The sequence below is a fragment of the Polyodon spathula genome, chromosome 11 (assembly GCF_017654505.1).
Source record: "Polyodon spathula isolate WHYD16114869_AA chromosome 11, ASM1765450v1, whole genome shotgun sequence".
In the NCBI taxonomy this organism is placed as follows: Eukaryota; Metazoa; Chordata; class Actinopteri; order Acipenseriformes; family Polyodontidae; genus Polyodon; species Polyodon spathula.
Window position 1 is genome coordinate 23,340,166 of NC_054544.1, and position 72,089 is coordinate 23,412,254.

General features: G+C 38.4%; 1 protein-coding gene across 1 annotated transcript; it reads left to right on the forward strand.

Annotated features, from left to right (window-relative positions):
- The first annotated feature begins 880 nt into the window (after window positions 1-880).
- LOC121323184 (NADH dehydrogenase [ubiquinone] 1 alpha subcomplex subunit 10, mitochondrial-like) lies at window positions 881-57,920 on the forward strand. The gene is made up of 10 exons (XM_041264072.1): window positions 881-1,052; window positions 12,528-12,696; window positions 15,050-15,265; window positions 16,401-16,487; window positions 17,807-17,928; window positions 34,382-34,449; window positions 35,416-35,470; window positions 49,839-49,924; window positions 53,438-53,546; window positions 57,597-57,920. Exons 1-10 carry the CDS (start codon window positions 966-968, stop codon window positions 57,663-57,665), a joined length of 1,068 nt encoding a protein of 355 aa, XP_041120006.1. The 5' UTR covers window positions 881-965; the 3' UTR covers window positions 57,666-57,920.
- Window positions 57,921-72,089: the final 14,169 nt, after the last annotated feature.

Below are 72,089 nucleotides of genomic sequence, written 5' to 3' on the forward strand. Positions count from 1 at the left end.
AACTTAAAGGGTTTGCCTAGGTGGTTTACTATTTACCATACTTAACTACGTTAGAAGGAAATTCCTGTTTCTGCAATCAGGGTAATTTCTAAACAAAACTCAGAAAAGCTGATCAGTGTGCTTCATTTATTGCACACATTCAAGATGTTTAATACATTTCATCACCTTTAATAGTAATCGTTTAATAGTAGAAAGTGGCTGAAAAAAAAAATCACGACGCACTAATGATCCAAGCAGAAACTGCAATAGAAAAAAAAAATACAGAACAAATACCATGTCATATTAAATGGTAAGAAAATTTTATAAAAAAAAAAAAAAAAAAAAAAAAAATTATGAAGTGACCATTTAATATAAATAAATATTGAGATATGTAATATTTTCATACAGGGAAGGCCTGGTTTGCAGATTGGACACTGGAGGATAGCATAGAGACAGAGCGTGATGGAACATGGAAATCAAAGGCAGAAGATGCAGTTTCTTATTCAGAAAAAGGACTAGATTTGCAACAGTAATCAGCAATAAAGTAGAATCATGTAATTTTATATTATTGAGTTGCTACTGGGCAATGCAATAACTATACTGAATGTATATTCCACGCTGAATATCACCATTAGTGCACTCACTTTCAATATGATATTAGATGATTGCCAAAGTGAAAAGAAAAACCCTAGAGCTTCCCCGTAGCTTGGAAGTTGGAAGTTATTCACAATATGGCCATACAGTCCCAGTTTAAGGACTTAAAAATCTGGTCACCTTCCTATAGTCCAGCTGCAGTCAGTCGTACAATGTGAAATACATTACTGGTATTTACAGTCAGGCGCTAGATGGCCACCCTCTCTTGGTTTCAACTGTAGGCAATGACGTGTTTATACAGCGTTTCTTGAGTGGCAGGCACACTCTGAAGCTCGAGTGTCGCAAGTGCTGGAGGAGGGCGAATCTGGGGTCAGGTTTTGCAATAAAAAGAAATGGCTCTCCGGGTTATTAGGCTGCTTACCCCGTTAGGTTCAGCCTCACTGACCGCCTCGACTCGGACCGGAATCACAGTACAATCAGTAAGTCTAGTCTAAGGGTTAAATGGTTTGTTGTCAATCTATTTAATATCTGTCTTACATACAACCCAAGGACTTGAAACAGTATACATTGTGCTAGCGGTAACAGTACTATTTCGGGTTATTCACTGTTTACAGATTCTTAAATATAAGGACAATAGATCTGCAAAGCCCAAAGTCTATGTGATGTCATGATAACTAATGCGGTAAAGAGAGGCACTGACCGAAGCAGGTGTCAGTACTGTGCTAGCTTTAGAAAGAATGTCAGTGTCAGACAGAGTGCATGTCATGATGTAGTTTATTTAAGATAATTGCTGGTATACTGCTAGCGTATGGAAGCTGTGTTCCATTTCATGTTAAAACATTACTGCCAGAATATGTGTTCGATTACAAACATCTATACACCTTTTTTTTTTTTTTTTTTTTTAAATCACAGTAACATGTTCTTCAAGAATAGACTATAAAGCACGACAGGGTGATTATCATGTTATTTTTTTTTTATTGATCCCAAGCTGATCCTGTATTATTAATAATTGCAAAACTTCATTGATACAGGGGTCGCAGATTCATACCTCCATGTAGCCTATTCATTATTCCCTTTCAAGTGGAAGGACAACCATTACCGAATGGGAAGAGCCCTCTCTGACCTTCAATCACTGAGCATATATTAAAAAAAAGCTGCCCTATCAGGGCCCTGCTGTGAGGAGGAAGTCCCTCCCACCTCCTGCTGAAGAGGGTCGTCCTCACAGTGGCATATCGCCATTTTCTTTCGCACTCCACTGAGACAGGTCACAGATTGCTTCATGCTTTCTTTGTTCTGAAAATTGGCTGATTTGTACGGTTTCGACCTATTCCAGTGTTTTGAGATTGCTCATTGCCCAAGTCTCGCATCAGTAGTTTCTACTGATTAGAATTGGTTTTGACCCCACTATTGAGATTGGCAAGCAGCCATTATTCTCTTCCACTACCTTGTGTAGTTTAGAAAAAAAAATACAGTTGATAGAGCTATTGTGGTGCTGTAGGGTGACCCCTTGGGCTCACGGCGCCATCCTCTACGCCGATTTACAAGGCCTCAGCTACCTTTCAGCTCAGGCCTACGTGCCCCTCTCAAGCCTCGGGCTCTCCTAGCGCGGCCGTGCTTCCCTTCGACGCCGATTGACTCTGTTACATCAGCTCGGCACCGACCCAGACGCCAACTCAACTCAGCACCGGCTTGAACACCCTCCTTGACCCCGACCCTTACTCCGATTGATCGACACCGGTTGGAAAACAACTTAAACACTGCACCGGTCAGAACAGCTCGGCACCGTCTGCGCTCTTCCTCGGCGCCGATGCCGATACGCTCTGCACCGAATGACAGACCGGCTCAGTCCGCGCTTTTTTCAGCACCGACACCGATCGGTGCACCGCCGACGTCGATTGCCAGCACTACCAGCTCGGCACTGATGCCCGGCGCCATGTCAGTGCGTTCTACAGGGTCCTCTGCTGGGTTCCACCAGTGTGAGGCAAAGCTCCCCAGGCAGGACGAACCAGATGCCTAGGGCCAGACCACGCGGCCAGGGCGCTGGCGGGTGAGTTGGACTGCTCTTCCTGCCAAAAGTTCTCAAAACGAACAAAGCGCAGGAGGACAGCCCTCTCCCCAGTGGAGTCTCTCTCCTTGGGGCAGGGGAGAATGAGATTGGTGGTCCAAGGCCCTCCCCAAAGGTCCTCTAGAACCTTGCCCACCACTGTGACCAGGGAGCTCCCCCATACCCCTGGGTCACCCTCACCTTCCCCACCATCGGTGCAGCTGTGTAGGCACCCCTCTGTGGAGGCGAGATGGTCGCAGCCTAGGCGACACTGCTCAAGGGGGCGTTCCCCAGGAGGCAGGCGGTCACCGCGGAGGTACTACTCTCCTTCCCCACGTCAGCACTCTCCATCTGTTGCCACAGAGACGCCAAAGCTCGGATGAGTGGCGTTTCCAAGAGCGTGCAGAGACGATGAGGGCGCAGCAGACAATGCTGGAGACCCTGCTGAAGTTTCAGGGTAGACTGCCCCCTACCACCGGGCAGCCCCAGCTTCCCTACTCCTGCTCTCCACCCCTGGCCCCATCTAGACCCCCAAGCACAGACGAGCTGTTATTTACAACGTCAAGGTCGGAAGTGTCTGACCCCACAATTTCAGTTGCAGGCCACGGCAGGGGGCTCCGTACTGCCACTTCTGCATACATGGCAGAGGGAGGAGTTCCTGGCCTTTATGCAGCGCGCAGCTGCTGCCACGGACGTTTCCTGGCCAGCAAAACAGGAGGGGAAGGGGAACAGTTTTTTAAAACAAAAAGGGCACGCACAACAAGCCCTCCCCTTGTGCCAGAACTTACTGGAGCTGGTTCGCTCATCTTGGCTCAACCAGGCATCCGCTCCCTCAGGCTCCAGAGTAACAGAGTCCTTGCTGCACACCGCAGGAGCCCAAGAAGCTGGCCTAGGCAAGTTCCCTACTATCGGGGACACAGTCACGGTGCTGGCGCAAGGATCCACCTTCACCAGAGGGGACAAAGACACCACTTGCCCATCCTAGCCATGCAGGACTACTGACGCCATGCTCAAAAAAGCATATGCGTCAGCGGCGTTATCAGTCTGGACGGCAAATGCAGTGGTCATACTGGTACTTTACCAGTCGCAGCTAGCGGCGAGGCTACAGGAACGGGCAACTGAGGCGGGCACGAGAGAGCTCCAGGTGGTGACAGGGGCAATGACTGACCTAATGGGGTAGTTAGGTCAGGCATCAGGCAGGTCTGTAGCAGCCCTGGTAGCCACTCGCCGACACCTCTGGCTAACCCAAGGTTGTGGACCAAGAAGGTGGCGCTGTTAGATGCCCCTATAACACCGGGGCAGATGTTCGGAGTGATCGTTGATGTGAGCCTTGAGATGTCCTGCAAGGCCACAGAGGTAGTTTCGAAATTCTCGCGACTCTGTGTCCCTTAGGGCACACTTCCTGGCAGTGCAATTTCTTAAAGGGGCTCGGAGGCTCCATCCTCCGATGAAAAGCATGATCCCTAAGTGGGATCTGGAACTGGTGCTGGGGGTCCTTATGGGTCTCCCATTTGAGCCCATGGCTTCAACAGAGCTGCGCCCAGTTTCCCTTAAAGTGGAATTTTTATTAGCCATTATGTCTGCCAGAAGATTAAGTGAGCTTCATGCGCTGTCCGTTGATGACACATGTATGGCTTTCGCTAGAAATGACTTGCGGGAAACGTGAAGAACAAACCCAGCCTTTTTGCCAAAGATGGTCTCATCATTCCATATTAACCAATTAGTGGTTTTGGAAACCTCCCCTGTACGAGTCAGAGGAGGACCGTAGACAGCACACGCTTTGCCCGGTCCGGGCTCTGCGCTGTTACCTGGATAGGACAGCGTCCTGGAGACAGTCCAACCAGCTGTTTGTCTGCAATGGGTCGCGCTGTAGAGGTCAGACCCTATCGAAGCAATATCTGGCGCACTGGGTGGCAGATGCCATACGCTTGGCATATGAACAGATGGACTCCCCGTTGCCGGGTGACATTGCAGCCCATTCTACCAGGGGCCAAGCAACTTCGTGGGCTCTCTTTCATGGCGCCTCCTTGAATGAGCTTTGCAGTGCTGATACATGTACAGGTAGTCGGACATTTACACATTTTTACTGCCTTGATGTTGCAAACCGAGCAAAGCCCTCTCTGTGCTCTATGGTGTTGCAGGCGGCATGCCCTTAGGCGTCATGTGGGTTCTGTGGCTATCGCCGTGAGGCTGTACTGTTGGTAATTTGGAGCCCTGACAGCTTTGGTACAACTTCCTGTTCGGTAATGGTTGTCATTCCGCTTGAAAGGGAACATTAGGTTATTAGCATAACTCTGGTTCCTTGAAAAGATGACCTCACTATTACCCTCGAGAGTTGTTTGCAGAGTCGTTCTGAGTGTTCAGTGTGTGGTTTCTTCTTCAATACATGTCTGTTTTTTCATCTTCAAATCTTGAACTTGTCTTTAGGCAAGAACCCTACCCAGGGTTGCGGAATATATATATATATATATCTAATATATAATAAATATATATATATACTAAAATATATGATATATATAGATATATATAATTAAATCATTATTAGTAAGAAATAAAATGCTAGAAAAATCTACTTACTGTTGCACAAAAAGTAGAATAAATTTTGCAGGATTTTGGCTTTATTTAACAGTGAACACAGTCAACCAATTAGTGATTAACAGGGACGGATCTAGCCCAGGTTCCCTGTGACCCCACCTCACGTCATCAAATTTATAACATACTTCAAGGAAATATTCCTTTCAGTGTAGTTTGGAACACATTTGCTAGTAAATGTAAGTAACATACTATGAGAACAACTATAATAAATGGTGTCTGGAGTTATTCAAATATAAAAATAGCTTATGCTTGTTTTTTTCCACGCTTTCTCTATAAGCTGAATTCAGTTCCTGATGTACAGGTTTTTTAGTTTGTTGCATCACAGATAAAAATCGTTGCCATTTATTACTGCTGCTTTGTAGAATTCAGATGTTTCTTGATGTTCTTTCAGTTTAACTGCTGAACTCCAGATTTTCAAAGGATGTGATTAACCTGTTGAATGTATCTGCTTTTTTAAAAATGTTTTTCTGTTTTTCTACCAAAATGCATGCAATATTTACAGTAGGATCCATCAAATTCTGCAAAGACAAAATGTTTTTTTCTATTACATACTTTTTTTTTTTAAGCAGTGTACACCATTTTGCAGCTATTTGACCTTATTTAACATCTTGTCCCATTATTACTAACTGGAACACTGCTGCAGCAGGGTGATACTGGTTTCATAGCCTAATTTTTTTATTTTTTATTTTTTTATTTTTTTGGGAGGGCAACATTCATGAGGTTTCCATGCGTTTTTATCTTTAGCTTGACAAAAGTGTGTCGTGTAAAATGCTTTTTAGGGTGCCCATTTGCTCAGTTTATTTTTCTTGAGTAAACCTGGCTTTTCACCCAACATCATGCAAATGAAGGGGAAAGGTAGGGTCGATATGTAAATTAGCTGTGCGTAAAGTACTCATGCTGTTTTTGAAGATTACTAGTGAAATTCTGTGAAAATTTGGTTTCCTTGCATAGAGAACTGGTACATGAGTGAGTCTGGCTGCTTGTGAGACAGATGGGGACGGTTACCAGTATTGCCAAGTCTCAAGAGAAAAAAAGCAGCACTGCCTTTCAAAACAAGCCCAAAACAAGCAAATCCATGTTAGAGTGGATGTTTATGCAAATTACAACCCGCGACTCTCAAACAATCTCAATCCCGCTTATTATAAGCAGACTTGGCAACTGTGAAGGTTACCTAAGCCACCAGTTTAAATTGGACAGCAGCTATCTGAGGATATTCTCTCCTTTCTTTTAAGCTGTGTTGGATTTACTGTTAAATATTAATGATGCAAACAAATAAAACACAATCAAAATGTTCATTTGCAATTTTATTTGGTCAGTTCTGAGAGGGCAACAACTTGTTGGATATTGTTGCGTTGTTTTGGGCGATCGAGCAAAGTTTACCAACTATATTTATTAACGTGGAGGGCAGACACGTGTTGTCTTTGAACATAGCTGGGATCAAAAAAAAAAAAAAAAAAACTTAGGATGGGAATTAATTCAGTTGGACATTTAAGCAGCTCACTTGCTCTTGTTTAACTTTAGCATAGTTTTACAGCAAGGATGTTCTCAAACAGCTGCATTAATACTATAACAAGGGCATAACGCAGTTCATGGTAAGTGGTTTTATACAAAACTGTAAACCCACAAGAGATATACATCATAACAGACCAGACACAGCAAAAAAGAAAAATTAAAAAAGCTGCCCGCATTATCATTAAGGTGAACTACACCACTTCTAACCATAAAATTGCCCAACAGCCACAACTTTCTGCCGTCTTGGAATCCACAGTAAAAACTGACCTGCTCCCTTGCAATATTTACATTTAAGGATAAACACGCTGATTAACATTTATATGTAAAATGTGGGTTCATTTATGTATTTAATACATAAACACATTGCCATGATATTTAGGCTATTATATTTTATAATAATAATAAAATACTGTACAGAATCTCATATGTAAGCATTTCATTTCTATCATTATAAACATATTTGTCAATCTTCATGTTGTAATAGTTTCACAAATCGATGGTTTGTGGATGTTCATTAAATAACTAATACCGCTTCTGTTTTATTAAAATATTAAATTAATATAGCGTTTTAAATCTAAAATATATATACATATGTTAAATGGCAAACTAGCAACACTAAAATCGAAAGAAAAAATGTATTACGTTTTATACCGGGAAAGTTTGTCTTGAAATGCTTCTAAACAGTAAAATTTACATTTTTTAAAACATCCTAACAAGTACAAGCATGACAACAAAGTAGACTCAGAAATAATTTTATAAAATACACAAGTTTTTCTAATACCTTAACGACTGGTGTTTTCTTTTTAAATAACTTTACTAGATTGCTGCGTTTAAATATGAGGTTCATGTATTAAGAATGCAGTATCACTTATTTGTGAATAGTACCTTAAGTTTAAAAGATGGGTTTGTGCCTCAACAGGTTATTACTGCAGCCTGCAGCTTCTGTCTCATAGCGGAAGTTGAAGTTGTCACATGGTATGTAGTATGTAGTGGGCGGTATGGAAGTTGTATAAACAAGGAGCCCATGACACAATGTTTGTGTAGAAACTGTGAAAGCAAGGTTATTGAATAAAAAGTAAAAATGCTCTTCGCTCAGATGCTTTCCAAATTTCCCTATATATCTACAGTGCCGTGAAAAAGTATTTGCACCCTGTCTGATTTTCTGCATTTTTGCACATTTTTCACATTGAGTTTGGTCAGATCTTTTTGTGGGTTGTAATAGTATATAGAGGGAGTCTGACAGAAAAAATGACACCAAAGTTTGGTGCTTCTTTCATTTGTTTGGTGTGCAAGGTAATCAAACATGCAATCTTCAGGTGTGAGTTATTGCCCCCCTAGTTAACTCAACCCAATTAAAGGGATAGTTAGGGTCAGCTGTTTGAATACTTTGGTTAACGTTCAGGCCTGATTTGGGCCAGCCCTGCCCAATATAAATCTGACTAACTTTGGTCCTTACCATTAGAGTGAAGTTGTCAGCACACAGGTTCTAGAGGCACATCATGCCACGATCAAAATTAAATTCCTGAAGACCTTTATCAAAAAAAGTTGTTGATGCCTGTCAGTCTGGAAAGGGTTACAAAGCCATTTCTAAGGCTCTGGGGCTTCACCAAACCACAGTCAGAGCCATATTGTCCAAAAGGTGAAAGTTTGGGACAGTAGTGAATCTTCCCAGGAGTGGCCGTCCTGCCAAAATCTCTCCAAGAGCAAGGCGTAAACTCATCCAGGAAGTCACAAAGAACCTTAGAACAACATCCAGGGATCTGCGCGCCTCTCCCGCCCGGCTTGGGTCAGTGTTCATGACTCTACCGTCGAAAAGACACTGGGCAAAAATGGGTTTCATGGCAGAGCAGCAAGGTGGAAACCACCGCTCACTAAGAAGAACATGAATGCTTGCCTCAAATTTGCCAAAAAGCACCTGGATGATCCTCAAGGGTTCTAGAACAATGTTGGTACTTGTTGGAACTTTTTGGGCAACATGGTCCCTGTTATGTCTGGCGAAAACCAAACACTGGATTCCACAGTAAGACCCTGATATCAACGGTCAAGCATGGTGGTGGTAGTGTCATGATTTGGGGATGCTTTGCTGCGTCAGGACCTGGACTACTTGCCATCATTGAAGGAACCATGAATTCTGCTCTGCATCAGAGAATTCTGTAGAAGAATGTCAGGCCATCTGTCCATGAGTTGAAGCTGAAGCGCAGCTGGGCCATGTAGCAAAACAATGATCCGAAACACACAAAGAAGTCTACGTCAGAATGGTTGAAAAACAAGAAATTTAAATTTTGGAATGGCCTTGTCAAAGTAAAGACCTAAACCCCTTTAAGATGTTGTGGCAGGACCTGAAATTAGCAGTTTATGCTCAAAAACCCACAAATGTCACTGAGTTGAAGCAGTTCTGCATGAAGAAGTGGGCCAAAAGTACTCCACGGAGCTGTGAGAGACTGATCAATAACTACAGGAAGCGTTTGCTTGCAGTTTTTGCTGTTAAAGGTGGCATAACCAGTTATTGAGTCTAAGGGGGCGATTACCTTTTCACACGGGGGCATTGGGTTTTTGTGGCAATGTGGCCCCGCCACTGGGTGTATTTCTGTGTTGTATGTTGCGTGTAGTGTGTTAATGTTGGTGTATAGTCATTGGTACACGAGATGTAATATGGGGTATGCACACAAGTGTTTAAAATGTGTATTTGTATTTAGGCACGAGGATTGCACAGCACTTCACGTGCAGGTAAAATGTAGTAATATGTGAGCATGGGGAATTGCACTTATTAATTCACATGCAGTTGTACCGAGACTCCAACTGAATGACTGACTGATTAGCAATCAAGTCTCGGTACAGCTGCATAAAAGCAGCATGTTTTCACTCACTCTGTGTTGTGTGTTTGTTGAGTGGAGAACGGGTGTGGAGAGGAGAAAGTAAAAGTAACGTAAATAATTTCAGCTCACTGTGTTTGTCTGTGTAGTCTGTTTTGTTTGTCTCTTTGTTTTGGCTAAAGTGCTGTGTCCTGTGTTTTGTTTGTCTTACAACCTTTTTTATTTTCTTCATTTATTAAATGTTAAGCGCAACCAAGTGCTCAGCTTCACCAAACTCCACCTCTCTGTTTATTTTGTGTTGGTTCCTGTTTCTGATCTGATGTCACCCACTGCAGCCATCTTTGTGACAGTGTTGCATAACTTTAATAAATAAATGAAATAAGTATCAAAATGTTGTGTTATTTGTTCCCTCAGGGTCCCTTTTATCTAATAATAGATTTTGGTTGAAGATCTGATAACATTCAGTCTCAAAAATATGCAAAAATGCAGAAAATCAGACAGGGGGCAAATACTTTTTCACGGTACTGTATGTAAAGAATAAGGTTTTGATGAGCTATTATATAAAAGTTTGGAATGAACATCAAACAGCTAGTTTGAATAATAATAATTATTCGTCAAAATAGTAATTCATGTTTCAAAATGATGTGTGAAAGCATTTAGGTAACTTGGGGAGTTGGATTAACATGTATTAGCCACATTTAGGCACCCTATTAGAATGTGAATCCTTGTTTAGAAGACAAATGTGTTGGTAAAAAAAAAAATTCTTTAACAGACAGTTGAGAACACAGTAATAATTGTTGTAAGTTGTACTTTTATGTTGTTGACTTGCCCATACATTGAAACTGCACTTCTGCATCCACTGAATTGGTATGAAGTGTAAGGCAAAGCTTTGCCAAGTTATACAGATGTGGAAATCGAGTAGAAACGGCCCCAAAACTCTGTTACCCAAGAGCATATTGCATACTTAAATAAAGGCAATGTATGCAGCATGTTTGTTGTCATGTTATTGCCATCCAATATTTTATTTTATTAGTACCAAGTCAAAACAAAGAAAACGTGGTTATTTGGGTATGAAATTCCAACTGCGAAAAAGTAAGCAGCAGGTTGAAGTGAGGTGGCTGTGCTAGATCGTTTTAGTACTAATTTAACAGTCAGTCTAATTTTGCAGACAGGAATACTTTTTGTTTCGGCAGACTTTCCAGTTTGGTTTCTGAAAGCTGTTTATTTTACTTTCTGTTCAGCAGCCTCTGTAGTAGCCTTTTTAATGTGTGATTCTGAAGCTAAATACCAATCGATCGTGTTTTCTCCAAAGACACATTGATATGCAAAACAATTACCTCAATCTGCATGTGCAGTTTCTTTGGGAAATATCTTGAAACTGTCATCAGCTGAAATATACTTTGCTTTTTTTGTCATCCATTTCTACTATTTCGCCTCCAATGCAGAAAACTAGATTTTAGCAACCTAAATAAAAACAATGCAGCACCAACTTTATCCCACCCCCTACTGCACAGTACAGGTCACAGAAAAGCAGTACAGATGCATGGATAGGCTGATTTAAAATGTTGTTGGAAATTAAATAGTAAACAACAACGTTTACTGCTTTGGAGATTTTTAGTTTTTTTTGTAAATGTTATTTGTGGACGTTTTTTGTTTGTTTGTTTGTTTTTTGCTTAAGTGCAATGCACACAGGACTGCGACGGAATAAACAAGGGCTATCTACAGAAGGAAGATACGTAGTTTGCGTGCATTGTGCAGTAGTTCATTTAAACAAGTTCTTTTTTCTCTGTTTGTCCGGTAAAAGAGGTGAATTTCGCGGTGACCCCTCAATTTCACTATTTGTGTGAAATCGCGATTTAGGTAGACCCCCTAGCTATAACGTGTGCCCAATTTAAATGAACCGTTACAACACTCCCTGCCCCCATTCACCAGAAAGCAGGATGGTAGCCCTTCAAGACTAACATTTCCTACATAGATAGATGTGACATCTTCAACTTCCAGTATGAGACAGCCGCTGTGAGAGAGCAACTATGAGACAGCAGCTGCAGACTACAGTAATACCCCTCTCCTGTGCCTTGCCAGAGGCTCTCTTGGCAGCCATTCCTGGGTTTCTTTGTAACCAATAGAAGATGAGCTTTTTCCATAGCTGGCCAATCAGAAGTGATAGGGGTGGGACATAAACACTTAAAAATATTTGTGTGTAGGTGCTAGACTTACACAGTTCAGTTTTCAGAGACTTGTGTGGCTCCCTAGAAATATATCCGGAGTGTTTTTCAAGCAACAGAACAAACATAGGAAAAATAAATAAATACAAACTATTTGTCCAGTAGTATAACAGCAAATCATGTTGTCCCGTGCATCAGACGATATGAGTTGCACACCCCTGCTATGTGTCTGTGCTCAACAGCCTTCCTCATTCCATTCAAATCATGTGGCAACGTGACCTTTCAACTCTCAGCCTCACATACTCCTCATTGGTATAGGCAGAGAGAGCCTGGCCTGGCAGAGTGGAAAGGTTACACTGTCACCTCATTTGACTGTGTCTGTTCAGTGCATTGAAGATCTCTAGCCCAAGTTCTAAGCCAAGTAAAAGCACAACCTGTTGAAGTATCCCAGTTATTCAATATAATTCATTGTTTCACAGAGGGGTGTTAGTAGTTTAGACTTTAAACGTTAGTCAGGTGTTAAAACATTTATAGTTTTTTGTAAACATTTAACTGTGCAGGCCAACTTATTTAATATTCACAATGTATTTGTATTTTCTATACAGATACATGCTATACACATACAATCTTATACACAAATATATGCTGCAGTCATTTTTTTATAAATTATGGCTTTGCTTGACAAACATTCCCAATATGTTACCGTTTAAACAATTTCTATACTAAAGTTTTTAGGAAATTAAACAGAATCTAGCAGTCCTAGTAGTTGTCAGGAGATAACTGCATGGATTGCCACTTTGTAAACTGCCTCTCTGCTCCCTTCAGGCACGGATCCATGTTGGTGCCCAGAATAATCTGCAGTATGGCTGGTGGGCCTATGCACTGGGTGAGAGAACCACTCCCAGGTTCAAGGAGAACAGCAAGATCATCACTATCGATGGGAACCTGGCCTCTGGGAAGGGAGCGCTGGCACACAAACTTGCAGACAAGCTAGGTAAAGTATAGAGTGACACTGTACAGACCCTGGTAATCTCACAAGCCTACAGACTAGGATACACCATTCTACATGGAGTACTGTACTGTAGTTATTCCTAGAATGAGAATGGCCAAATAGTGGAGTCATTCCATAACACTCTTAAATTTTTCGATTTATATTAATCCCACATATCAAACTGAGCGTTTTTTTTTTTTTTTCTAAACTGTTGCACAAATTCTGGGAAGGTATTAAATCAGTGCAAGACAAAGTTGCTCTGCGTTTTTCTAGAATTTCTGGTGGATGCAGACGTTGGATTTTTGCATTTTGAATAAGTGTCAAGAAATGTACAGCCAGTACAGGATATGACACCTACATGTTCTAATTTCTTTAAAATTAGGGGTGAGGGGGGTAAGATATATATATATATTATTTTTTTTTTTTTTTAAATATTAACTTCCTGTATGCAGAATAACCTTTGCATGGATTTTTTTTTCATATTTCTATTTGTAGAGTTTCATTCCATGGTCAAATAAGTTAAGGGTTAACTTGTTTGTTTTTTTTATGTCGTTTTTATTAGAGTCCTCATGCAATTTCCAATAAAATAACACCTACACAAATCTGAAGCACAAATAGTTTTTGAGTAAAAAGTTGATTATTGGGGGGTCCAAAGTTGACCAAGATTTGACCCCTTGAGCTGATCAGGCTGAAAACAATTTTTGTATTTTATGTGTTTTGCTTGGAACAACCCCAAGCACAGAGTTTAGGGGAGAGTGTGTTGGGTAATTTGTCACAGAATGATCTGTGAGTTCTTTTGAAATAATCACTCCACTTGAACTTTCTTGGAGAGCTCTGTTTATTTAACAAGTACAATTATAAGTATAATTAAATAAATTTAAACCTAAATTAAACTGCTAAATTCAAGTACTTTCATTAGGGCAAGATCTAAATCTGCTTAGCAATTTAGCCTAATTTGGAACCAAGAAATATCACTAAATTAATCCATTATGAGTTGTTTTTTTTTGTGATCAAACTACTTTTAAAGTAGTGTCACTTTCAGAACTTTCTCTAAGTAATAACACTTTAATCCTTGTAGAAGTATTCCTGTAACTCACCATTTAGAATGGTAGCAAACATCCCAAAATAGTCAGAGCAATGTCATCTCTGCTAGCTACGCTCAACTAATTAGTAGTAGCAATAATTGGTTATTAATCTTCAAGCTCAATAATAAAAACTGAAAACTAGTATTTTTGTATTATAATTTTCCAATTTTTAAGGTATTTAAGGTAACAATATGCTTAAATATGTGAAAAAGTTTTTAACAACTGCTACAAATAATTGCTGGCAAATAATTAGAAAAGGGCTTAAATGTGGGCGGGACCCTATAGTTCCTAGTGCATTGCTCGAGTGGAAACTGGTGTGTCTTGTCCAATGTTTCTGTGCTTTGGGGTGCTGTAGCAACTCTGTTGCTTGTCAGTCAGCTAATTTTCAGTCCATTGACATGTATTAATTAATGAGATAATTTCTTCCTGAAAGTAATCTCTTCATTCTTCTTTTGAAATTCAAGTATAGGATTGATATCCAATATGCGTCAGAGTGAACTGAAACTATTAACAGGTAGTGTGTAAAGAAACTAATATTGTGGTTTGTAATTTATAAAGATTCATTTCCAGATAGTAATTAAAATGTTAACATATTTCCTTTGTTTGATTCCAATATTCAAGAGTTACACAAATATTATTTAAACATCATCTTTTATACAAATGATGTACTGTAGTACTACTTATTACAGAAGTAAAGGTAGAGCTCAGTTACCTATCCCTCTGGGAGCACCTCAGCCACACTTTCAAGGTCACAGGGAGGAACTGGAGCATGTCTCAAAGTGTCTCATATATTTATATGCCTTTATGAAGCTGTGAGCTATAAGCTTGGCGTGTTGCCAACTGGTTAATGTTAACTTGCTAATTGTAGTCAAAAGCAGTATTTCCTCTAGTAAGTACGGCGTGTGTTCTTAAGTTCAACTGAAGTGCACCCCCTTCAGATATACTCTCACTTCCCATTCACCTTAAATATCAAACAGCAACTTGGTTCTTTTCCTAAAGAATAGTCTGTATTCTTAATATAGTTTGCTACATAGACAAAAGTATTTTCCTATGAAGACAACTTATGTTTGGTAAATTCAGTTTCCATTAATATTAATCCTTTCTTAGTTCATGTCTAACCCTACAATGTGTAAATTAATCTGTCTTGCAAATGGATCCTGGACGTGTATTCTGTAATATATAAAAGTTGCATCTCCCCGTTTTCAAGTAAGATGGATCCTGAAAAGAAACCGAAAGCTGTATTTTCAGTGACCTATTGGGTTTTGTTTCAGGCATGCTGTACATTCCTGAGCCTGATGCTTATTACTGGGACCGGAAGATGGGGGAGAAGGAGCTGCTTGACACCAGGTTTAATGGGAACTGCAGCCTGGAGAAGTTCTACAAAGACCCCAAATGTGCCGATGGGAACTCCTACCGCCTGCAGTCCTGGATGTATCACATTCGCCTACTCCAGTACTCCGATGCGCTGGAACATCTCCTCACCACAGGTACAAAACCCCAAAAAAACAGTTAAACAAAACCACATTTACACACCTCGCATATCGATGAAGAGTGAGACTTTCATTACATGATATATAATCTTGTAATAGTGGTATGTGTCATTTGTATTGTGGTACAAGACCAAGGCCACAGCATAGCTCATTGTTGTTCACCAAATGGTACTTGAAAGAAGAACATGTATCATGATGCATATCGTGTCGTGACATTAGTGTTTAGTTACACCCTTAGTAATGGGTGTGTCTTTCACATAGGAGTATGCAAGACATACAAAGTGAATAATAACACATCAACATTAACGCTTAGCGGCCCATTTATTCAGTGCTTGTCAGACGTCAGGTCTAATTTATTTTCACTCGCAATGTTTATCAAAAGGACACCTCTCATAGTTCACTGTATTTTTCACATACCTCTTCATAGTCGTGCATACTGATAAATCCTCTCCTGTTTTATCACCAAACTCCTCAATAATGCATTCCAAGTCATTATTTTATTACTATAACATCTCAAAAAGCTCTGCAAATATCTCTGATATTCTTTGAGCACTAGATGCGGAAGCAGCGATCTCTTCTTTGTTTATGTCCGTGTTATCTCTGTGATGCAGGGGCTATGTGTATTGCTCAGATCCGCCCTTTTTTTTTGTTGCTCCGGCTGCTATCTGTCTCACTTGGCCATTGAAAGGTTTTCTCTGCTTTGTCCGAAGAAAAAACTACTAGAGACCCGTGCTTGACGTCTTTTTAATGATATCGGACAGGGTCCGACATCGGACTGGAAAGGGAAAATTGTAATGTTGGACCTCAAAGTTGACACCTGCAAGGCTGGCCTTTGTCTTCCAGGGATCGGTAACGAGTAACTGATAGCTGCTCTCAAGCTCCTGGGTGTGGCAAGTGGGATTGGAGGACGTGAACAGACATTTAGTTTCCTGAGCTGTTGTAAGGAATTGCTGCAGTTAGTGAGCAGTTGGAAGTTCTAAACTAATGATAAAAACTAGGGTGAATAATTGGGCACACTAATAAAAACCTTAATTAGCTTTAAGAAACTGTATTAGTGCAGTAAACTGTGTTGTATTTTTTGGCACATGCTAGCTTTAATGCCTTGTTCAATGTGTATTTTTCTCCACGACAGGCCAAGGTGTAGTGCTGGAGCGATCTCCCTTCAGTGACATGGTGTTCTTGGAGGCGCTGTACAAGCAAGGCTACATCAGGAAAGAGTGTGAGTCTCAATTGACATGAACCTCTTGTTCCATTATCTGTGCTGTTTCAACTCTGCAGAGCAGGGAAAGGTTTTGGTCAACTGAACGAACAAGCCACTTGAGAAGTAAACATCTCTGTCTGTGTAACGCATCATTGTACATGTATTTTGAGGACACAAGCAGTGTCATCAGTTGGATACTCAGTAAGAAGGGGTAGAAATTACAAGACACCTGTGTGGTCATGTTCTCAACATTTTGTCACAGAAGTTATAAATGCTGCCTGTATTCTGCAGCAGTTCAGTAGACAGTACATTGAGAGTGTTTAAGAGATGCCAAATTATTATAACCAGTACATTTCATTTTTAAAAGAAATATGTAAAATTTGAAATACCACTTTTGTATGTTGTTTATTTTTTTTTTTCTGAATTGTGGCTCCTTTTAGTTGTGGGGCTTTGTTACTAACATTTTGATGCCCTGTTGTTGCAGAACATTGACACAAGTGGTTAAAAATAAGACACAAGTCATTGTTGTGGTGCTGTCTTGTTTTTTTCCCCTGTGAGTATTTTAAATGTCCGTGTTGGTATTTGCTATTAAACCTTTCTTGTTCCATATGGTAAAAAGTCACCTCATTCCAAGTCCTGAGGCAGTCTAAAACATATCCTGCAATATTGGCATGACACAAGAATGAAATGTTCTGTACAAAAAAACAAAATTAAATGTAATGGATCTTCACATGAGTAAACTTTCAACAACAAATGGGTTTAGCTCAAGTCACAATGAAAAAAAGAAAAAAAACTGGTCTTCAGTATTATTGTCAGTCTCAAGACTTAAAGGGTACATGAGGACCTTTATATTTTATTGTGTTACATGGTCCCATGTGTTGCTACAACTATTTACATAAGGTGTGTGTTGTTTTAATTATTATATTTTTACATTTTGACCACTTTTTGAAAACTTTTAAATTGCATTCCCTGCCTCAAGATGGCTTCCCATGTACCTTTTTTTGACCTCTCAGAACTACATATCCCATCATCCTCCTGCTCACGAATGTAACTGAGATGGATTTGCCAGTGAGCAGGAGGATTGATAGTGCCATTGTCTCTCACCTTTTTATTTAGGGTTTTTAAATCGTTTTAAAAGGCTGTATGACAAACTTGCCATTGCAAATATATCTAGAGACCTGCTTATCCAATTGTGAGGCTAAGGATATTCCTTATTTTCCAGTGGCATAGAGGTGTGTCAGTAATTTTCTTTTCCATGTTACTGATGTCTCTGATTTTGTATTTACGATCGAGCTGGGATGAGTGCCACTGACATTCTGCTTTTCTTTTTGCTGAAGGTGTGGATCACTATAATGAGATCAAGGGGATCAGTATCTGCGAGTTCTTGCCCCCGCACCTGACCATTTACGTTGATGTCCCTGCAGAGGAGGTGCATAAGAAACTCCAGCAGTCTGGCAAGGTAGGGATACAGTCCTGCTTCAGAGCTTCACTTCAAATGCACAAACTATTATATGTTGAACTTCATCATTAACGGATTTAGAATAGGGTTGGAACAATAATCGATAATATCGATAATCACAATTTTTTTGCAGCGACAATTATATCGCGTTCAAAAATGATCGAAAATTAGAATTATTGGACGTGACCCAGTGAAGCAGGAATAGGCTCTGCATTGAGCAGTAGGTGTCACTGAACTCTCTGCGTGAGGTGTAAACATGTGTGTGAGCACTGCGAGCATTGGGAAGTTACAGTAAATATTAATTTTAAACAATATGCTAAGGCTTAACTTCTGTCATGATTTCATTTTGATAAGTTGTACACTGGCAAAGCATGATTGGTTTTCTAACATAAAAACACAAATATAGTTGTAAATAAAAATTAAGAAAAACGCTCGCTAGTTGTAAAATTACTGTAGAAAAGTACATTTTGACAAGATTTTTTTTTACGTAAATTGAATGTAATTGTTAAAAAAACAACAAAAAAGCACAACTATATGCAAACATTTATATATATATATATATATATATATATATATATATATATATATATATATATATATATATATATAGTTTTAAAATTTAAATATTATTAATGTTTTATAGAAAATATATTTTATTCACAAAAGAAAGTGAAAATATTGGAACATGAAAAATCCTTATTCTCATAGCATAAACTTAAACCTCTTACATTCTCCAAATAGTATAATTGACATGAAACACATTATCACATTTTAAACATGGGATTTCAATTACTGGTGTAATAAAAAAAATAATGTCCACTTAACCTTTAAAACCTCTTTCCTCCTCTAAAGAGTTTCTGTATATTGCTGTCGACTGTGGCTTAGTCCCCTGCAGAAGCTATAATAACACTAAAGAATGAAAACACAATAACTTGAGCCTAAGTGGCAAATTCAGATACATTCTACCATGACATTCTGTATATCACTGGAAAAGTAGAAGTCTGTAGACTTTAAATTTATATATTTATTTTATTTTATTAAATCCTGACTCCCTCAAAGAAACTACCTAAAACGTGTAATTTATACAATGCCTATAGGAAGTATTCGCTGCCCTTAGACATTGTCACAGTTTGTTGTGTTACAGTCTGCAATCTTGATGTATTTAAATGGGATTTTATTTTCATTTCATTTACATTTCATTTACCTACTCAACACTTTGAAGAGGCAAGTGAATTTTTATTGTGAAACAGTTAATGATAAAATAATAAAAACTGAAATGTCTTGGTTAGAGAAGTATTCACCCCCCTGAGTCAATACTTGGTAGAACTACCTTTGGCAGCAATTACAGCTGTCTTTTGGGGTACGTCTCTGCCAGGTTTGCACATCCGGATCGTGCAAAAAATGGGGATGGGGGTGGGGGTGGGGGTGGGGGTGGGGGGGGGGGACGGGATGGGACGACAAATCAATTAGAAGTAAATTAAAAAAAAAAACTAAAATTTTCGTTAGATAACTGTTCAACCCCTTTGCTATGACACTCCTAAATAAGCTCAGGTGCAACCAATTGCCTTCAGAATTAAATGGAGTTCATCTGTGTGCAATAAAAGTGGTTCACGTGATTTCAGATTAAATACACCTGTCTCTAAGATCCCACAGTTGGGTAGTGCATTCAAAGCAAAGATACTACCATGAAGACCAAGGAGCTTTCAAAACAACTCCGGGATAAAGTTGATGAAAGGCACAGATCAGGGGAGGAGTTTACAAAGATTTCAAAGGCATTGAATATCCCTTGGAGCACAGTCAAGTTGATCATTAAGAAGTGGAAGATATATGGCACCACCCAGAATCTGCTTAGAGCAGGCCATCCTCCCAACCTGAGCAACCTACAACGTTCCATGGCTGAGATGGGAGAAATGGTCCATGTGTCAACAATAGCTCAGGTACTCCACAACCCTGGCCTGTATGGAAGAGTGGCAAGAAGGAAGACATTTCTGAAAAAAGCCCATTTAAAAACCTACTTGGAATTTGCAAAAAGGCATATGGGAGGCTCTGAAAAGATGTGGCAAAAGATTCTGTCGTCCGATGAAACAAAAATGTAACTGTTTGGCCTAAATGCAAATCGTTATGTCTGGCACAAACCAACCACAGCATGTCACCCAGGTAACACGATCCCTACTGTGAAGCATGGTGGTGGCAGCATCATGCTATTGGGATGCTTTTCATCGCCCAGGACTGGGAGGCTTGTCTGGGTAGAGGGCAAAATGGATGGAGCTAAATACAGCCAAATCCTTGAGGAAAACCTACTTCATCGTGCAGAAGACCTAAGACTGGGACGGGGATTCACCTTTCAGCAGGACAATGACCCCAAGCACACAGCCAAAGCGACACTGGAGTGGCTTAAAAACAAGAAAGTGAATGTCCTAGAGTAGCCCAGTCAAAGCCTGGACTTGAATCCGATTGAGAATCTGTGGCAAGACTTGAAGATTGCTGTGAACCAACAATCCCCATCCAACTTGACAGAGCTTGAATGATTTTGCCAAGAAGAAAGGGCAAGTATTGCATGATCCGGATGTGCAAACCTGTTAGATTTACCCCAAAAGACTCACTGCTGTAATTGCTGCCAAAGGTGGTTCTACCAAGTATTGACTCAGGGGGGGTTAATACTTCTCTAACCAAGACATTTCGGTTTTTATTATTTTTCATTAACTGTTTCACAATAAAAATTCTCTTGCCTCTTCAAAGTGTTGAGTTGGTTGTGTAAATCAAAGGGGGAAACAAAATCCCATTTAAATGCATCAAGATACCAGGTTGTAACACAACAAACTGTGAAAACGTCCAAGGGGGGTGAATACTTACTATTACTGTAGTAGAACTGAAATTTCCCAGTACTACAGTATAGTAGTGACACCTTACATTGCATATAAAGTTGTTTACAGATATTTTTTTATATTTTATATGCAGTACACACAAGATTGGTATTTACAGTGAGAAACACTGGGGATACCAAATTAAACAGCCGACAGTGTCTGACAATATAAGTCTATGGCTGTACTATTTGGTATCCCCTATGTTTCTCACTACAGATGTACCCAATATCAATCAAACCCTGTGTGTGTGATAATGGGGCACAGGTAAACATACTGTGCAAGTTTGACATTTCTAGGAGCCCCCATATAGAGGTACCATATCACTAGTATCAATAACTGGTTCCATCTAGATTAACATCTTCCAAAAAAACGTAATTCTAAACTGATTTCCAACACCATATGGTAGCTGTAACCTATGATTTAAGCCAGAGGTGGCTTAGTTTACCACTGTGGCATTTTAATGGTTCATAATGCACATGCTACTGTTTTAAAAGTCTGGCACCCACTAACATTTTCACATGTGCTGTAAGTTATTAGCTTATAGTATGATTCCAGCCTGTAGTTAAACATGGATGTTAAAAACTGGGGCTTGTTAAATGAGCTATAAAAAAAAGCTCCTGTAAATGTCAACACTGAATCTTATTGCAGAAAGAAAGAAAGAGAGAGAGAAACATTGCAGGTAGCCTTGGTAAGAAGAATGTAGTTGAGTTATCTATATGTATAGGGATGTCACGGTATCAAATTTTGACGTTTTATGATAACCCATCAAATATACCACGGTTAGCACTGTACCGCGGTATGTCATTTTTTTGTAATCCGTTTTTAAATGGCCATTTTAAAGATATACACTCAAGTCATTTTTTAACCAGAAAAATAACTTTTAATTTAAAGTTTTAAAATGAATACAACACACTGGTACTACAGTTGTATCGGGCACAACCTAACTGGAAGTAGCATTAACTCCAGCTCACACAGGTTCAGCAAAATGCTTTATTTCAAATTACCGTGGAGAAACACCAAAATATGAAAATTTTCTGTGCTCAGTCTGAAACGATAGGGTGTAAGGATGTGACCACTGCAACTGAATACCCTCTTTATCTTTATCAGTTTGGACGGCATCCTATTAGTTAAGACAGGGGTTTTCAACTGGTGGTACTCATTAAGGGTCATAGGGGTTACGCAGGACGACTGTCCGTCCACAGATCTCACAGCAGAGTGCAAAACTTAATGATGAGAAGATGGCGCCTGCAAATTGTTTTGTTTTTTTGGACTGCATGTTAACAACAACAAACACAAATGAAAGATAAAAAGTTAAGGTGGGTTGATACAGTTAAGCGGCATCTTAGGGACTTTTTTTAAAATGGGAATAAAATTGTATTAATTTTTGAATACATAAAACCAAAATTCCTACTACACCATCAACTTTCAAATAGTATTGTTTAAAATAAAAAAAATAATAATACAAATGCCTTTAGCATCTTAGACTTGTATAGACTTGGGATATACTCTAATATTCACACTCCCCGGGTGCATTATGAGTCACAAGACGAAGCCAAGTGGCTTTAACCACCTGAAGTGCCTTATTGCGCTTATAAAACGGATCAACCAAAATATGTTTTAATAACAAACATTTTTATTAAATATCCTTCCACCTCTGCCTGACCTTAGAAAAATAGTCTCTTAAAACATAAAAAAAAAAAAAAAAATGCATTAATTAAAAAATAATAATTTCAGATGTTGAATTGAACATTGCCATTGAAAGTGCAGTTAATTCATTGCACTTCTTATAATTCTTGGTTTGTTCATTACATTTTAAAGTAAGATATTACTGCCCATTTTCATACTGACACAGCACAAATGAGTCTTCCTTACAAGACCTGCAGCAGTATCAGGTGAGAGTGTGTTTAACAGATTTGTGCTACAGCTTCACAGTGGTGAGAAAGACATTTTCTGCATAGAATACCCGGTTACTTATCAAACTGACTTTGCAATTTACAGCTTGGCAATGTGGAGAACTACTGGGCCAGCGTTAAGAAACAATTTAAAACAATGCAGGGCATACCAGTAGACATGATGCTATTGTACCTGGAAACATTTAAAAGGTATGGCAGGAATTGTCGAGATGAATTCATAAATGTTCAGCATCAAATCACACAGCTGCGCAGGGGGTGGATTCAGTGGCAGCAGGCAGGCAGACCGAAGAACAGACAGCTGGAGCAACGGCAACAAAACATCTTTTAACCCCAAAGTCGCATTTAAAAAGGACCCTAATCTTTTGCGAAAAGCTGAAAGTTTAAGAGATTTTTTAAACTATTTATTTTCAAAATGGGATAGGGAAAAGTCCTAGTTCAGGGAGAAGGAACAGAGCGATCAGAATGGCAACTTTTGAATTTATTTTATATACTTTTGCTTTTTTTCTCTACTTGAATTAATCATTGGTGTCTGATTCAGACTCATTCAATATCTCACGTACACTTCAGTTTCCCAAAAGTTCAACGTTTACATAAATCTCGTCTGTCATGTTTATTTTGATAAATTCCAATATGTCTGCCGTTTTTGTTTTTTAATTCTAGTGGTGTATGGATATCTGCCAGTGATTTACCCGTTTATGAAAAAAGTGCCGACACATGATGATATGCTTTAATATCAACACCTCCATTTGAACTGTTTTGACCAATCATGATAGAGTATTTAAAATACCCATTTTATAAATAGTAGTAAATATAGACTTTTTGCTTCTCTTCTTGGTGTGTGCTTACTGCGTTTCTCTTGACCGATACAATAGATAATATTTTACTTATTTGGTTTGGTAAATTAAGTGGAAGGCAGTGACAAAGTTAGTGCCTTGTTCTTGCTGATATTTTCGAGTATTTGTTTCATTTACTGACAATCACATTTGCTAGAAATCATTGTTTAGTAGGGCGGTTTATGTTAAATATGACATCACTTATTTAATACCCTACTCAGATAATCTCATGCATGGCAGTTTTCAGAACTTGAGATGTCTGTTTTCATTAGTTAGTTCTAATGAACACAGTGGTTTACCAATGGACAAACGGTAAATAAAAAACACGCCCATATCGCCTAAAACCGTGTGAACTCGGTAATCATGGTATAGAAAATGGTTGCGGTTTCAGAACCATGGCAGTTTATACCGCAGTTTACTGGAAAACCGGTATACCGTGATATGCCTAAGTATGTACTTATGTAATTCATACTTTACATACACTTTATTGGGACCTGTACCTTAAATGAAGTCAGCAAACCAGTGCCCCGGTCAAAACCTTGACACAAGGTCCTGAAAGGTATCTCAAGGGATCCCGTCATAAATATTTCACACATTTGGGTGCAGAGCAAGGATGACAAATGTGGTGTTCAAGTTCATCCCAACATTGCTCAATTGGATTGAGATTTGGGGATTGTGGGAGAGATAGAAGAGACCTGGGGTCTCTAGCAAAACATTTATGCACAATTCTGGAATGGCTGATTGGTGAATTACATTTTGAATGTAGCCAACCCCATCAGAGTAGTAGTGCAGCATTGGTCGGTGGATTTAGTCCTCCTTGATGCTTTAATAAAGTTTTTTCAGCCTTCCAGAGAAATCATAGGACCCGGGGTACACCAGGAGAACATGCCCTACACCCGGGCGATGCCAAATCCAATCGTGTAGATCGGTCTTAATGATGTGGAAAGGCAGCACATCTCTGTACCAGTTTAGCAAGGGTTAGAGTACTTTTTGGAAGGGTGAGGGATTGGTTTTACCTCCTCATCTGAAGAATGTGGTCTCTGTTTGGATATCCTGAGGAAGGAATGCCTTGGATTAAAAAGTTTCCACCTGCCTGACCGATTTGGTGTAGTGGCTGATCACTTACCGATCTATAATTACATTGAGAGCAAATGGGCCGGAACACCAGTTGTAATTATTTGCCTAACTGGAAACAGTTGATCAGGAAGCTTTCATGTAGCTTTTGTAACTAAATAGCTGAACAGATTTTCAAACAAGATTACATTGGGGCCTTGTTTAATATTTCATGGAAAAAAAAATCAGAGAGCTGTGTGATGGCACACAAGGTAATATACAGCTGTGGCCAAAAGTTTTGCATAACTTAGAATTTTAGAATTGAGACATCATTTTAAAAAAAAAAAAAAAAAGAGAGAGAGAGGGGGGAACTTCCTCGTACAAGTTAGAAAAAGTTTGAAACTACAAAGAGTCTCTATACAGCTCCAAGCGTTTTGCTGTTTTCACCATGTTGCAGCGGCAAAACTAAATCACTTAGAATTACCATCTATACCAGAACCAAAAGTCTGAAACTGTCTTACATCAAATGTGAAAAAAAGTAAATACCTCTTATGCATTCCTCTTCTTCCTCTTCTGTTTACTTTTTTGAGCGACTTTTCAAACAGAAAAGCTATATAACTGGACATCTAACAATGATGTGATTCCATATATTGGTCAATGTCAAAATAAACCAGGGATTGCAAGCCATTTCATGTTCACAGCATTTATATTAAACAATTTAGAACATAAGAACATAAGAACATAAGAAAGTTTACAAATGAGAGGAGGCCATTCGGCCCATCTTGCTCGTTTGGTTGTTAGTAGCTTATTGATCCCAAAATCTCATCAAGCAGCTTCTTGAAGGATCCCAGGGTGTCAGCTTCAACAACATTACTGGGGAGTTGATTCCAGACCCTCACAATTCTCTGTGTAAAAAAGTGTCTCCTATTTTCTGTTCTGAATGCCCCTTTTTCTAAACTCCATTTGTGACCCCTGGTCCTTGTTTCTTTTTTCAGGCTGAAAAAGTCCCTTGGGTCGACACTGTCAATACCTTTTAGAATTTTGAATGCTTGAATTAGGTCGCCACGTAGTCTTCTTTGTTCAAGACTGAACAGATTCAATTCTTTTAGCCTGTCTGCATATGACATGCCTTTTAAGCCCGGAATAATTCTGGTCGCTCTTCTTTGCACTCTTTCTAGAGCAGCAATATCTTTTTTATAGCGAGGTGACCAGAACTGCACACAATATTCAAGATGAGGTCTTACTAGTGCATTGTACAGTTTTAACATTATTTCCCTTGATTTAAATTCAACACTTTTCACAATGTATCCGAGCATCTTGTTAGCCTTTTTTATAGCTTCCCCACATTGTCTAGATGAAGACATTTCTGAGTCAACAAAAACTCCTAGGTCTTTTTCATAGATTCCTTCTCCAATTTCAATATCTCCCATATGATATTTATAATGTACATTTTTATTTCCTGCGTGCAGTACCTTACACTTTTCTCTATTACATGTCATTTGCCATGTGTTTGCCCAGTTCTGAATCTTGTCTTGTTTATGTTTTAAAACAACACGTATCCTATAAAAAATAAATAAACAAATATATTAAAAAAAAAAAAAAAAACATCTATGACCAGCAAAGAAAAACGCTGATATAAAGTGCTCGGAGAAGTTATCTAATTGAATTCGAAGATGCTTTCTCATTATTGTTTGGTACTGAAAAAATTTATACATTTCAAACTTTGCATATGATTCATATCAAATTAGCTTCATACAGGGCATATGTTTATCCGAATATCTCATAGGGTGCTCAGAGCAACCCATAAACACATATGAGTGAACCAACAGTGCTGACGGACCACCCTGTACTAGTGTATGAACAATACTTAAAAGTGCAGAAAATATAAACCCTGTTCACAGTGCTGTATGATGCATAACCGTAGAACTGTATAAGAACAATAACCGCAGATAGATGGACACACACGCAATACGTTTCTCACATTTGTATATGGCACAAATACAACTCCACAATCGAGAATGAATATATGTATGTATCTCTCTATCTCTCCTATCTATCTGTCTATCTCTGTACCTATCGACTTGTTTTGCCTGGCGGAGTGAGAACGGTGTGGAGTGGTGGTGTGTGCATGAGCGCTGCTGGCAGGTTTGTCGGTCTTTTCCTCTTTTTTGTCTTTATATTGGTTTGCATTTATTGTTTGACGTGTACTGTTGAACAGTTCTACTGTGCTGAGCTAACGCTGTGCCAGTGACAGCAGGCAGGATGGCAGGCACAGGAGGGAGGCCGTCGCCAAACTTTTCTTTTGAAAGGTTAACTTGCCGACATGGAGTTAAAGTTTCCGCCGAGGGTTTTATCCCTTTGGAGGAATGTGTGCTCAGTATTGGGGAGGTAGTCGGTTGTGACAACGTAAAATTGGCTTCTCGCATGAGCGGGTCGATTGTAGTTTTTTTAGGTACAGTTGAGCTAGTATTTATGGTTGTGGAAAAGGGGATTGTTGTGAATAACACTTTTCTCCCAGTAATTCCTTTAGCTGTCCCTGCTAGGAAAATCACCCTCTCTAATATTCCCTCGTTCCTGAAAAATTAGGTGATAGAGAGGGAGCTGGCTAGATATGGGCAGCTCATGTGCGGGCTGAAGAGAATCCCTTTAGGCTGCAAGTCACCACTTTTAAAACATGTTATGTCATTCAGAAGGCAGTAGTTTATGATTTTAAAAAACATTGATGAAGATCTTAACATTATGTTTTAAGGTGGATGGCAGTGATTATGTAATCTATGTAACCTCTGACTCAAAGTGTTTCAGATGTGGGATTGAAGGTCACGTTGTGAAAAACTGTCCCGAGAAAGACAGTAGGAAGCGGGATGGGAGTAAGGAAGACAAGACTGCTGATAAGCAGAAGCCAGGACTGGCCGGTGCTGGGCTCGCCGATGGATCAGTACCTGCAGGCAGCAGGGAGGGAGAGCAGGCTAGTGACAGTGGGGCAGCTGAGCTCCAGGAGGCAGGCAGTGACACTGTGTTGGTGGCGTAAAGCCAAACCAAAATAGCAAAGATACAGCAAAAGCATCACAATGAGAGCGCAGAAAGTCACGGAACGGAGGGAGAGAGGGAGCAAATGGACACAGAGACAGTGGCTAGTATGTGGGGTGATGTTCAGATATAGGTGGTAGGGGTAAAGTTTGCAGAGGATAGTGCATGGCAGTGGGTGCATATTGAGCAGAGGGACACTGAAAACATTAGCCTTGATTGGCTTCTAGAAGAGCCATTAGTATGTAATACTTTCTTCACATGTGATATTGTTCAGTCTGCTACTTTTTATACATCTTTTAGTTAGGGCAGGTGTTGTAAAGCTTAAAGCCCTTTTAGATTTCAACACCTACAGCTGGGTGACTCCTCACTGGTTAGCGTCTGCTCTGGGGATGCGATATGTCCTCACTGCTGAGCGTTTCTTTACCTAGGTGCGTGCTGCTCTGCCCAGTGAGGCACTGGAGCTCTTGAGACAGCTGTTTAGGGAACAGAGAGTTCTGCATACTGATTCTGCCTTTCCATCACTATTAGAGTGTCCCCAGCGATCAGTCAGGCTTCTGATGAGCAGGGTCATTTACTGACTGTAGGATGTCTGAGAGATCTCCCTTTGTGCACAGTAGATGGGAAACAGCTGTATAGGGTGTGTGTAAAGGGCCGTTGCCAGCAGCACCTCAGGGCAGTACCAGATACACACTGGAGAGAGAGGTTGGGGGTGGCGGAACAGACAGTGCCAGCTTGGAGAACCCTGTATAAGCCACCACTGTCAAAAAGATTGGGGGATCTGTAGTGGAGGATCTTACATACCATCATTGCCGTTAACTCCTTTGTGAGCATCATAAACCCCCAGGTGAAAGATTCTATCTATCGAGTTTACATGCAAAACGCGATATACGCCATTCACACCAAAACTGAGCTAAAAGCAGGATCATTCATCTCATGTTCAGTGTCCTTTATCCTGAAAACACGATATACACCACGTTAAATACAACTCAAATGATCGTTTCTTTCCAAATTTCTAATTTAGCAAAATCCAACATATCCACTGAACCAATCGGCATGCAGTATCACAGTCATATGACTCTGTTGGCAGCGCCCAGGAGGTATAGTTGCGTATTTAATCTTTTAATTTGTGATTTTATGATTTAAATGGTGAATAATTTTTTTTTAAAAATGCAACAAAGTCAATTTTCCAACAGGGTGTAGCAATGGTGAATAGGCATTCACAAATAACTCTTGGAAAACAATCACTTGATCGGAACTGTGAAACCTCCCTTCATCTCCTTTGCAATGCCAACCCCACTTAATGGTTTTTTACATTTGTTTTCTCCCTCTGCGCTGGATGCCAAGTTTATCGTTTTAATTTACTGAAACGCGTTGGATCTTTTTAGAAGTGAAAAGTCGTTTTACAAAAATGTGGAGATTTATACTTGGTTATGACCCTGACTGAAGATGTCATTAGCAAAAGGGGGACGGTTGTACTAACAATAGGTCACGTTTTACTAAACATTTTAAAACTAATAAATAAACAATTACCATAATGAACACTGTCGATGTATATTGCTTAAAACATCATAAAACAATATTCATAATAAAGTTGAGTTCTTATCTATAAACAGTAACACGTTTAAAGCTTGGGACTCGCTCGCTGTCTGTAGATTGGTGTTGTTTACATTATCGTCAGCATATTTTATGTAATTGAACGCTGAAATTACTTTTTTAAAAACACACTTTTCTTATAACAATACATTGGTGAGTGATAATCACTTTGTTTGAAAACCAGGCTTTAATCACTGATAACTCTGTGTAACAATGTATTTATTTATTTTTTGTTCCTGGGTAGTAAGTGTTATTTCCTAATTGCTTATGTCTCAAAAGTATAGAAAATGGCTATTATTCCCCACAAACTTTGCTTTTGTGACCAGAACAGGTAAATTTCAAAATATCACTATTTCCAATGGGAAAACGGGCAAATGTGTGTCTTCGTTCACATAAAGTCAGAAAAAAACAACATATGAATTAATGTGTATTTATACTAAAGTAATACAAAAATGACTACAAAAGATTTAGAAGTGAGTAGTTTTTCGAGATTTACGATTATACTGTATTTACAGTATAATTGTAAATCTCGAAAAACTACCTACTTCTAAATCTTTTGTAGTCATTTTTGTATTACTTTGGCCACTGGACAGCGTGTTCTTTGTGTGTGTGTGTGTCTCTCTTCTTGCTGTGGGTGCTACTGGAAAATGGGTGCATCCAAATGATGCACTTGTTGAAGTCAAACCATGGCCAAGAAAGGCAAAGGACATGGATATCGCCTTTTTTATGAAGCGATCGAATGCTTTACAAATGCCTTACATTGGCCTAAGTTTATAACACCTCTATAACAAGGAGAATAATATTTTTGTAAGCATTAAAATGTGTTGGTATACTACCTTTTTGCCCTGACATGCATATATACCTTTTTAACCATTCATAATGTTGTAGATTTATACCTACATAAATACCAATATATTAAAACCTACCAAAATAAAGGTTTTGTTTTCACCACTCATGGGTGTGCATTTGCAACTAAATGAGTACAATGTTTATTCTTTCAATACTGTCCAAAAGTCCCTTCTACCATTGTTTTATTTTCAAATCTTGTTTCGTTTCTCTTATATTGCTCTACTTATTACTGTCTTGTCTGTCTGTCTGTCTGTCTATTTACCATACACAATCTCTAATATCTTTCTCTCGCTTTATTCATCTTTTGATGAAGTAAAAAAATAAGTAAAAAAACAAGTCAATTTAGAAAAACGCAACAGCTGTTTAAAGTGGTCGTATAAAACATAAAAGCCCAATTTAGGAGAAGCAATTGGGGCAACCTTGTCAAGCATCAAGCAAATAGGCACAATTGGAAAGGTCCTGGGGCCCAACATTCACACAATTGCTGCTTCTAACTTGGCTTCTTTTTTTCATCATCTTGTTGAAATGTGTTTTATTTTTGCCAAAGAATCCACAACTGCCTGGCAATGGGTTATTAAAATAAGTACAAGTTTGAGAATATGTTTGTTTGAATGACTTAAGTCTTTATTAAAACTTGTTGTTACCACATGCCTTTGAGTGATAAGTAATAAACAGCATCTACACACCATGTATATACATTGGTGTCATCATCAGGCGGTGCTTCAGTGTAAGATCTGTAGCCATAGTGTGACACATCAGTATTCTTCTTATATGTACAGCAGCCGTACACGTGATTGTTCCAGCTGCTGTAGCCGTATTATTAAAATTCGTCCTATCCTTCCAGAAGAATAATGATGTAATTTCAAGTCATGTGACACATCAATAAAAAAATAGAATTCTTCTAATATGTACAGCAGGCATACGCATAGCAACTGCCTTTGTTCTAATGTTTACCCTTGTTTCACACATGTCAAAATGAACACATAGATAGATATTATTATTTTATGAAAATTCTGACTATGAAAAAAAGAGTTAGCTACAATGTTACCATGATCCAGGTATCAGTATGAGTAATAGAGAAATTCAATCTTGAGGTGCATTAATTTATCTGTCTCTTCTTTTTTATAATAGATTAGCATTGCCTTGCGTACTTTTCCTGTTACGGGTGCTTTAACAAAAAAAAAATATTTATTGCGCCATCAAACTACAATTTACACACATAGCTAACTAATGTCACTGTTTAATAAAATGATCCCAGTGTGTTGGGTTTTTTGTATTTATTTTTTTAATCTTTGTTAGTATCCCTTGGTCTATTATTACTTCTTAGTTAATTTCTTCAAATTTCTACAATATTTAAAAATGCAGTGAAGGCAGGGCACGAGCATTCATATTTATGAACAAACCAGTTAGTATTACACATTGCATGAATCTTTTAAATCAAACGGTAAAAGTTAAGTTCTAGCCCTGTATATATATTTACAAATTGCATGTGTGTTTTTTATTTAACTAAATATATAGAAAACTTCAAAGCGGTGTGTAATTCCATATATTACCGTAACATTATTCAGCAGGTTTCATTCAACATTATGAAGCAAAATGTGTTTATTCTATAGGGTGGTGCAAAACTTTTGGCCATAGCTGTATATTTCATCAAAATGTTTGTCAAAATGGATGGGAGTGCAGGGGCAGTTATCAGTTATCAAAATCTAGGTCATGGTCCTAGTTTTGCTGGGTAATGAAGACTATGGGCAATATTCAATCTCAAATATGCACGTTATGTGTCACAGATATCCAATGAAGTGGCAATTGCCCCACCACACCTTTGCCCAAAAGCCCCCTCAACTTCAAGACCACTACCCGTTAACACCTATCCCACTGTAAAATGCAACAGGATGTTTTAAGGGGCTTTATTTAGGTGTGTTTTACTTTTTTTTTTTTTTTTGGGTGATCAATTTAGTATATATATTTTTTCTACCCATTTTAAAATGGCCAATCTGAGCTTCACCTCACTGATGCAGCACACTTACCAGTCAGGAGCGCTGAAGGTATACAGGCGATCTCACTTCCCTCTGTTAAGCCAATGGCTTCTTTTCAACTGTCCCCTGGAAGTGAGGCCCAGCCAAAAAAAAAAAGGGTCTACTTGACTTTTTTATTTATATACTTTAAGTTTTACCTTAAAGTGATTGTAGCTAACAAAATTATTTTGTAAATCTTACCCATTTTGCAATTCCATTAGCTACATATGTCACAAATGTGCAGCTTTTAATGAGCCACATGTTCTTTTTAAAGTATCTGGTACTACAGTAGGTTAAAGAAAGTTCCCAGTTTGCTTACCTTGCCTTCCTAGATGTCTGTTACTGCTTTACTTCCAGGTAATTTCACCCCAGCAGTGTCTTTTTGGTCAAAGGATGTTACTGGTTGAAGGCATGTCACTCAAAAGGAGCAGCTGGTTTTTGGTAGGAAAAAAGCTGACCAGGTGAAAAGACCTAGGAAGTGCAAGGTGGTCTAAAGGCATGGTTTGCAAACAGATTTCTTTAACCTAGTGTAATACCAGCTTGTTTTTTAAAACTACACATTTGATACCTATATAATGAATAACTGTGCATGGTGCAGAACAAATACATAACTGCTTAGTTAGCTACAATGACTTTAATATTAATGTAAAAAAATAAATAAAATTGTCCACTGTATAGTGTAGAAATTTACACCAAACTTCAAAACACTTGTAGATTATAAGCTTAAACTTACAATTACACTGTTGAAGGCCGTAATGTTCGCCTGCTTGACTTGCAAGTTTTACATTAAGATATTTACCGATCTTATATTTGGGTGAAGCAAATTAGTTCCGGTCTGTGCTATTGTTCTGAGATAACAATCAATCAAATTGGCAAGCAGGATTCCTTTTATCGAGTTTAGAATTTAAATTATGTTGCATGAAAAGCTTAAAAACAAACAGAAAGTTCTGGTTTTGACAGATGCCCTGAGTGAGGTTTGACTTTGAAAACATGCCAAAAGCTCAGTAATTGGTCTCAGATGTTAGATGAGGCTGGGGGAAGGAGGGTGGCTCGGTGAGGTTTACCTTGCATCCCGCCTAGTCTTCTCCTTTGCAGTGCTTCTTCAAAGTGTTTCAAGAGACTGGCTGCTGAGTCCCAGCTCACTGCGGGAGTGACTTTCATTCGCATGATTCTGGTGGTGTGATTGACTAATATGTCAACCGTTTTCACTTGACCATTTTCAGTTTTCAGGAAAATACTCTCAATCTAACCTGACCTAAGATGGCTGCAATATTGGGATCACATAACTTTTTGTTTCCTGATCCTAATGTATTGAAATCTTGTCTTCACACTCTGTACACAACTTTATTTTTAAAAACTGAACCGTTTGGTCAGTAATTTTACAGAGCTGGGTCCCATTTAACATAGTGTCTTTAATGAATACATGTTTCGGTGACATTAATCTTCCAGTTTACAGTTCCTTCACACAGTACACTTATCGATAGGGGGTGTATTTAATTGATCTGTACAGTGGAAGATCTAAATCCTAAATACAATAAATAAGAACAAAACTGCAATTTTACTTGCTATTAATACACTAAAGAAACTGCACCGCACAGTGTTGCTTTTCACAGTTGCAATTTAAACGACAGTGTCTTTTCATTTGGTACACAGCAGCATTCCACGATTCTCTCAAAATTGCCATTTCTATTTTAACTAACAATCACAATGATTTTTTTCACATATATATATTTTACTGCCTGTTTACAAAAAGTTATGTTCACAAGCACTCCAATTTATAGTTTTAAATTTGGTTTTGATATATATATATGAGAACGCACACATTGGTGCACAAGTATCCTCAAATCCTCCACCAGAACACATTGGTTTTAGTTTTCTCATATGTTTAGCGGTGTTTTTTTTTTTAAATGGAACTACAAAGTAAAAGGATTATTGTTTCCCTGCTACAAAACAAACCGGTGTGAATTGTTTTCATACTTGACTGATCTTTTTCATGTATTTATATTAAATAATAATTTCTTACTTGGTGTATTACATGTACTGTATAGTTCTCTAATTTTGCTTAGATCATAATTGGTGTTGCACTTTTCACAGAAGCCCATAGATAAGTTTGCACAATGCTAATATGCTTCCCCATAGTCAGCCTTGAGGAGGTTATCCTAGAAACATGGCAAAACTGATTTAAATTAAATCAATAGAGAATGGTACAGAACACATGAAGCAGGATATAAAGGGTGGTGGGCAGCTACATGTCTCACTGCAGTGTTGTTGTTAAAGCTTTGTCTGGTCCTCCTCTGCCAATACAGAATGTTCCTGTGGCCTACCTGAAGAGTGTAGAGGATGCCTACAAGAAGACTTTCCTCCCCCAGATAAGGTAAAGCATATAGCCAGCAATGCTGACATGTACTGAGCTGGAATAACATGTCATGGGGGTATATCCACACTTGCTGTGGCTTATGTAGCCTATGTAAAGTGCTGAAAGAACAAAAAAAAAAAAAAAAAAAAGCCCAAATGCCAAGCCCAAAAGCCCACAGAATATGTGTGTGTGTGTGTGTGTGTGTGTGTGTATATACATATGTCATATATGTCAGTCCATTAGTCAGTGTGAACATTTAGAGAGTCCTGTAAAATATTTACGTAACTTTGAGTGAGAGTTTAAAATCAGTCAGTAACTCATCTGGGAGCTCAATCCATTAAGAGTAGCCAAGATATAGACAATAGTTCCAAACCTGTTTGTTAGCACTGCTTTGGAACACAGTTCTCAAAATGCACAAAGATCAAATTTGAGAAACAATAATAGCAATGTTATCTTGTACAGTTTTATGATGACATCAAAACAAGATTAGCAACTGAACACTAGCACTAAGTGGCAACCATCTAGTTTAGCATATATAATACAGTGATGAGTGTTTTAATTAATTAGTTTAAGTTTGGAGGCATCTTTTTTCATTGCATTTTAGTTTGAATACAACCAATAATGCATACCTTTATACAGGACTGGAAAAGAGAACTCCACTCAGCACTGCAGGCTGCTCTAGCAGTATAGTAAAGATTCTGTAACTCCACTTAACTGTAAAGCGCTCTAATAGTATAGGGAAGAGAACTCCACTCAACACTGCCGAGCATTCTGTACTGTAAACTGCAGACCAGTAAACGAATCTACTGATATGTGTACTGATCATTTATATTTTGTTCCAGTTTAATAACCTGAAACAACTGAATTTGTTTTTCCCGGATAGTCTTTCTGTAGAGTTAATTAGCACAAAAGAACTGATCCTTAAATTCTTCATCAGCAAACTAGTCCAGTGTGGGTAATGTTTCTTTTCTTTTTGCATTTCAGTGAGACGTCAGAGGTTCTTGCATATGATGGAACTCAGTCCCAGGATATTGAGAGGGTAAAGAAAAAAGCTTACATTGATAAAACATTATTAGCCAGTGATTGTCTGCTGGACTTAGTTCTTATTGTTTTACTCAAATGCTTTTGGCATAATAGAACCAATTGGCAAATATTGAAGACTGCTGTGGCATTCTCGTGTGTATTTTCACATCCAGTAGCCAGTCTGGCATGGTAAAAAGTACAAATAAACATTCATAGGTTGCAAAATGCAGTGCTGATAAACCAAATGCAAGGAATGAATATAAAATGAGTCTCCTGCTTGTGTTTCTTATTCAGTGTGACGCTTTCCAAAAACAGTAATTGCTAAGCAGGGGTATGTGGCATTTTTAGATTCCGAACAAGATACAGAACAATGCAGGAAACATTTGGGAATGTCTGCTGTATTGTTGTGTAAAGGCCAAAACACATTTATAAGGCAGATTTCGCAATTGATTTGGCTGCTGGTAAAATAGGCTTGGAAATACCTGTGCTGTTTTATTGTGGGGATACTCAAGCACATGTGCAAATAAGGGGAGCTTAGATGGAGAAGGGAGGGGTGTGACATGGTTTAGACAACACCAAATAAGCATCTTGTATAACAGTGTGTAAAGTATATAACGCAGCATTACTGACCAGGACTTTTCTGGCATTTATTATGCCAGTATTTAGATTTTTTCTTTTTCAATTGACAGCACCTTACTAGAGAAATTAAAATATATACCAAACATGTTTTCCTGTTGTACTGAGAGAAAATGGATAGTTATAGTTTGACTGTCAGTGGAGAACAAACTGTTTCAATGGGTTTTTTAATAGAAGCTCAGAGATACGGGCAGCACACTTACAAATTGACTGGCTAACCAAACTAGGACTCCTGGCTACTGTGAAAGAATTGAAGACCCAGTGCTGTGAGTTTTAACAGAAACACAGCTCTCCTGACTTTTATTTCTGTTTTATTATTATTATTACCCATGTTAAAGATGGAGACTTTTTTAATACAGCATATAGACAGGAAGTGACTGAAAATAGTACAAGTTTCAGAGTTAAAAACACTTCACTTATGGGCATCCTCCATTCCCTATGTGTTTGTAACTTTGGGTAGGGGTGAAAATGATGGGCGTCAAGTGTAATGGAAACCAACATGTTGTTACTAGTCACAGGCAAGGCGCCAGATAAGATTTTGGGTCATTGAGTAAATTACTCTCCAATTTAGACATTGTGTGAGTAAAATGTATTTTGGGTGAGTAAAATGCAACATTACCTTGAAGTCATGAGTACTTTCAATACTGTACATATGGCTTTTCTTATTTTTTCCCCATGAAAATATATATTTTTTTTTTTTTACAGCAAATTAGTCCTACTTTAGTAATGTTAGAGCCTGGGAAGTTGCTACTCTCGATTTAACATATTCCTTTGAATTTAACACACACCAAAAATATTTAGGAAAATGTACCTATAATGCACTAATACAAATAAAGAAACAATAATATTGTATTTGTTATTGATCACATTGCTATATCAATATAAAACATCCTGACTCCATCCTCCTCCTTCCAGAAGTTCAGTTGACATAAGGTTAGGTTGAGGAGGAGCTTAACACGCCGCCAGGGAAGAATCCACTCACTGATTCACCAGTGACAATCACACATTGCATGCTTCAGCATGCAGTATATTCACAATTGACCATTGAGTTGCTGGGAAGCAAATAAGTACAAGAAGCGTGAAGAGTGCCTACACGTGACAGCAAAAATGAAATATCTACTATGAAAGTTGTTTCACCTTTTAATGGAACTACCATGTGTATTGAATTATTTGAAAGCCCTACTGTGCAATTTTACAAATGTTTTCCTACTTTACATACATTTTTTAATGAAAGCGACATCTTTTATTTTACTATACCATCATTTAGTCATTTTTGACAAAGTCAATAGTAATACACAATGATTACCTAACCCTAATTCCTAAAAAAAAAAAAAAAAAAAAAAAAAAAAAGAAAACATTTGGTCATATTCTATAATTACACAGAGCTTTTAAAATTAATGGGGCGTGCCCATATTGTATTGCTTGGGCATGTTAAAAGGGGCAAAAAGAACAACTGCTTTTATAATAAAACCCACCATTATTATCTGACTTATTTTTTGTTATATTTCTAATTGTTTCTAATGGAAATTGCTTCCCTTGTAAAAAGAAGCTCATGTTAAACTGCCTTTGTGTTTGTCACAGTTTTAATTTACAATTATGAATTAATGCCAGAAAAAAGGGTGTCCGCTTACCACTACAGATTCCCGGTTTCCGTTTTAAACATTTACAAGCCCTGTAAGCAAAAAAACATTAGGCTAATTTAAAAGTTGTTTATCTAGCTTTACTTGTCTGCCAGCCATATCATTTTACACAGGCTTTTATGAACTGGTTACTGTTTCTACAAGAGTCACTCCATTTAAATGGCTTCTCTGCACTTCTGTTACCATTATGAGGGGAACAAAAGATTGGGGGAAGTTTGCCTGGATTTAACAAGCTAATGATTTTGATTCATTTTCTTTAAGACCCTAATATGTATCACAGCTCATAAAATTTGGAAAAAAACGTGCAGAAATTAATTGTACACAAAATACACAATGATTGAGTTTAACTGTGTTCTTCTCTTGTTAAAATAAGTAATAACCATGGCTTTTACAATTGTCTTACCTTACATTTATTATTATTATTATTTATTATTATTATTATTATTATTACTGCTGCAGTTTCAACATTTCAGTGATATAGAGCTTTTTCATATATCCATTTTACTTCATGTTTACAAACCATCGGATCATATCTGACATTCCCCTTTAGATTATGCCCCTGTGGATGCTTTTGTTTTAGTTCACAGGATTGCATTTCCATTCTCACTCAGTAGGAGATGTCCCCTGTGATTCAACTGTTTCCTCTCGGGTCCTGTGGGACAGCGGTTCATTATGTTACAGTTAAACAATGCAGACAACATTCAAGCAATAGACTAGTTTAGAAAAACAATTGCATCCTATTTTTTTCTTTTAGTATTTTTTTTCGAAACACAAACTAGATTATTTTTTAATTACTAGAAATCACGTTGTCTGGAGCTCTCTGTAAAAGCTAATATTCAGTGCTGCAATGATCAGTGTAGGTCTGCCCATTGGCAGGGATGGGGTTTTTAATAGTTCAGGTGGCTGGGGTTGATTAGTTGATTAGGTTGATTACGATCAATCAGCGCCCAGCCACCTGATATACTCAGGCCTCTGCTTCTCATTTGTGAGGAGGGCGCTGAATTGGTTTGTCCCCTGTGATTCAACTGAATCCAGGTTAGCGGTTCATTGGAATGTGGTGGTGCTAACAAGTATTGGTAGCCCCAACATGCCCGGGGTGAACAAGGCACCAACCAGTTTGCCGGTGGCACGTCTATGGTCCTCCTTCCCGCACCAGGAACACCAGGGGAAGAGGCTGGCCGGGTCCTCCGGCGGTGGCTGCAGCAGCTTACATTTCTTCATAAATACTGCTCTGAGCCTCTAGGTGGCGCTATTTTTCTGACACCATGTGGCAGGCTGGTGAGTGGATAGAGGCCCAGAGACAACTGCAGTTCAAAAAAAAAATCTATTTTTTTATAAATAAACAAAAATAAAGTGCACACGGGCAACAAATACTCAAACACAAATAAAGCAAAAACAAAAAACTCACAAAAATAAAGTTTCCAGGCTGGGCAATGCCTTCACTGGATTCAAGTTTCAAAATACACAACCAAAAAAACCAACCTGCTTCCTCAGCTCCCTCCTCCCAAATGAGAAGCTGAGGCCTCCTTTTATATCAGGTGGCTGGGCGCTGATTGATCGTTAATCAACCTAATCAACTAATCAACCCCAGCCAGAACATAATAAACCCAGGCAGGAGGGGAAGAATCCCTGCCAATTGAAAGGTACCAGTTGGGTGCATGTACAAAGTAGTAATATAATATCACATGGCAATGCAAAGATTCCTGAATGTGATTCCCAAAATGGTGTGAGATATGTTAAAGAATGTGTATGTTTTAATCAGAGTTAGATTCCTAAGATACAGAACATGTAAAAATGTAAGTGTGACAACAAATGGACACCTCCATATACCCCACTCAAATGATACTTCCTATTACTTATGCTATTTTCATCACAAATTAAAATGTGGTTTTCTAGATAGTGCCTATAGAAAGTCTACACCCCTTGAACTTTTTTCACATTTTGTCGTGTCAGTGCCTCAGAGTTTCATGCATTTAAATGAGGATTTTTTTCCATGTATCTACACACCATACTCCACACTGTTAGAGGGGAAATAAGTTTTTTTTATTGAGAGAGAAATTATATATTAAAAATACAAAACTGAAAGACCATAATTGGATAAGTCTCCACCCCCCTGAGTTAATACTTGGTGGAAGCACCTTTGACAGCAATTACAGCTGTGAGTCTGTTAGGATAGGTCTCTACCAACTTTGCAAACCTAGATTTGGCAATATTTGACCATTCTTCTTTACAAAACTGTTCAAGGTCTGTCAAGTTCCTTGGGGAGGTTTGATGGACAGCAATCTTCAGGTCATGCCACACATTTTTGATTGGATTTAGGTCGGGGTTCTGACTGGGCCACTCAAGGACATTTACCTTTTTGTTCCTTAACCACTCCAGTGTAGCTTTGGCTGTGTGCTTTGGGTCGCTGTCATGCTGAAAGGTGAACTTCCGTCCCAGTTTTAGCTTTCTTGCAGAGGGCAGCAGGTTTTCCTCAAGGACTTCTCTGTACCCTTTTGCTCCATTCATTTTCCCACTTATACAACCAGGCTATTTCAGTTTATAGTTTTAATTAATTTTCTAGAATATGTGATGTTCTAGAAAAATGTGATGTTTGACATTATGCATACATACGTAGGACCGCCTCCACTATATATGCAAGGGGCTCCTTTCCCTGATGGGGATTACAATGAATACATTATTCAAAATGTCCATGTGTTGACTTGGTTTGAAAAGCAGTGCTATTCTATGCACTGGCAAAAAACATTTCTGAAAAGTTGACTGGGAATTGAATATGTGAATTCAAAATTAAAGCAAATGCCAGTTTAGTCTCTGCCATGTTCAATTTCTTGAAGCTTCAAACACTAACCTATAACACAAATCAGATGTGTTCTCTGTGTTTTATGCATTCCACAGAAACAATTTGGTGAGAGAAGTAAAAAATGTTAGTCCTTTGCTTCTGTTGCTGAACCTCTTCCATCAAGACATTAGAGGTGCAGCATTCTGGAGTCTGTTCAATAAATCCAAATGGTGGTCTACCTAAGTAGCGTTGCTTTAACAGTCCACTAAAATTCACAGAAACAGAAACGTATGTCATACTTTGCATTGCGAACTGTTTGTTCTATTCAGATATGCTAAGATGTTCATCAGGTATTATGGTTAGGGGTCTACTTAAATCGCTGAGAATTTACTTTTTTTTTTCACAAGTAGGTTATAGACATTCTCTGTGTCTGTGTTGGGAAGACATGCCCAAACATTGAGACTGCACCGCAGGTTGTTTGAACTGAGGTGGCTGAGCTAGATCGTACCTGTAGTAGTAGTACTGATTTAACTTGGCTACAACTGACAGGAATACTTTTTGTCTGCACTGACTTTCAAGTTTGTTTTCTGAAAGCTGTTGTTTGTTTTACGTTCTGTTTAGCAGTCTCTGTAGTAGCCTTTTTTTTAATGTGTGATTCTGAAGCTAAATAGCAATCGATCGTATTTTCTCCAAAGTCACATTACAAGATGTGCAAAACAATTTACTTCCATCTGCATGTAAAGTTTCTTTGGGAAATTTCTTGACACGATCCTCAGCCGAAATATACTTTGCTTTTTTTTGCTTTGTCGTCCATTTTTTTGTATTTTACCTCCATCGTTTTTTTTTGTTTGTTGCCTCAGAGCAATGCACACAGGACGGCAAAGGAATTAAAAAAAAAAAAAAAAAAAAAAAAAGCCTATCTACAGCAGTTCATTTAACTTGCGTTTCTTTTTTTTTTTTCTTCGTACTTGTCCGGTTGCATTGGTCCCTAAAATTTTGCGGTGACCCCTCAATTTCCTGATTTCCACAAAATCGTGAATTAGGTAGACCTCTTGTAATGGTATGTGGTGTCTGGCCAGCTGTCATTTTTATATACACTGTCTGGATATTTTATTAGGACCTGCCCCTAAAATTTAGTTGGGCCACATTTTTCAATAATCACAGCCTTTACGTTAGGTGCATAGAGATAGGCCGAGGATCGTGATGTTGAATGTGTTGTTAAAACATGATTTATTTGGATTGAGATCCGGGGATTGTGGTGGCCATGGAAGATGTTCCTCAAGCCATCCACACAGTTGTCAGTGGATGGGTGCATGATCTTGTTGAGTCGTCGCCATCAGGGTACACAGCATTGCTAGATGGACTTGATCCACAACAAGGCTTAAGTAAACTAAGGCATGCATTCAGCCTTCTAGAGTATTCAAGGTACCCGGGTATACCAGGAGAACTCTACCCCAGGGTGATGCCTAGTCCAATTGACAGGTCCTGGCACTGAATATCTAGGGAAGTGTTTATTCAATTGTTATGGAACTTGGTTAGGACATCTTTTAACACAAGTTCAGAATTTGGGGATCTGCATACAGTGGATATAGTGCATCTACTTTTCATGATGTTGGTGATCTATAATGTTGTAGTTACAACCATGGCGGGTGCTTTGTGTTACTGAGCATACTTTTTTTTTTTTTTTTTTTTTTTTTTAAATGCCATTGTTAATAGTATAACCCTAATTTTAGCGTTTTACCCGATATACCCCAATTTCTGCACCCTAATTGAAATGTGATTTTCACCCAAAGAAAACTTAAATCCCTTTACCAATCAGGGTATGTGATCAAGATCCTTTTTGGTAAAATGTTGCAATAATTATTTGAATAATAAGTGTCAGTAAATTTGACTGTTTTGATAGTCAACCACCTGTTATCAAACAAATACAGACGGTTGCATTTAGAGCCTTCATTATACAAGTTGTTACGCCAGGGGCGTAGCATACACTGAGGCACCGGAGGCAGCTGCCTCAGTAAAAATCAGCTAGGCTTTTTCAGTAGTAACGACCCACTGGATGCTGAAGTAAACAGCAGCTGCGTTTCAGTTTGAATGTGACCTCTGTACACCAGAAGCAGTTTTATTGAACAAGTATGTTTATGTAAATTTAAAGCAGAATTACCTGTGTTGATGATTATATATTATAAGTGTATTGATTTGGTTATCAAACAAACAATAAAGCCTTGCTTTTTTTTTTCTTTTTTTGCCCCGCCCAAAGTGCAAAACTAAAAATTCTCCGAAAGCATTAAAAATGTGTGTTTTTCCAGGTTATTCTGGAGCAAACGGATTCCTATGATCCCTGTTTGACGTAGAAAGAGTTTGACAGTGCATCTTTTCGATATGTTTGATTGGTGTTGCTGCAGTATAGGTGAAAATGGACTGAATGGCCTTGCCCTGCTATGTCCACAAAGACAAGGAAGTGTCCCGGGAGGAAGTGTTACATCATTTCAATAGGTCAGGTCATAGGATGATAGCACTAGCATCAGCAATCTTACCAGTCCCAGCAGTGTCAGCAGCAGTGTCAGCACCAGTCGTACCAGTATCAGCACCAGTCTTACCAGTCCCAGCAGTATCAGCACCAGTCTTACCAGACCAGCAGTTTCACACCACTCTTACCAGTCCAGAATTGTCAGCACCCACCTTACCAGTTCACCAGTGGCCGCACCAGTCCCAGCAGTGTCAGCACCAACACCAGTCTTACCAGTCCCATCAGTGGCAGCACTAGTCTTACCAGTTGCAGCTGTAGCATCATTGTCATCAGTCTCAGCATTAACTTGAATAACAGTGAACCAAACACACGTCTCTCAGTGAAGGTATAAGCCCATCTACTTATTCATATGGCTTTGCAGCTTGCATTAATAGTCTCCAAGCTTTATAAGATGATAACTATCACCTTCATAACAAACAGGATTTGCAGGTTTTTTTTTTTTTTTCTTTAGTCAAATATTAGATTTTTGCCTCAGTAAAGCTGAAAACAGCTGCAAGATAATTCACTTAATGTATACCGCCCATGAGTGGCTGGATCATATGGTATACATTATTTTATGGTTTCTTTGCACTTGACAGATTCAGAACGCCATGCTATACTACATTGTTTTTTGTGGTATGGGGAGGGGGTTGGAGAAGAAATATGTTATGGTAGGGATGGTGCATACAGCTAGCACAAACTGTATGGAAACAGTTATGTTTTGTTTGGACCGTAATTTTTTTTTTTTTTTTTTTTTTTTTTTTTTTTTTTTTACAGTGTACCGGTAATTACTTTTTTGGCCCCTTTTTAACAGTTTCGGAAGATAATTTTGGATTTCTTAAACTTGTATGCAGCTGGTTCATTTGAAGCTGCTCACCATTGGAAGAAACTCAATTCAGTGATACTGTGCAGAACAAATATCCCTTCCAGTCTGTTCTGTATTGGTTGTTAAGGGTATGGAAATGATCCGACTCCTAAGTGCAGGACCTTGCAGGACTAGCGGGGGAGACATTTTTAGCATTATAGCATTTATGCGGCAAGTGTTTTTTAAAGTACACTTTTTAAGAAACGTCAGAGCCTGGCAACAGTAGAATCATTGACTCAGCTGGAAGTAAAACAATGTGTGTTCTAAAATATGGGGCTGGAGACCAGTGAAGAAATATATAGGCATAGCTGACAATTTGTAATATTTAAAAAAGTTGTTATGAGCAAACATAGGAGAGAAACTAATTAAAATATCCACAGTGTCCGGTACAGATATTATTTCGATAGCTATTTTAAGTCAGTTTCATTAAAGTGTGTTTTTTTAATATTTCTGGTATATTTTCAGGATATACCAGGATACATTCCCAAACAGCAGTGTTTTAGACCAAGTTAATAAGCTACAGTGTCTTGTGTTAAATAGAACCTGCCTGACCACCTGTTTGTCGAACTGACATTTTTACATTTACATAGGAAACTGCACGTCCAGTAATGATAACTTTCAAAGTATATTATTTTGCACAAGTTATTAGAAGTTCTTCAGTGCTTGACTGTGATTGAACTTTGTTCGGATGTCCTTTAGCACACATTTTTATGGAGGCATCAGTCATGCCAGACTAATATTTACTTGTGCATGTAGGCTGTGGTGATCAACTTTTGGATGTTACTGATAGCTGAATTTTGCATTTGGCATAATGTGAATGTCACTGACATACTTGAGGTAAGTGCATTTGTTTTACATACTGTATTTGTAGATAGCCTCTTATATAGCAATGATAAAGTGGTAAAGTTATTGAGAGCATCGGGGTACATAGTGCAGTGCCTGTCAGTCTGTCAGTGCATATGTCCCACTTTACATTTTTACATGGGTGTACTGTGTGTGTAGGTCACTGAGATTGTATGCAATATACAAGTACTTGCTAAAATACTATAGTAACATTCGGCAGAATAAAAGATCATCAAAACATGAGGCCATTGAATTAAGTGAAGACAGTATGTGTCAGTTTGCATGAAAAGCGTAACTGCTGATAGTTCCTGGAAGTTGATGCCCATTCAAGGTCAGGGATTGCGTGTTATTTTTAGTGTAATATAAGAACACTTTAAATACTTTCATCTGCAGTCAATTACACAGAGGCTCCCCATGTTGACATGACGTGTGGGCCTTGCAGATACAAAACAGTATACAAGCACAGAAAATTGATGGATTGCCATGAAGTTCATAATAAATATGTGAACGAAGCTCCAGATATGTTAATGAAGATCCTCTGTTTATTGTTGTGTGTATTACTGCCTAGTGAAATACTGTATTGTACAACTATGTTTTCTAGTAAAGATCTGGTGGATATGGAAGGGTGGGGGGTGACAGGTTATAACGGGTGTCTGGAAGCACTGTTTAACAAGGAGAATAAAAATGTCAATTGTATACGGTAGTTTTCTGTTTTAAAGCATGAACTTAGCTTAATGTACTAACTTCGAGGCATGGATTTGAATAGGAGTCCCTAAAATAAATACCAAATATTGGGTAGGCGTGGTGCTTCCTCCAGTCCAGGGCAAGCTTGAGGCATGGAGACTAAACTGCTCCCTCACCTCTGTGAGAAAGGGTGCTCCCTCCAGTCCAGGGCATCCGTGATGCATGCTTTCTGTGTCGTTTATAGATGCTTGCATTCCCACCTCCTCCTGTGCTTTCCAGTTCTGGATAAATGGAGAGGTCTATACTTTCTTTCTGTCTCGGAATCCAATACTGCCTATCCTTTCGTGAGCATCCATTACAAAATTAAAAACAATTGCAGCTGATCAAAGTGAATGTATGTGTGGCCGATGTCTTGTGTGTTCCTCTGGCCCATTGACTTGGCAAAGCTTAAAAGCACAGCACAATGGCAAAGGCATTATTGCTCGCTCTGTATATTAACATCTGTTAACAGGTTCTTGTGTTTATGCCATGCAAGCCCATACATCTGACATCATGTAAATTCAGTGGTTTAAAAATAATCTTGAGAGCTTTGCTAGTCCTGTAAACTGGTATTTTTATTTAAATTTGAAAGAATTGTGTGTATGTATTTTTTTAAAATTATTATTTAAAACGTATTGTTTAATTTGTATAAAACACAATGTTTTGTTATTGTTGTTTTTGCAGCATGGATGGGGTTAAACTGCCCCATCCATGCTAAACCCATGCAGAATGCGACCGTCTCCAGATTGATTGATTGATTGATTGATTGGTTTATTATTAATTTGGAGACAGTCACACATATATAAACCCGCAGCTTTGGCTGATCGGGGAAGGTGTTCAGAGGTGGAACGAGAGAGCGAGACGGTAAGAACTGAAACTAAAAGAATATAACAATTGCTAGGATACTTGTTTTAATTAGTGCTCGGTTTGTTTTGTGTTTTGTCTGTTTTGGCCAACGAGCCATTTTATTTTGTGTTTGTTTAAACATTTTATTTATTAAATGAAACAAGCAAGCGCCACTTACATACCCCAATACTGCTGTCTGTCTACTTCCTGGCCTTGACGCCACCTCAGAGCTATCTGTGACATATGGTATCATGGTAGGATAAACAACGTCTCTACGAGTCAGACCAGAAAAGTACTGTGGGTTTCCAAAAAATTGAAGGAAAAAAAAATTAAAACAAGAAAGTGCTAGAAGGTGGGGCAACAGCAGCGGTGTTGGTCCTGCCGCGTCTCTGCTACACTGGACGCATGCTTCACCTGCCTAAAAGGTGAGGAATGGTGCTGGCACATAGCACCTGACCAACCCCCTCCATGGCAGCAGGTGGAGCTGGCGCCACAGGCAGGGCAGGGGGGCCGCTGGGACAGATACTTCTGCCTTGTCAAGGCCTCGGAGTTGATGCCCTTCCTGCAGGGAGGGGGGCCACTGTGTCAACAACTGCCCCCACCCTGGAGAGGAGGAGGGATGACCGGAGGGCAGCTGGGAGGCCTACTTCCACACTCTCAAGGCCTCTAGTGACCGAGGGAGAGCTGCACCTTTTAATTAGGTATTTTATTATACTTTTGTTACTTTGGTAGTTTTAAACAATAACAAAAACTAACACCTGCATATACCCTGCTTATAGAAAGTCTACACCCCCTTTCAAAATGTTCACCTTTTGTTGCCTTACAGCCCGGAATTAAAATGCATTAAAATAGTTTTGTTTTTCATTTATCTACACATCCTACTCCAACTTCCAAGTGAAAAAAAATATTCTAGAAATCTGTAGAAAATGAATTAAAAATAAAAACTGAAATAGCTTGGTTGGATACGTGTCCACCCCCTTGTAGTAGCAATCCTAAATTAGCTCATGTGTAACCAATCGCCTTCAAAATCACACACCAAGTTAAGTGGCCTCCACCGGTGTTAAATTGTAGTGATTCACATAATTTCAGGATAAATTCAGCAGTTCCTGTAGGTTCCCTCTGCTGGGTAGTGATTTCAAAGCAAAGACTCAACCATGAGCACCAAGGCACTTTCAAAAGAATTCTGGGACAAAGCTGTTAAAAGGCACAGATCAGGGGGTGGGTATAAAAAAATATCAGAGGCCTTGAATATCCCTTGGTGCACGGTCAAGACTGTTATTAAGAAGTGGAAGGTGTATGGCACCACCAAGACGCTGCCTAGATCAGGACGTCCCTCCAAACTGGATGACCGGGCATCTACGTCTGTTCCGTACAAAATCAATATGTTGTGTATATTATTGTACTTGCCAAGAATCGCATATCCAGTTCTGAAGTTACTAAGAGCAGTAAACAACTGCAGTGCAACCAAAGCTCCAGAACAAAAATCGATTTCAGGAACACAAATCCATGAATATTTGGTGGTTTTTCAAAAAAGTTCTGCTTCGTTCAGAAATACTGTTTTAAAAAAAAAAAAAAAACTAATAATAATAAAGTTCAATTTTAATGTTTAGTTTAACTGTGTCATTCTACTTTAGTTACATGCTTTCAGTTGTTGTTCATCATCTCCATATGCTCCAGGGTTAGTCGTGCGCAAATGATTGACTGCAAGCCCAGCGGTGGACAAAACGCATTCTGAGTGCACAGGTGATCCTGGGATGCACAAATACGTCTTCACCAGTTTTGTGAGCCTGGGAAAGTGCTGTGTATTAGCCATCCGCCATTCAAATGGATTACACTCTATCGAAGTGCAAGCCTCCTTAAAATAAAAAAAAAATAAAAAACCTTCCATTTCACTTTCTACTACAGTCTCTGTGGCATCTGGTAGCCTTAAAAGAATTGCTGTGGCATTCTTTAGACTCTTCGTCTCTCTGCACTGTAACTTTGCAAAAGCTTTGATTTTGCAGTCATTTGCACATGGCTGGATCAAGCAGTGTTTCTTTACCTGAAGCTGCATGTGTTTTTTTCTCCAGTGCTGTAACGGCAACAGTGCTATGGTGGAAGTGTGAAACTAACGGACTTGCTTCAGCAATAATGCGATCAACACTGCTGACAGAAAAACTGTCATGAATGCATGCAACAACTTGGCCAACAAGACCCTGTTTCTCAATTGCAATATTGAGCCTTTCAGAAAAATTTTCCGCTCTGTGTCATTCAGGCAACTTTTCTGTCTGAAGTACAGCAGACTGAAGCTCCTGGTTTTCGATGTAATGACATGTAATTGTGATGTAGCTTTCGGTGCTTAGTTTAGTCCAACAGTCTGTGGCACTTTATCAGCGGCCTGCAGTTTGTCACGAAGCATACGTGCACATTCTTCATAGTGTTTCTCCATGTGTGTGGTTATAGTTTACCTCAAAGACACATGGTATTCTGGCTCCACAAAAGCCATTCATTTGAGAAATCCTGCACCTTCAGCAAAACTTACGGACAGCATGACTTCAGTTACCATTGTGCACAAAAGCTCACTAAATTTCTCAGCCCAGGTTGTGTCACGTCTACGTGAATTTTCAGAAACAAATGTTGCCATTATTTGCTTCATCTTTCTTTCCCATTGAAACGCATGACTGCTGGAGTTTCAAATGATTTAGCATTGTTCCAGTGCTGTTTTGAATAAGTAATCTCTGCATTACATAATTTACATTTAACACACGTTTCTTTAACTTTTTAAAGGTATTCCACGTAGCTCCTTTTCGAACGATCCATGTTAACTAGTAGCTGGATTCTCCTCCTTGCCCATGCGGATGCAATCAGCAATAGTTGTTTTCCTCGAATAAAGCTATTTATTCTAAATTGTTAACATTTTTTTTGGTTCTGTTTGTGCAAATGCAGTCAATAATAAAACAAGACATTTCATTAAGGGTCTTGTGAGCAGTCTGAAGTTGTTTTTTTATTCTTTTGAGTGCTCTTGGTGTTTTGTTTTTTTCCCTTAGCGCATAGCTTTTAAAACCTAGTTTAATGTGGCTATGCACACTGTGCTCTAGCTCAAGTGAAATTAATTGGTGGTTTCAAGCTAGACCCCACCGACAATAGACATTACTCCACATCACAAAAAAACCCCACAAAATCTGGCACAACTGTTTGCTTGAGATAATAGGCAGAGTGTTCAAGTTGCAATTGAGCTGCTGTCTCTTACTTTGCTGTATCTTTGGGAGTATCCAGGTAAATTCACAAAAGCTTGGTGCAAGAACTTCCAGAAGAGATTTTGTTAACTGTTTAATGAACTACATGCAACAATTACGCTTGGAACACAGCTCATCAAAAAGGTCCATTACTGGTGTTCTTGAGTATTAGTAAACAGTTTCACTGCCACACTTTTAAGCATTGGCCATATCAATGATACATTCCTCTAACATTATTCATCATGGAGGATGCCTTGTTTTTTTCTCTGAAACTCTCAGTTCTAGTTAACCTGCTACACCAGGTCTAACAGTTTTGTTTTGATTCTCCTAGGTGGCTGAAGATATTGAGTACCTGAAATTTGAAAAGGGGCCTTGGTTGGAGCAGGATGATGTCACCTTCCATTACATCCGGATGCTGTAAGTCTTATTGGAATGATTTCAGGTGTCTCTTGTCTGTTGTCTTAGCTGTGGTGAAGTAAGCAACTGAGGAGATGCCTTTGGAGCCGATGTTTTAATGTCCCCCTTTGCCAGTAGACGCCCAGGTTTAATGTGAGCATCATTAAAAGAATAGGTCACGTTGTTGTACCACAGGTGTGTTGGTCTGCACATAGCAAACAGCAACATGTGAAGGTGTGACTGCCAGTTATTGCTATGTCACATAGGCAGAAGAAGTAGAATTCAGTAAAATGCAAGCATACTGTCAGAAGCGTGCATTTCTTTTTTTTTTTCATGTTAGTGGCTTTGCGTTGTCGGTCCTATCATTGAATTAAAATTTTTCAATAAGTCAGATTTGTAGATAAACAATACTAATTTTGTTTTAAAGCAAGCTGTTTGGGTAGCTTTTAAATAATAATACAGTAATCCATTGCATATCCAACTGTGGTGGGCCCAGAATAAGGGCAGATATGTAAAAAGGTGGATAAATGAATCCTGTTTTAAATACCTTTATACACAGCTGTAACAATTATTATATTCACACAATTATTGTTTTGAGACCATTTGAGTAAAAGCTGTAGAAATATCCATGTAAAATCTGTTAATCTCTGACTGCACTAGCTGCCATTTTGAGGTCCTGTGTCTTTTTTAGGTTTTAGCGGTATGGACACAGTACTTTGTATTTTGTACACATTGTATTAATCTTTATTCTTATACCGTGGGGATTATTATTGTTGCCTTTTCAAAAATGTGCCTTTCCTCATTTACTACAGGGCCCCTTTAGTAAGCAATACACTTTGCTGGCCCTGGATGCTGGAGGGAAGGGTTAAAAGCAGGCTCCTTGGGGAGGGGGGGGGGGGGGGGGGTGAGACTCTCCAGGAGTTTATTGCTATGGAATGTGCAGCGCTCGGTGTGTATTGCTACCACAAATATGTGCAGACCAAGGGAGGGCATAGCTGCTGGAATTTTATACATCAGCTGGCTGTATATTTCAAGTTTCATAAAGTAATGAACTGCCTAGATGGTTCTTTAACAGAGCTAGATGTGCAACAGGGTAGATTTTAATTTTCCGATGCGACTATGATGTTTACAAATTGTTTTTGATATATCAACTGGTGTCTGAAATGTATTGTTTGTATGGAGCTATGGGTCCTGCTATTAAAATGACTCCTCAGCAATCTGAACTGTGCCTTTTAAACTTGGCAATACAGTTTGCCCTAAGCTGAACTCAATTTTGCATGTCTGTAGGGATTTAGTTTTTTGTTCCATTTCTCAACCAGACTTGCTGAATTTGAATTCCCCCCTCGTTTGTAAGACAGCAAGAACATGTTAATAAATCAGAAGTGAGTTCATCTTCCAATAAAGTCTATCCTTCTCTTTTTTTTTCTGGGTGCACATGGAGAGGAGTCAAGCCACCAGCAATAATGAGTCTCTATTGTGGGCAGTTCCCTATAAATACAATCTGGGTTACAGTGCAAAGTAACATTTAAAACTGTTCATTTTCAAAAATACCCAGAACTTAGAAGCCCTTCAGTTTGAACATTCTGGCCCTATTTACAAGACTATTGAGGACTGTTTTAAGGAATGTTTTGTTAAGGACTGTTTTTCAAAGCCATGATATATGGACCATTTTAGACTGCTGCACCTTGACCCCATGTAAGCTGTCATATACAGTAGCTCTCAAAAGTATTCACCCCCCTTGGACTTTTCCCCATTCTATTATGTTACAACATGGAATCAAAATACATTTGATTAGGAGTTTTTGCCACTGATCAGCACAGAAATGTCCATAATGTCAAAGTGAAAAATAAAATCTACAAATTGTTCTAAATTACAAATATAAAACAGAAAATAATTGACTGCATAAGTATTGACCACCTTTGCTATGACACACCTAAATAAGCTCAGGTGCAACCAGTTGTCTTTAGAAGTCACATAATTAGTTGAATGGAGTCCACCTGTGTGCAACTAAGGTGTTGCACATGATTTCAGGTTAAATACACCTGTCTCTGGGAGGTCCCACGGTTGGTTAGTACATTTCCTAACAAAAACTAAAGCATTCAAAGCAAATCCGGAATAAGGTTCTTCAAAAGCACCAATCAGGGGTAGGATAGAAGAACATTTCCAAGGCATTGAATATCCCCCGGAGCACAGTAAAGTCCATTATTAAGAAATGGAGAAAATATGGTACAACTGTGAATCTGTCTACTACAGGCCGTCCTCAAAAACTGAGTGTCCGGGCAAGAAGGGCGCTAGTCAGGGAGGCCACCAAGAGGCCTATGGCAACTCTAAAGGGGTTACAGTCTTCCACGGCTGAGGTGGGAGACACTGTGCATACGGCAACAATAGCCCGGGTGCTTCACAAAACTGGTCTTTATGGGAGAAGGGGCAAAAAGAAAGCAATTGTTGAAAGACTCATATCAAATCTCAGCTAGAGTTTGCTAGAATGCACGTGGAAGGCTCTGAGACCAAGTGGAAGAAGATTCTATGATCTGGTGAGACCAAAATATAACTTTTTAGCCTCAACGCTAAGCACTATGTTTGGCGCAAGCCTAAAACCGCATATCATCCTGAGAACACCATCCCTACCGTGAAGCATGGTGGTGGCAGCATCATGCTATGGGGATGCTTCTCTGCGTCAGGGCCTGGAAAGCTCGTGAAGATAGTGGGCAAAATGGATGCAGCAAAGTACAGAGAAATCCTGGAGGAATACCTGCCGAAGTCTGCAAGAGACCTGGGACTTGGGAGAAAATTCATCTTCTAGCAGGACAATGACCCCAAACACACAGCCAAAGCCACACTGGAGTGGCTTAAAAACAAAAAGGTCAGTGTCCTGGAGTGGCCCAGTCAAATCCTGGACCTCAGTCCAATTGAGAATGTTTTGAAAATTGCTGTTCACCAAAGGTCCCTATCCATAATGACGGAGCTTGAGCAATTTTGCAAAGAAGAATGGGCAAAAATTGCAGCATCCAGATGTCCAAAGCTGGTAGAGACTTATCCAAATACACTCATGGGTGTAATTGCTGCCAAAGGTGCCTCTACCAAATATTGACTCAAGGCGGTTACAATCAAATACAATAAATTATTTTCTGTTTTGTATTTGTAATTAATGTAGAACAATTTGTAGATTTTATTTTTCACTTTGACATTATGGACTTTTTTGTGTTGATCAGTGGCAAAAACTCCTAATTAAATCCATTTTTATTCCATGTTATAACAATAAAATGTGGAAAAGTCCAAGATTAGGTGAATACTTTTGAGAGCCACTGTATACTGTACTGTGAAACCAATGGATTTATTGATCAGTCCATAATTGCATAAAAAATAATGTTACCTTTGCATTAAACAAACGTTAATATATTAGACTTTATGCAGGGCAGAAGAATTGTTGGTGCCAATGTCTCTCTCTATAGAGCCGCACCTGTATTGGTGTTGGCACTCAGTTTGCACAGATATTCCTGTAGACTCACCCTTGTTTGTTTGGTTTCTCTCCAGGGTTGAGGATAAGCAGAAAGTGGCAGACCTGACCTGTATCCCCCGATATCTTCCAGAAGTGACGATTGGTGCCCATGACTATGATGAGGCCTATTATGCTTTCAAATCGGTAAGGCAAAAAAAAAAAAAAAAAAAAAAAAAAGCACCTTTTTCTATTTCATCAACACACAGCCATCCAGCTAGCAGATGGTTTCTCCAGTTTATAAGACTTGATGGTACAGCATGTAACTAAGCTTATAAAGGTGCTGCAGAGCTTTCATAATTCGACTGATTGAAATAACTATAGTTTAGAAAGGGCCTCCATATATCCCCAGATTCTGATACTGTAAATAGCTTTTGCTGGAGAATGTCCTTACCAACTTATATTACAATTAGAAAATCGGTTACCTAGAAGTATAGGTAAAAAGTGTGATTTAGTATGACAGGCATTGAAGGATTTCCACAGCAATGGTAAGCCTGTGGTACCTTCTGGCAGCACAGTTCCTTTTAACTCCATACAGGGACAGTTCTGAGCCATCTTTTCTGCAGCCCCTGCTTTCAGCACCTAAACTCCAAGGCTCCAAGGTCGTATGGCTGCATACAGTAATCAGCGCTGGATACCCCAGAACTCTAGCCAGTTTGCTGTTTAAAGGACTGTTTCACTGTAACATCTGTATATAGTTTTTCCTTGGTGAGCACTTGCATCAATGTACTGTACAAACAGGCGCATACACACAAGAAAAGCTTATGGGCATGTATTTAAGGAAAGAGTTGAATACAAAGTAAAAAGTGTAAATCACAGGTGCGTTAGCATATACATGAAATCAAAGCGGTAACTGCATTTTCTCAGAAAACCTCATACCCAAGTATAAACCTGTATGCCCATTGACATGATCTTCTGCTGTGTACTGTGGTGCCGGAGCGGAGTTACAAAGCGACAGCTCCTCTGCAGCCTGGCTTCTCCTGCACTGCAGACCCTTCTCTTACTTCCAGGGCAGTGTTTAGCTGCTATTATCTTTTTTTTTTAATAGATGAAACCAAGCAATCAGAGAGGGGCTGGGATCTTGGCTAGGATTTCAGAAAGTTCTGTAGTGGGGTAATTTAATCTTTAATGGATAGGAGGCCTCTTATTTGTTTCCTTTATAGAACTAGTAATTTACACTAACAGCATTTTAAAAAGATATTTAGGCAACCATTACCAGAGATTACAGGTCAATTTGTTCACCTATTATACTTATCTCTGTAGTACTTTTAAGAAGTCCTTTTTAATAGTTCAGTATAAAAAAAACTAAAACACCAGTTAAATATTATTATAATTAAACATTTTTAGATTTCAGATACCCCAGAATAGATGCTGTGTTTAGCTTGTTTTGGAAGCATATGATAGATAGATACATTAATCAAATGGAAGTTTTACTAAAAAACAAATTTCGGTCTGTTTCCTTTTGAGTGATTATGGACCATTTTTTAAAGTTTTGAAATAAAACCCATCTTATTTACAGTGAAAATGTGAGTGGTTTAATCTGATGAAGTAGTTCCATAAATCTTACCTGTCATGCTCTTTTATTTGCGATGCAGTTCTCATATACAGTTTTGAAAGAAGCACATATTTTAGTAAACACATTTTCATAAAAAAAAAAAAAAAAAAAAAATTAAGTATGTCTGGTACCATAGTAAACTCAGTTGTTAGTACCTGCCTTACTTCCATGTATTGTGTTACTGTTTTACTTTGTGGATAATTTTGTATCAGGTCAAAGCATGTCAGTAGTTAAGGTAAACAGACAGTAGGTAAATATCCGCTGAGGTGTAGAATTGGTGGGGCCTATCTCCAGGTGAATTAACAAAGACGATGCAAGACCACCTGAAAGTAATGCATGAGCTTTTATAACCTAGTTTAGCCTAATGTAGTACCAGATATTCATGTTGTTTAAAATGACCATGCATTTGAAATATTAACATTACAACTATACTTCAAAAGCGTTTAGATTCAAATCTTGTTTTGTTGTCTCTTGCTTGTGGGCGTGACACAAAGATAAGCGAGAAGCCACACTCAACATCATTAGCGGTAGCCACAGAGAACTTATGAATCCTATACAAGTTGCATCTCCCTGTTGCAAGCCAGTTTCAGTCATAATGGGCAATGTCAGACAGATTTTGATGGAGGACTGGCAGCAGGGCCTCGGTTAATATTGTGTACTTCCATAGCTCTCAAAAGTGATAAACAGATGGCTCAAATTTTGAATTTACAGCAATGGCACAAGGTGCATATTACTGACATATTAACTTTTATTTTAGACATCTGCTAACATTTTTTTGACTAAACACAGAAATTTTTTTTTTTTGTTAATGTGGTGTGTTATTTCAAACTAATGAGTTTTGTGTTCTACTTTTTTTTTTTTTTTTTTTTAACCAATCTGGTTTATTGTACAAAGGAATTTGGTATTTATAAAATAAAAACTTTATAGAATAGAATTGCAGCATTTGCAATTAATGTCCAGGCAGCGTGCCCTAAGCAGGATGGAGTCTCCATGAATCTGGCCACAAGCCACACCTGCCCACTAGAAACCCACAGATATAAGAAACTGTTCAAGCTACTTTAGTATTTAACAAAGAGGATAAGGTGCAATATAAATGAACTAACTGGAATTGCAATCACACAGTTCCAATATGTTGAGCCCTGTTATAAAAAGAAAAGGTTCCAGCAGTTTATCAGATCAGAGACCCATGTAGTGGCTATTCCTTGAAACACTGGTTGGATGTATGTATGGCTTGCATGTGGAATATGCAAAGAAATGGTGATCCTGCTTAATTACTGATGCTTTTGAAAAAAAGCTTGCATTTTACAAGCAATTAGTCATGAAAACAGTCAGAAGAACAATACAAAATAATCAGTCGTAGGGCTGTAAGGATTGGTTGTGTATTGATGAATCGTGATGCTTTCTTTACATGATAGTTATGCATCGTGATGCAAGACCAAAAGCACAGCCTGTATTTTATTGTAGTTCACCAAGTGGTTCTCGAATGAAGAGTGTGTTTTCAAAATGTAATTCATTCTCTCTCTAATTTCATTTTTGTCTTTTAATAAAATAGTCCATCATTTAAATGACCTTGTGATCTTATTGTGCCTCATACAACAACCCCATGAGGAGCATCACAAGTATCGTGATGTAGCAGTGTAACTACAGAAGTGCAACATGCAGCATATTAACTGTTTTGCCTCTTCTCTATCTGATCGAGTGGATATCTTAAACCAAACAAAAGTAATTGGAGCAGGTAGCTTCCAATGACATTGTCTTGTTTGTGCTTTACCTGTTCCCATACTTACGATGTTTGCAATCAAGCTGAGTTGTTTACTTTTTTTAAAAAAAAATGTATTTTTACTTCTTAGCTCTAGTTGCCTGCCATAGAGACTGATCTAGTCTATGTAACATATGCAATACAAGTGTCTTGTATTAGTAACCGCCAGCGCCATCTTATGCAGATTAGTGTATTGGCAAAATAACTAAATAACCCAAAGTGGCAGATCACTGATGCTGGCTCTTGCTTCTATAATCGACACGTATTCATATCTGCGGCAGGCAACTATAACTGAAGTGCAGCTCCTGAACTCAAGTGAAAGTACCTGAACACACTTCTAAAAAATGTAAAAAAAAAAAAATAAATAAATACAGTAAGAACAGTTGAGAATGGTTTGCAAATATCTCAACAAGACAATGACATTTGAAGGGACTTCCTCTTAAGTCTGTTTTTCTCATCTCTTTGAGCGAAGGGCAGACATGCACAGAAAGAGGAAACACTGATTAACAGGCAAGGCAACACTGTACGGTGCCAGACTAGTCATTTATTGGCACCCATTTTATGAATGGGGTTCTGGTTCAGGTACACAGTTTTTACTGAACCCGTTGGATCAGCAGGACTTTATTTATTGATCCTGTGCACACTTTACTGATTTTTAAATGTGTTTATTTCCAGCTCTTGGTGTATGCTGGAATATACACACACCATATTGAATAGTTTACTATAGACTGGATTCTTTATAATCAAACAATGAGGGATTTGCTGCCTCAGGTTTACAAATGTAGAACAGTGTGGACAGGGCATTGGTTGGGAGATTTGACTCTTTGAGTGTCTGTGCACCCCAGACAATAGCATGCACCTCACAGTGTTTTCTCTTTTCCAGCTTCCTGGTAAGAGGTTTAGCCCAGGTTACAACGAGGACGTCGGAGACAAATATATCTGGTTGAAATAAAATAAGCGGCTGTTTTGGAAAGCCATTGAAAGATGACGACTGCAGGAACAGATGGATCCCGGGATCAAATCTGAGTTTTGAACGGGACCTCAGGTAAACATTAGATGATGCCTGGGGCCTGGATTAAATTACAATGATGGCAATGCTATAGCTACGGCAGCGGCATAACTTGTATTTAGTTCTGGTACAAATTTCAGTATTCTCTTGTCGTTTCAGATTGTATTATATCTCTTAATAAACTTAATTATTAAAATATGTTGATGTATTCGCCCTGCTTTTATGAGTATTCTTTCCTTAATAGTGACTTTAAAGCCCATTAGTCTTCAGCATGTTTCTTAGAATTATGAGATGTGATGAATATTAAAGACATTACTGTTTAAAGAGGATTCTCACATTAAAGAATGGAGCAAAGTAGTAAATATTACCATAGAACTGAGCTTACATAGGATTATATACACAGTGAACATTATCTGTAAATATACCCTATGATAGATCCATTAAAGGTGAAACAACTTCCATAATAAAGATTTCATTTTTAGCAGTCCTTTGTAGGCTAAATTTCTATAGTCCCTTGTACATTACAGCCAACTTATTGGTGTCTAAAACAGATCTAGTTACTCTAGGTCTGCTTATTACTGTACAGAACAGTAAAGAAAACAAAACCAAAAATGTGTGTTTCAATTTCCAACTCTTGCTGTTCGCAACCTGCTCGGGTATCGGTATTATCAGCAGGGGGTGATTGTACTCGCACACACCCCTAGCTAAACAACATAAGTGTAAGAACTCACTAAAGTGATTCTGAATCACCTCCTAAACCTGCAGCCTGCTGTCCCTGGGTAACTGCAGCATAATTATCAACAATGACACTTACCGTGCGTAGCTTTAATTAACTGTGGATTAACGCTGGATCCTGCCCAAGCCGGGAAGTGAAGAATTATTAATAACCTCGGGCTAGGAGCCAGTTAAACACAATTCTGAGACTGCATGACTTATTAAAAACAAAATGAACTGTTAATCTGTGTTTAATAAGAGAGCTGGAGCTGCCCTACACCAGAGCTTTTGTAATATTGTTTGCTTTATCTTTCATCAGGAAGTGTCAAATTCTGAAGACCCTTTCAGGAAAAGTCAGCAAATTCGAAGTGTAATTGCCAGCTTTTAATACTGTTTATACTTTCTACAACAGGGCCTCCTAATAAGGGATTCTGTATATTAACAACGTAGTGCAGTACAAGATTGTGTCCACATGATGGCAGTATTACCTTAGTTATGTCAACTAAAAAAAAAAAAATGTACGTGACAGAAAAATGTAGTAAACGCTAATAAAACTAAATAATTTTTATAAAACAGCCATGCTCCAACAGACAGCCCTGACACTTGTATAGCTAGCTCATTTTAATTTGGCTGGACAACTATTTTTAATGGATACTAGTATAAATGCATGACCAGGCTTAAACAATGTATTAGACAGATTGGTGCTGTGCAACAGAGACTAATTCACTGTAACCTGATTCAAAATAGTTAGTGGCTGATGATCTCAGAACTTTGTCAAGTTGGGTCTTAAAGGAGCCCAGTGATTCAGCATCAATATGGCAGAGTAACCCATTCCATACCCTCACCACTCTTAATTCTCTTACATTTCTTACTCTTACTTTTCCTTTGTGATCATCATTTGTTCTTGTAGGGCATGGAACTGAAACCGTTGCATTCTGCTTGTTATGTTGAGAACAATGTAACAAGTCTACAGGGGGCGTGAGGCAAAGTTATTGTTCCAGCACTACACCGGCTAGATAAGCCACGTCATTTTTGTATATGCCCCAAGCCAAGTGATTTAAAACCAGCCATGTATGTGTGCCCGCTGGATGTTTAGGTGCAGAGACAACTTGCTGTCCCCTCACAAACTCCAACTCTGGTATTTGCAGTTCAAACAGAAGCTGTGAAATTAGGGTTACCACATGTTGTAACATCCAAAATTGTGAGCTACTTTTAAACTATGTACAGCAGTTGCGATTTAAAACTCCAGACCTTTGTTAGGCCACTTTTGTAAATTCTCGTTGTTCTCAATGGGGAAGGTCTTTTGATAAGGTGTTTTTATTAGAAGTAATTTCTAGGTAAAGTAAATTGCTTTCCATGTTCCTTCATTTTGCAATTAATCATAGTCCTCAAGCCCAGTCAGTTTTGCAGTTTAATAATAGAGCCTTTAATGTATTGTATTCCTGAAACTGACACAAAGGAGAAACTGAGAATTAATGTTCAATTTATTAGCTATTGTGAGCTGCAGCTAGTCTCTATGCAAGGTATTTATAAATTGGCCCACATTTATTCTTGGTAGTTATTTGAACATTTTCAGTGCCATATTATAAATGTGATAATCCCAAGGTGGTGTTATTATATTACATTAGAAAACAAGTCTGTGTCATCAGCCAATCAGCTTCCATATACAGCAGGCATTAATACACAGTATATGCCTGCTGGAACTCCACCGCATCACCTGCAAAACAAAGTTAAAATCAATGCGCGCCATTACTGACTGTATTTTACTAAACAAGACACAATTGGTCCAAATAAAGATGTTGATCCGCCAAAACTAGCCAATCATTACTATGCATCGGCGAAAGCAACCAATTCTTTACATGCAACTGCCGTTCAGCCAATCCCAGCCGGTCAGCTCGACTGCACCTTTCACAATAACAAAGCGAGACACGGACAGTTCAGTAATATTGCTCCATTCATATAGCTGACACTGTTAAGATAAACTAAGCAACTCTGACAAGTAAAAAATGTATTTGTTTAATAGTTTTTTTTTTTTCTTTTATGTGTGTGATCCTTTATGAATATTTTTGGTTCGATTTTCCAAAAACATTTTAATGGAAGGGTACACAGACGAATTATTTCAAGTAAAGTGTTTTTTGTTTTGTTTTTTTAAGAAAATAATGAGAAATAGTTTTCTAATAGTGATAGTACCCCCTCAAAAAAGGCTCTACTGTGTGTTAGTTGACCTTGACTTTTGTTATTGTCCTCACCTTTGGCTCAGGATGCATAACTCCAGTCGTGGTCAACTACCACTCAGTAGAGCCTTCACCAATGGGCACTATTGCTTAAATAGCACACACCATGGGTATCAAGGGAATATTTAATAGCTTCTAAACACTAGACGAAGGTGTATACTGTCTGAAATGGTTAAGTATTATGCTACTGTATAATTCACTCAATAGTGCTGAATTTAGAAATACTAAAAGAAGCTTCAATTCAATAACAAACATTTGGACTAGAAGTCTTTTTCCATGTCTTAAATTTTGGAATGGTTGGATTCTCTAGTATATTTATTATTTTGGAGTGTTTACACCTGCAATTTATACATTGTGAATGGTCTCTTGTTGGTCACGTTAAAGGGAGTGGGTGTGTGCTAATTCTCCATAAAATTTACATTACGCTCGCTAGGTGTGAGTGGCAACAATGGATAAAAGGAGCAGCAACTATTTTCTGGTATTGTGGTGTTATTTTGTTAATTCTGAATGAGCTATCAGTTATTAGTTGTTCTGCCAAATCACCAACTGTGTTATGTTATTTACCATAAGAAATACAGCTCAGAGTACTGGTGAAACTAGCAAAACAGTTGCCACTAGATTTTCACAACATAAATATGATTGCCAGCACTGGAAATCCAGACCCACTCAAGTGTCATTGCATTTCAACCAACATGATTTCTAACCTGGTATTTATCCTACTGTGTAGATCGCATTACAAGAGTTTGATTTGCTAGACTGACAACTGATCCACATTTGTTTTTATTTTATTTTTATTTTTTATCACCACAGGAAATAGTGCTTTATGAGAGGAATATGTTTAAAACAAATGAAGAAAGAAGGGAGGTGGGCAAGTTGAGGTGCATCTACAAAACTGAAAAAAAACTCCAGAAAGACACATAATCATATATTACTATGCAGCAACATGTAATCACATTGCGAGTTCAAGGGTCACAACCAAAACAAGAACATGTGTGGTGTGGAATTTATAATCCGCAGGCCAAAATTACCCAATTATTACAGTTTATACACGGCTCAAGGTCATCCCAGACAGTCAAAGTAGAGATTCCTTAATTATGCAGCAACAGCACAAATCCAACAAAAACCTTGTAAATATACCCTCAACCATGCAGCTACACTATTAAACATTTAATTATAGCCATGCAGTTATACTATGGTCCTGGATGAAACATTCATCCCAATTGAATTAGATGAAAATGATGGGCTACAGTTCAGTTCAAACTGCATATCCATATATATAACGACCTGGTTTCTACACTGCTGTTGCCTAACAATTATTTGCAGTTTAAAAATAATCATACAAAGTAATAAAATGCTAGACCGTGCTTGGTATACAGCACAACAGCCAGACCCTGTTCAGCTCACACACATTGTCACTCTCAGATCCTGTTCAGCTCACACACATTGTCACTCTCAGACCCTGTTCAGCTCACACACATTGTCACTCTCAGACCCTGTTCAGCTCACACACATTGTCACTCTCAGACCATGGCATTTCAGAACATGACTTATCAGGAAACAATCCTAGTCAACACTGGTACCCTGTTTTAATTCCTGAGTTAAAACAGAAAATAACCTGAAATACACAAATATATTCCTGTTCTATTATACATTATACATTCTACAGAGTGTTGTTTTTTAATAGTAAACATATGTGATTAAACTGATGAGTAATTCCTTTCTGAACTGTCACTGAAACTAATTAAGAGCACAAGTATTTCATTACTGCAGGTTATAAACTTGAGCCCAACAGCACACACACTGGCTGCTTGCTTGTATCACAAGCTGACAAAGCCAAATTGCTCAACATTTCCTATTGTTCTTTACAAATAAATAATCTTCTATTCTGATATTATCTGCATTTGTCCAGGAGAGCTACTATGAAGATGAATGCTCGTTTGTTTTTCTATTTGCATGGTGCTTCTGAAAAGGAACAAAGTGATAGCTTTGGATGCTGACGATAAGCCACCACAAAAAAAGACATTTCAATAGAATTCCTTTATAGTTGATGACAATGCAAGTGCCTCAAACCCATATGGTCTGATGGTCAGCCGCCCGGCTGAATAAAACATCAGACCCTGTGGAATCGTGTTTGTTAGTAAGAGCCAGACACTACTGTAAACACAGCGCTCCATAGATGTTTGTGGATTATTCTCTTTTAAATGTATTTGATTTCAGACTCATTTTAATTACACCGTGTAAAAAAAAATATATATATTTTTTTGGTTCCTGGGTAGTAAATGTTATTTCCTAATTGCTTATGCCTCAAAAGTATAGAAAATGGCTATTATTCCACACAAACTTTGCTTTTGTGACCAGGACAGTGATATTTTGAAAGTTACCTATTTTCCAGAACATTCCAGATAATTTCAGTGCTGAGTAAACTTGGAGTAACTTCTAGAACTTTTCAGTAATATAAATAGTAGTATAAATACAGGGGCCTTAAGCCCACCAGTTCAGTTTAGTTCCAGCTGCCTAAGTGGATACATATCTGCATTTTTCTGAGATGGCATCAAGAGGCTGCAATGGTGGCATTCCTGATGGGTCTCCAAGGCGGTTTTACCCAGTTTCCCTGCTATCTTTGCCTTTGGGACAGCAGGGACACCAAGGCGCACTACCACAGGCGGGACTGGCCACAGCGGACCGAGTTCTCTGTGGGGAGGAACAACATCAAGTGGGAGCAACTGGTGGACCCCCGGAAGGTGCTGTTGCCACCACTGCACATCAAATTGGGCCTTATGAAACAATTTGTCAGAGCTCTAGATAAGGAGTCGGCAGCCTTCAAGTACCTTCAAGACTTCTTCCCTAAGCTGTCTGAGGCAAAGGTCAAAGCCGGTGTCTTCGTCGGACCACAGATAAAGAAGATCCTGGAGTGCAATGAATTCCCCAAGAAGCTCACTAGTAAGGAGAAAGTGGCTTGGAACAGCTTTGTCGCAGTAGTTCGGGGCTTCCTGGGCAAGCACAAGGCTGAAAACTATGTGGAGCTGTAGGATGTCCCTCAAAGTCCATATCCTTGATGCTCATCTTGATAAATTCAAGGAGAACATGGGAGCATACTCGGAGGAGCAAGGCGAGCGCTTCCACCAGGATATACTGGACTTTGAACGCTGCTACCAAGGACAGTATAACGAGAACATGATGGGAGACTATATTTGGGGGCTGATTCGTGAAAGTGATTTACAGTATAATCGTAAATCCCGAAAAACTACTCACTTCTAAATCTTTTGTAGTCATTTTTGTATTACTTTAGTAACAATACATGTTAATTTGGATTCATATGTTGTTTTTTTCTGACTTTATGTGAACGAAAAGACCGTTTTCTCATTGGAAATAGGTACATTTCAAAATATCACTGTCCTGGTCACAAAAGCAAAGTCTGTGGGGAATAATAGCCATTTTCTATACTTTTGAGGCATAAGCAATTAGAAAATAACACTTACTACCCAGGAACAAAAATTGTGTTACATAGTGTTATACATAGTTAGATAGCTATTTTGTTTGGTACCTTTTTTGCTGTAATTAAACTGGCATAGCTAAACTTTCTTAAAATAAGCAAGGACAGGGATATAAAATGTATGTGTGTTGCCACTCCTCAGGGGTCTGTGTTTTAGCTGGACGGTAACTCCACTTGTTTGTGGAGTTTTATGCTTTGTGGTTTTAATAGGGTCGGGCAGACAGTTGTTTCAGTCAGCCCATACAGAGATGGTGGTTTCAGTCAGCCTTTACAGAACTATTTTGCTTAAAAGTTTTTACATAGTGAGTTATCTCAACAATATGAACAACTAGAAGTTATTCTCTGAGTTACACAAGTTGTGTAAAGAGCTGATATCTACAAAAAGGGCCATGTTACAAAAAAGGACCACCCCAATACAGATTAAACAGTTGAAACTTTATATGTCAAAGCATATGCTCTGTGCTAGAGAAATGTAAACTTTTAATTATAGATTTTTAGACTTTGCTTTTGCTTTGAATGAGGATACGCATTTATTTATCCAGTGCTACAGGTTCACTTCCTGTGTTACAGGAAGTAAAATCTCACTGGTGTCTTACACTCACATCCTATGTGTACATATCGTCGGCAACTAGTCAGGTGGGTCCCCATTACTGGTAATACCGGCAGTGAATCTTATTCCTCAATCCAAGGCTAAAAATACGGTTTATTTTAAGTCTTTTTATATTGGTTATATTAATTTTCTATGCACAAAATCGTTGTAAACGGTCCAAAACCTTGAACAGATTCTTCTGTATTTATTTATGTGGTAGACTTGTATGGGCCAAGACCCTTTTAAAAGTTTATCACTGTAATTTTACAGGGTTATACTCTGCATTTATGTAATAGCATAGAGAAATACATGTTAATAGTACGGTCCTGGAATCTCACCCTGTTTGGACCCCCCCCTCCCCCCCGTGATTCCGTGTGTTAATTTGGACCAGAGTTCTAAACAAACTGTCGTTTTTTGGGTGTGTGGTGTAAAAAGAAAGTACTGTATGTATTTGTGTGATACTGTTACACTATCTAAAAATGAATGTATGTAACATTTGGCAAGCCCAGCCAGGAGAGATGTGCTCCAGAAAAGTCAAATAAGAGGACAAAAAAATAAGCCTGGGATCAAACACCCCTCCAAGACGAATACGCTAAAGAAAATTCTCCTGCTTTGAAATACAGAACTGTAAGTTCATACTGTGTACTGCGTGTACAGTAATTATATGATGAAAGCAAACAGCAACTGATAGACAGATGTAAAAGGTGATTTATGCAGAGATAATAATTAGAATGCTGGTGTGTGTGTGTGTGTGTGTGTGTGTGTGAGAGAGTGAAAGAAGCTGCAATGGGAGATTCTGAGTTAGACGACCTTAATATTGAAATTGGAAGTTAACAAAAGATAAATTAAGAGCAGTTTGTGTTTTTCTGAACATTGCTGGAACTGATGAAACTGATATTACAGATGACATGAAAATTGTTGAAGGTGATCTAGAGGACTAGTTTAATTCCAGAGGACTTAATTATTACTGGAATTAAAAAATGAAATTAACCAGTTATGTGAGCCACAATTAATAAGTAGTAGTAAGACAAGTGAGACAACAGAGTAGGACTATGCAAAGAAAATAGAATGAATGGAAATACAGTTTAAAAAGCAAATGGAAGAACTAAAAAATGAAATGAGGCCTATAAAAGTCAAATTAGTTCAGTCTGCTAGAGCTGATTCACTTGTGAAGAAAGATTTTAAAATCTCAGGTCAAATTGGCAATCCTTATCAGAGGGAGAGATTACATGGCTCATCAGATTGAAAGTGGACTCAGAAAGGGTTATCGTGAGTAAGGAGTAATGGAACCCTGGGCTCAGTCTTAGGAGTTATTTAGAAGGAAAGGGTGTCATATCCCTACCTAAACTCAGGAGGATCCTTGGATCTTACTATCTGGAAAAGGATGTAAGAGAACTACCAGGAGTTGACAAGTCCATCCCAAGGGCCCAGAGAGACAACTGAAGATTATTTAGTTTGAACTCTAGATTTAAGGCAAATATTGCTTTAAGGAATCTGATCAGGCCTGAAATATGACCTTACTTTAGTGCAAAGTATATTTCTTCAGTCATTACTTACTGGGCTGCAAAATGACAGTGTGCGCATTATAATGAAGGTGTATTTGCAGAATAATAATGTTTCAGAAGAGGTTTTGTTTGAATGTTGTAGTGAGCAATGAGATGGAGAAAAATCTTATGATTGGAGCAGGTGTTCAACTTAAGACAGCAAAGGTTTAAAAGGCACTGAATCGCAAAAGGACAAGCAGTACTATATCTCCAGCCATGCCCCACCCCTTATTTGCTGTATTTATCACATACCGCTTTATAGACGTGCATATTGATAAATCCTCTCCCGATTACTCATTGTATCACCAAACTCTCCAATAATATGATCCAAGTCATTATTTTATTACTATAACATCTCAAAAAGCTCTGCAAATGTCTTTGATATTCTTTGAACGCTGGATGCAGAAGTAGCTATCTCCTTTGTTTATGTCCGTGTTACCTCTGTGGTGCATGGGGCTATCATTTTTTTGGCTTCATTCGGCTCCTATCAGTCTCACTCGGCCATTGAAAGGTTTTCTCTGCTTTTTCTGGAGAAAAAAACTAGAGAATTGTGCTTTACGTCTTTTTGATGATATCAGACCGGTAAGGGAAAATTATAATGTTGGACCTGGTCCGACATAGGACCGCAAAGGGTTAAAAGGCACTGCATGGCAAAAGGACATCAGTACTCCATCTCCAGCCAAATCCCACCCCTTGTTCGCTGTATTTTTCACATACCTCTTTATAGACGTGCATACTCTCGATGTCATGCACAAGCTTGTGACTACAAAATTGAATCTGTTGAAACAGATCAAGATCACTTGTTCAATCCAGAAGTAGATCCTTTTTATCCACAAACTCATGCTGAAGCTGCTGATCCTACCAATACCCAAAGTGCAGATGAAGACTGCGTGCCTGCAACCTTCATTGATGATGAGGATCAACAGATTACAGAAGACCTTGCGATGCACTTTCAGGATCATGCCACAGTTGTGGACCAGCCTCCAACAGAGATGTATCCAGAGAGACCAGCAGCAGGATCATCAGTATTCTTACCCAGGGATTACGGTTAGGTAGATAAATGGCTACATTTAGTCAGTTCCTTGTAAATACACAGTTTGAAAAAAAATAAAATCTTATGCTAATTTTGTGTTGTAACTTTTAAGCATTAAGCATTTAGTAGTAAGAAAGGGGAAAGTTTAGCCAATAGTATAAAATAGATAAACAGTTATCTGATGTCACTGTGAGGTATTTTCCTTCAAATGAGCCCCCAGGTATAACACATTTTAAAGAAAGACGTTCAATTTTCACTATCCGTGAATTATGAAACAAAATAAAAAGAAATACAAAGTAAAAATAACAACAGACATGTGAAATGTCACCACCTTATACTGGACGGACAGACGGACAGACGGACAGACGGACAGACGGACAGACGGGGGGGGGGGGGGTCTAACCCACGGTTCCCAAACTTTCCCACCTGAGTAGCCAGATAATCATCTGGGACACATGCACAATGATAGATAGAAAATAATTATTATAATAGCAACTGTAGTAACTTCCTGTATTTTGTCAAGTACAACAGAAATGCTACCGGCACAAATACAAAACATCTGTCTTTAAAACGCACTTCGTCTGCATACTACATACACTCTGCTTTCCTGCTTTTGCTGCAGGCACAACCTTGTGTTTTACTGCTGAAGATAACTGGTAGAAATACAACACAAACAATTGCATTTTAGGCAAAATTTCACTTAGTTTCATACAATGTAAAAGGCATGTGTAGCTAGTTTGTTTTTTAAATAACTTGAAATATTTAGTCAAAAAGAGTTAAAATTAATAATTAAAAAAAAAAAAAAATTAACAGAGACCTATAATTATTATGACCATGTTTTTTTGTTTCTGAGGCTTTTATACTAGCATACATTTAATACAAAAAAATTAAAAAAAATCTTCAATAAACTCGTCATGCCACATGGAACGAACAAAAACCATGAGGTGTGCACATTCAGTGATGTCGCCGCTTTCATCACTTTGAATAGTGAACATGCAACTTTTATCAAGACATTCAGTGAGCTGCAATCTTATATCGGCTGACATTTCTTCACAGGGGTGAGAGTAGAAACGAATAAAGCAAGGCGAACATTTTTAGCAGTTTATCAATCAATTTTATATAGCACCTTTCATAGAGGAACACCATTACAAAGCGCTTTACAAGATGCAATAAATACAAGAAAATCCATAATACTTCAAATAGAGAAATGCATAATACATGATATACAGTGGAAAGTATATAACACATAGTACACTAAATACAGTGGAAAGTGCATAATACATGAAATAGTACTCTCTCTCTCTCTCTCTCTCTCTCTCTCTCTCTCTCTCTCTCTCTCTCTCTATATATATATATATATATATAGTGGAAAGTGTAGAATACATGATAGTAACAATACGTGAAATAGTAGCAGTTTATATTTTAACAGTAGTTGCATGTATACACTACAAACACAACAACATGCGTATAAAACCTACAGAAACAAACACTGTGCACAATTATTGCAAAAGGCCTTTCATTTTACAAAAAAAGTGCAAACAGAAACAAAAAAAAAATCCAAACAAAAAAGGTGTATTGCTTGTTTCAGCACGGAGAATCTTCTTAAATGAATGGCACTGAATGGATGATGATGATAGCGATTGCAATTGCAGATGATTTATGACTGTGAAGGGCGCTCAGGGCCTGAGTGAAATATAAATTTGGCCGGAGGCCTCATCTGTGGGTGCCCAACAGCTACCTGTGTGAGGCCGGCTGGAAATACATGAACAGTTACATGCATCCCAGTGCCATAGATAGGACGTGGTTATGAGCCACTTCCCTCCAAAAGACGAGACCGCCAAACCATGAATGAAGAATAATAAATAATTACTACACCCCACAATTGGCGAGATAAAATTGGCCAGAGGCCTCGTCTGTGGGTGCCCGACGGCTACCTGCATGAGGCCGACTAGAAAAACATGAACAGATACATGCATCCCAGTGCTGCAGATAAGAAGTGGCTATAGCCACCTCTCTCCAAAAAGACGAGGCCGATTAAACCATGAATGAATAATAATGAATAATTACACGCTCCAAAGTGGCACTCTGCCACCTAACCCCCAAATATTGAATTTAATGAAAATCAATAGATGAGACACGGCTCATGACTGCGCCGAGGGAGAGAGCCCAGCCTGTCAAACGTGACCACTCACCCCGCAGAATTACTAAATACGAACCGCTCAGCACTCAGGTAAGGAAAAACCCCCCTTCTTACATATTTTTTATTTTTTTTAGGGGGAAACCTCAGGAAATCTGAGGCTGATGGCAACCCTTCTTCCTGGCTTTAAGCGGTCAACTCCTGTTTCGACCTCCCAGCACTTGACTGAGCAGCCGAAACAAAAAGAAGCGACAATCAAGAATAACACACAGAGCTTTTATGCGCTTGTTGATGACGTAAAAGCTACCAAGTTTACAATTCTTAGCTTATTGTATTAACTTGTTACCTCTGTAAGTCGTCATGCATAAAGGCGTCTGTCAAGCAAATACAAAAAAAGAAAGAAAAACAGGCTACGCTCCTGCTGCCTACAACCCAAAACTAAAAGCTTATTACTGGGCTGAGAATACCTCGTTTCCAGCTAAACATGGCTGCTCGTTTTCACCGCATTTTCTCAGGTACAGCTAAACTAAGATATACTACTTATTTCTATTCTATTAAATAGAATATTTTTTAACTAACCTCGGAAGTATTTGCGCTACGTCAAAGGTCAAATGGCATTCAAACACTGAAACTTGAGTCACTATTGAAACAATCTTTCAATAACGATCAAAATGTATCAATGTTCTATAAATGTATTGGCTGCAGAAAAACGTAACAAGCAGACAAAAATAGATTTTTTTTAAAACAACCTAGAGTGACAAATTCAGTGACATTTTAAAGTTTTGTAAACCTTTTAAAATTATGTTCACACACTATTGAAAATGAACATGCATTTTTCATATTTTGTTGCCTTTAAATCATTAAATATGGAAGAAACATTTAACGGCAAACCTTAAATGGCAAAACCCAAGTTTTTGTATTTTTCTGTACATTTCTAATACTACATAAAAATAATTATGAAGTTTTAAAACCACAGATAAACACAGATTATTAATAAATTGTAACATCATATATGCCACTGACTCGCTAGGTCAATGTACAGACTAGTTTAAGAATAACTCAAACACCATCATGAAGTCAGTATTTGTTTGACCACGTTGCCATATTAACCAAATGCATGGCGCTGATAAATATGACTTTACAGTGTAAAATGCTGCAAGGGAAATAAAAATGCATATTTTTCACGGTAAATTGCAAGAACCTGGAAACAACTTTTCGTTTTTGCTTATGAAATCGGCTCTCGGCTTGCCAACGTACTTACTTTGTACAGCAGTATTTACTTTGTACAGTAGTATATACTTTGTACAGCAGTATTTTGTACAGTAGTATATACTTTGTACAGCAGTATTTTGTACAGTAGTATATACTTTGTACAGCAGTATTCTGTACAGTAGTATATACTTTGTACAGTAGTATTTGCTTTGTACAGTAGTATATACTTTGTACAGTAGTATTTACTTTGTACAGTAGTATATACTTTGTACAGCAGTATTTTGTACAGTAGTATATACTTTGTACAGCAGTATTTTGTACAGTAGTATTTGCTTTGTACAGTAGTATATACTTTGTACAGTAGTATTTACTTTGTAAAGTAGTATTTGACAGTGGCACACATTTGATCTTTTGACTCAGTGCGGCTTTCTTACCTGTCATTTGCTCCATGATGTCCAGCGCCTCCCCATTCAGGTTTTTTTTATTTTTTTATTTTGCAATGTGCAGAGATGCAAGATGCTTTCATGGCTTTTTTTCTTAAAACACACGTCTTGCAAATAGATTTCTTTTTTTCTAAGAAATAAACCACAGCTTTTATTTGTGCAGTCCGGGTAATAAAATCCTTTTAAATTTGGAAGCCTTCATGCTTTTCTTTGCAAGCATTTCTAGGCACAACACACACTTTGGCGCTGATTGTTTTCAGCCATACTCACAATGAAGCCAAACTCAATGTAACTATGGTAATATTTCCAGGTGGAGGCATTGGACTTGCACTTAGATCGCTAGTGCTCCCTCGTTTTAAAAACATATTAATTTTAACAAATTGTTTGCATAAATACACACTACCAGCCTAACAGCCGTGCACATAAGGCGACGCTCAGTAGGAGCATGCGATAGCTTTCTGGTCCAGGCCATTTTACCTGCAGTATATATATATATATATATATACAGTAGTATATACTTTGTAAGGATCATTACATAAACTTTACTGGTGTAAAGGATCATTACATAAACTTTCCCAGTTGTTTGACTCTTTCATTAAAACAGAAGAGACTGTCAAATGAGAAAATGGTTTGTCTGCACAGCTGCTCCAATATTGAGATGCGACTAAACAGCTTAGGGGAGGGTTTTAATGAGTTTCTTTGAAATGTAATTAAACCTTACAGCATCAGTGTGGAGGCATCATTTCCATCTGCATAATTGGTATAGTGATAAAAAAAAGCCACACTTAATTAATTGAACATCTGCATCAGCTGTAATTGTAGACTGCTGTTCTTGTCAGTCATATTGGCAACATGCTGGTTACAACCACTCAAATCATGAATTGCTTGTTTAATGAAAGCCCAAACTGCTAAGTTCATGTAGTAAAGCTACCTTGAAAGATAGTTTGCGCCACCTCATCAGGACACTG

What these genes read in the sequence shown, in the direction of transcription:
- LOC121323184 (XM_041264072.1), top strand. Translation starts at nt 966, where the DNA reads ATGGCTCTCCGGGTTATTAGGCTGCTTACCCCGTTAGGTTCAGCCTCA. An exon ending in AGTCCCAGGATATTGAGAGG is followed by an intron (nt 35,471 to 49,838) that starts GTAAAGAAAAAA and finishes TGATTCTCCTAG; the next exon opens with GTGGCTGAAGATATTGAGTA. An exon ending in CCTATTATGCTTTCAAATCG is followed by an intron (nt 53,547 to 57,596) that starts GTAAGGCAAAAA and finishes TCTCTTTTCCAG; the next exon opens with CTTCCTGGTAAGAGGTTTAG.